This window comes from Eucalyptus grandis, chromosome 8 (genome assembly GCF_016545825.1).
Source record: "Eucalyptus grandis isolate ANBG69807.140 chromosome 8, ASM1654582v1, whole genome shotgun sequence".
Lineage (NCBI taxonomy): Eukaryota > Viridiplantae > Streptophyta > Magnoliopsida > Myrtales > Myrtaceae > Eucalyptus > Eucalyptus grandis.
In genome coordinates, this window is record NC_052619.1 from 73,896,974 (window position 1) to 73,959,454 (window position 62,481).

The 62,481-nt window shown below is 40.7% G+C and overlaps 4 protein-coding genes and 1 long non-coding RNA gene across 7 annotated transcripts in view; all 5 read left to right on the forward strand.

Moving 5' to 3' along the window:
- Nucleotides 1–1,965, forward strand: part of LOC104414067 (disease resistance protein RUN1-like) — a 5,904-nt gene extending 3,939 nt beyond the window's left edge. The window contains exons 4-5 of the mRNA XM_010025063.3: nt 174–446; nt 568–1,965. Of these exons, the coding sequence (XP_010023365.3) occupies nt 174–446; nt 568–1,965 (1,671 nt within the window). The remainder of the gene's footprint in view (nt 1–173; nt 447–567) is intronic.
- Nucleotides 1,966–29,695: 27,730 nt separating this feature from the next.
- On the forward strand, nt 29,696–39,044 carry LOC104414066 (malate dehydrogenase, glyoxysomal-like). Its single transcript, XM_039299518.1, has 7 exons — nt 29,696–29,844; nt 30,152–30,358; nt 30,577–30,876; nt 31,424–31,513; nt 31,630–31,713; nt 38,166–38,517; nt 38,625–39,044. The coding sequence occupies exons 1-6, from the start codon at nt 29,773–29,775 to the stop codon at nt 38,166–38,168; spliced, it is 756 nt and encodes a 251-aa protein (XP_039155452.1). The 5' UTR covers nt 29,696–29,772; the 3' UTR covers nt 38,169–38,517; nt 38,625–39,044.
- Nucleotides 39,045–40,589: 1,545 nt separating this feature from the next.
- Nucleotides 40,590–43,719, forward strand: LOC104414074 (toll/interleukin-1 receptor-like protein). Its single transcript, XM_039300364.1, has 3 exons — nt 40,590–40,733; nt 40,922–41,418; nt 43,108–43,719. Exons 2-3 carry the CDS (start codon nt 40,940–40,942, stop codon nt 43,580–43,582), a joined length of 954 nt encoding a protein of 317 aa, XP_039156298.1. The 5' UTR covers nt 40,590–40,733; nt 40,922–40,939; the 3' UTR covers nt 43,583–43,719.
- On the forward strand, nt 43,666–45,155 carry LOC104417047 (TMV resistance protein N-like). The gene is made up of 2 exons (XM_039300349.1): nt 43,666–44,205; nt 44,664–45,155. The coding sequence occupies exons 1-2, from the start codon at nt 43,666–43,668 to the stop codon at nt 44,742–44,744; spliced, it is 621 nt and encodes a 206-aa protein (XP_039156283.1). The 3' UTR covers nt 44,745–45,155.
- Nucleotides 45,156–54,389: 9,234 nt separating this feature from the next.
- LOC104414213 lies at nt 54,390–57,949 on the forward strand. 3 transcript variants are annotated; one of them, XR_005545595.1, is made up of 7 exons: nt 54,390–54,489; nt 54,583–54,970; nt 55,398–55,674; nt 56,187–57,224; nt 57,318–57,366; nt 57,455–57,614; nt 57,747–57,949. It is a non-coding gene; the product is annotated as an uncharacterized LOC104414213 (long non-coding RNA). The 3 variants fall into 3 exon arrangements; XR_005545594.1 differs by having other exon boundaries at nt 54,391–54,489; nt 56,187–56,884; nt 56,979–57,224; nt 57,318–57,614; XR_005545593.1 differs by having other exon boundaries at nt 54,391–54,489; nt 57,318–57,614.
- The last annotated feature ends 4,532 nt before the right edge of the window (nt 57,950–62,481 follow it).

The window sequence follows — 62,481 nt, forward strand, 5'->3', positions numbered from 1 at the left end:
AAATCAACCCCGAATGAACATTTTAAACATGCTTCGTTTTTCTTATTTTTAAATTGATAGAAAAAATGAATATTGTTTTGTTACAACCTTGCGTTTGATTAGATTATTTGGTGACGGGGAAGAACGATTAATATTGTTGTATGCTCATCTTTATTCTCTGCTGCTGCTGGTAGGAAAAACAAGTTGTACGAGCACTCAGTATAGGTATTAGTCATGACTTAACACCTGCAGAATTATCCCGTCTGCCACAGCTAAGGTTCCTTGGAGGGCGGAGAATGAATTTCGTAGGCAACTTCAATAATATTCTTCGTAATCTGAGATGGCTGTCTTGGCATCATTGCCCATTCAATCTTTCAGCCGTGAATCTTCACCTGGTGAATTTGGTCGTGCTTGACCTTTCGAGAAGCAACATCACCCACAATTGGGGTGGATGGAGGCAAATCAAGGTACTAACACCTCGCTTATGTTTGCTTAAAATTCTATCAATTGACATTTGTTAGCTAGTTGTATGCTATTGTATTCTCATGCTTTTTGTGGGCTTATAATTGCCTTTTATATAAATTGTAGAAGGCGAAAAAGTTGAAAGTTCTAGATTTAACGGGATGCGAGAGGTTAACCAAGACACCCAGTTTTTCCAAGTTTGGCAAGTTGGAGAAATTGATTCTCGCTTGGTGTGTGAGATTGGCTACGATTGACGGGTCAATCAATAAGCTAAGACAGCTAAGGACTTTAGATATCAAGGGGTGCCATTCCCTTCAAGGGTTGCCCATGGAAATCGGTTCACTAGAATGCTTATCGGAGATTATTGTGCCCCAGACTACCAGGTCATCCTTATCCAAACTGTTCAAGCTTCCTGAGACACTGGGCAGTCTAAAATCTTTGATGAGGTTTCAAACTTTGAGTAACTATAGTATCCACCAACTTCCTTACTCGATTGGAAAGTTAACGAATCTTATGTGTTTGTGGTTGACTGATTGCTATAATCTAACAGAGCTTCCAGACTCTATTGGGGAATTAGAATCATTGATTGAGTTAAATATAAGTAATTCAAACATCAATGTTCTCCCTGATTCCATTGGAAATCTAAAGAGACTAAAAGTCTTAAACGTGGCATCCACAGAGATACACACGATACCTTGTGCACTCGGAAGGGTGGAGACACTCGAAGAGCTCAATGCCTCGTATTGTTGGCGCCTCAAGGATGAAATCCCATGGGAAATGTGGAGCCTAAACCGTCTGAGGATCCTGGACTTGAATGGGAGCCCAATCTCTACTGTGCCGAGAAAGATCGGTGATTTCTTCAGTCTCCAGACACTTAAAATTTCAGGTCGCCGGCTTCTCCCTTTGCCAAAGCTTCCCTCGAGCTTGAAATGTCTAGTGGTTGAAGATGCTGATATCCCTGTTCTTCCTCCTGACCTCTCGAGCCTAGTTCATTTAGATCATCTCGAAGTGAGCAAAGATTTTATACGTATTGACTACGGGAGTGAAAAAGAAGGGTTTTTCTCTGAAGCGAACAAGATTATCTCGCTTTGGAAGGACGCGCAGTCCATCCATCGGCTTCCACGTGGCTTATCAACCTTGAAACTTAGCTGCATCCCGCAATTGCCTGATTTTTTTGGCTTCAAAAGCTTGTCAGTTCTCCAAATCAGTAACTATCAGATGCCACACTTGCCCATACTTAAATACTTGGAGAGCTTAAGGGAATTGAAGATATCTTGGTGCGAATTCATCGACCGCACACCCGATCTATCATGCTTGAAGAGGCTACAAACATTATATCTCCATCGTTTAACCAAACTGGCAGAGATTCCAGGTTTGGGGGAAGTGGAATCTCTGAAGTCTCTAAAAATTAGTTTTTGTTATGCAATTAAAAAATTGCCTAACCTGTCGAAGTTGAAAAATCTAAAGCATCGCTCTATTCGGTTTTGTCCAAAGTTAAGAGCCGTCGAAGGCTTGAAAGAGTAGAATTTTTTGAAGAAGGCAGAAATTTTTTTTGCACATCTATGGAAAGTTTGTCTGAATTGTCAGCATTCACCAAGTTAGAAAAATATTGAATGCCGCCAAAAGCTGGGGAAAACATCATTCAGTCACCGTGCCTGCACTCCTCCCAGATTGTCCTTCGATCCAAAGGGCGCCTCGGTACCCTTGTCGAAATTCTTGGGCGTGATTTGATTAATCAAAGCATAACAGAAGTTCTCTTTTCTGCTTGTGTTTGCTAACTTGTAGAGCTTGCTTGGATAAAGGACAAAGAAGGTGTTGGCGGTGAGTATTCATAGTTTCCATGCCCTGCATGTGGATTAGACCCAATTCTGCGGCCTGGCACGTGGAACAAAGCCAAATTTGCAACTCGCATTCACCACCGACATGAAATGATCCAATGGCCTCATGTAATGTCACTTCTTGAGCCATATATTATCTTTCTTCTTGACTACGTTAAGATGATGTTTTCTTTTTGAAATGGAATTCTTGTGATGCATTGCATTATATAAGAATTTTAAAATTCAGTCATACTTTCGCATTAAATTTTAGGACTTTAAATACATTAATTACAAAATAAAAATTGAGGATTGAGTCTTATTGCTCCATCCCCAATCCTCCACCCCATTATGAAAGATTAAGAGGATCTAAGTGTTGGAGCTAACAGTACTACCTAAAAAGAGTGAATAGATTGGTTTAGAACTATGAAATTTTTTTGCGGAATATAACAAATTAAATTTCAAATATCAGCATAAATAAATTGTGATGCTATTAGTGAAGAGATAGATGATATTGCAAGCAAATATATAATATTTCAGCTTTATCCCCAAGTTTACGTCCACTCTCAACACTAACAGCCAAGACAAAGCTAGAATCCACTAGCAATCTTTAAGAAAAGTTAAAATAAGCAAGTACCATCTTTCCAATAGGTTAAACTATTAGGACTCACGTATTGTTATCGCTTTTGTACACTTGCTCTTGTCACTAATTGCAAATAGTGGCATGACCCAAACATTGACATCAAGAACACAGTTAATATCAACATAAACAATGCAAAGAAGAACACTCAAAACACATAACTCGCCTTCTCTTATACTTAATATATAACCATCCATCCTCAAATGACCACTCCTAATTGAAATCCTTAAGTAGCCATTGGTTCTACCATTGCCAATAGCAAAACCTTGCTAGAAGTCATCAGAATAGCTCTCTAACATCAGCAACGTCTCCTTGATATTGGTGGTCTATTATAATAGTTTTAGTGTACTTCTATTAGTCCGTGTCTTGCTCATAATTGCCCAAACAACTCCTAATCAACTTTGGCGGTCCTTTCTAGATTTCAAACTTTGTTAACCGCTATATCCATCTTGATTAATGTTCTAATCAAATGATCAAGTGACCAGTACATTCCAAGACCAAATATTTGCACAATCTAGATTATTACTAGTTTATTTGTGACATCCTTGTTCCGACCCAGTTTTTCAAAATGAAATTGTTTCTACAAGCGATTGTCGGATGAGATGACCTTGAGGATCGATAAACCATGAGAGTATCAAAAAAGGCCACTTTAGAGCGAAAACTCGATTTTTCATCGATAAGGACGTATAAGTGCGGAAAAGTGGAAATGGGCCATGGGGGGACCCAATGGGCCCATGCCCAAGTGGGCGGCCCAAGGCCCACACACCCAAGTGGTGGGCGGCCAAGGGAGGCCCATGGGCTCTTCAAGCCCTCTTTTGACAAGATCTTGACATTAAATGCATGCAAGGACGTAAATAATGCATGAATAGTGCGAGATCTTTGTGAAATGATCAAAATCCCCTTTCATTGGAATAAGGACAAAAGGGCAAATATGGAAATTGACAAGTGAAGGGGGCGGCACTTGAATTTGGGCGGCAAAGAGGACGGGGAAGAGGATATCTAGCCTACCTAGCCTAATCTAGCATTAACCTAGTCATTTGAGTGTAATCTATCTCTCATTTAATGCAAGGATTTTGCTTCTTCCATAAGCCATCTTGATTGACATGAGCTCAAGTAAGGGTGTCAATGGTTCGTTCGATTCGGTTTTTTTGAAATACTTGAACCGAACCGAACTGTTAGAAAAACTTCCAAACTAAACCGAAATTTTGGTTCAATTCAATTTTTTCGGTTTTCAGTTTTGAGCTTTTAGTTTTCGGTTTTTGCATTTTTTTTTTTCGTTTTTTTTTTCTGTTGTATATATTATTTGTTTAAAAAAAAAAAAATAAGTTTTTATCGTTCGTTGGTTCGATTCGGTTTAGTTAACCGATAAAAACCGAACCGATAATTTTATTTTTATTTTTAATGAGAACCGAACCGAATGAAAACCGAACCGAATCGAATTTTTCAGTTCGGTTTTTGACACCCCTAAGCTCAAGGGATTTGATGGGCATTAATTGGGACTTGACATCATACTCTCTCTCTCTTCCCTCTCCCCCTCACCGCCGGTTCACTCTCTCTCACCCTCATTCTCTCTTATTTCTACACTTGTTTTGGTTTCGAGCTCTCTATCTCTCTTCCCTCACCACCACCACCACCAGCACCTCCATTGCTCTCTTTGCAAGCTTGTTCTTCATTTGTTTCCTCTTGTTTTATCTCATCGGCAATTGTCCTTTGAACCCCAATACTAGATTGCCATCTGTGTCGCCAAATCACCGCTCAAAGTTGACTGACCAGCCTCCTCAAGGGCTGTTCGATGCTGTGCAGCCCTTGCCTATGCTCCCTCTCCCTCGTTTCTTCTCTGGTTTAGTCCCTTGTGAAGCCTAAAGGCTGTGCCAATGCCAAATGGCCGCTGGACCACTGTGTTGGAGAAATCCTCGTGAAGAGTTTTGAAGTTGACAAAACGTTTCCATCGCCCTAGTCCGAAGGGTCGGCAGACTCGTTGGTTAAAGTCTCGAAGACTTCCGGACAGCCGGACTCAAGACTCAAAGTCTATCCTCATTGTGATCACGATCCGTTGAAGAAAGGTTATCCCGAACTGAATGTTTTGTTCAGATTTTACCTTATCATCTGGAGAAGATCTCGTGGTTGGAGAAGACGTATCGAATCCTTTGATTGATCAAGATTGATTCAATGACTGAAGATTCGATGATTATCTAAATATTATGGGAAGGTTCTACTTATGGAAACCGAGATCCCGATTGTATGGGCGAACAGATTGATGGGCTATCAACACGTTCCTTTAATAGCTCGAACAATCTTCCTAATTGATTCCGTCCAACGGGTAGATTGGAGGAATTCCTTTGGTAAGTGCCAACGGGTAAGATGGCATAAAGGAGTATATAAGGAAGACGTTCTTAGTTGTTCAAGGTGTGCGCGATAGAAGAATTCCAAAGTACGAAGCTCCTATTTGTTTAGATAAGTCTTTTGAGCGAATATTTGTATACAAAAGAGAGTCTATATTTGTGAGAGACCTTGAGGAGGTGTGGGAAAAACATCTACACTGTGGAATCAAGGCAAAGCTGTGCTGTAACTACTCTTTTGATCATAGTGAAATCCAGCCTGTGGGCTGTCAGTGCGGAAGAGTGGACGTAGGCTTGGAAAAGCTGAACCACTATAAATCCTGTGTTCAAATTTCTCTCTTCCTACCTTGATCGTATTTCAATTTGTTAAGAATTGCTTCCGTATATCGACAAATTGTTTGTGCGCCTATTCACCCCCCCTCTAGGTGTTTATACTAGAAATATCAATTGGTATCAGAGCTCGTGTACTCTCTTTGTTTGAAGTGTTTTACTTCAGAGTTAAAGATCCATGGCTAGTATGTTAGCACCAGGGCTGATGGAAGGGCAAAGCAATACTGAGACCACCCTACTTTGATGGAAAGGATTACAACATCCGGAAGAGTAAGATGAAAGCTTTCCTACGATCAAAGGATCCTCGGAATGGGACGTTGTAGAAAAAGGAATTACTCCTACCACCGCATCGAGTCTCGAAAGAGGAAAAGAAACCGAAGAATCCAGCGGAATGTCTCAGAAGAAATAACCAAGAGACAGACACTCGATGCAAAAGCAATTTACTCCTTATATTGTGCTTTATCACCAATGAATATAATAGAATATCTTCTTGTGGTACAAAGAAAAGAAGTTTGGGACAGATTGCATATCACCTATGAAGGAACAGATCGAGTGAAGGAAACAAGAATCAACATTCTTCTCGGTCAATATGAAGCCTTCTTAATGAAACCGGGAGAATCAATATCCGACATGTTTAGTCGTTTACGATATTGTGAATGGTCTTGAAAATCAAGGTCAACCAACTTCTGATCCCATGAAGGTAAACAAGCTACTGCGTGGACTCTCCAGGGATTGGAATCACATAAAGACTTCGATAAAAGAAACGCAAAGAATCATGCCACTATCGTCGATGAGCGATTAGAACTCTTGATCCTATGAAGTGGAAAGGATCAATGAAGATGAAGATCCAAAAGGTAAGAAATCCATTGCATTAAAATCAAATGATGATTCGATGATACAGATTCGAAGATGATATGGACGATGAGGAGCTTGCTCTCATGATAAGAAGATTGTAAAACTAAACGAGAAAAGGAAGAAGGTTCAACTCAAAGAAACAAGGCTTTGAAAGACAGCAGACCAAGTCTCGTTAATGATGAGGAACAAAATAAAGATGTAGTCGCTTTGAATGCAAGAAAAGGGACACATCGACCCAACCGTCCTCTTTTGAAGAAGAAGAAAGGAAAAGCTGAAAAATTTCGAAAAGCTCTCAAAGCTGAAACCCGGGAGTGATGCGAGTGTGAAGAAAGTGATAATGAATATGCTAATCTATGTCTCGATGGCACAATCGACTCGACTGGATTAGACTCAGGATCGACTCGAGACGGTGAATTTGAGGCAAGTAATTTTAAAATTCCTGTCAAAGTTTCTAAATATATTGATGAACTATGCTTGAGTCTTAAGATTTCTCTCAAAAGAATTTCCAAACTGAAAAAAGAAAACTCAGCTCTAAAACAAAAAGAAAATGTTTTAGAAGAAAGAGTTAAAAGTCTAGACTTGTCTGTTTCCAATCTTAAAGAAAATGAAGATAATCTTTTAAAAGAAAATGCTTGTTTAAAAACAGACTTATCTAATATATCAAAGAAATTTTCTATGGGGTCTGAAAACTTGAGAAAATTCTTTCAAAGACAAAGACCTTACTTCAATAAGTCTCGGTCTAGGTATGACAGAAGAAACAATTCCCTTTATTGATTTTCCTAAAGTAAAAGAAAGAATCAAGAAAAGGTTTTGAGTGAAGTTTACAAAAATCACTTCAAAAGAGTTTTTGTTAAACCCGTAGGAAGAAATGCTCTCAAATGTTCTAAGTGCAACAGTCCGGATCACTTTGAAAAAGAGTGTCCTATGGTATGGAAACCTGTTAAGAAAGTATGGGCTAATACTGTTTATATTACTAACACCAAAGGACCCAAGAAAGTTTGGGTACCAAAGAAAGCTTGAGACTTTATTTTAAATGCAGGTCTTTGTCAAGAAACAGGTAAAGTGGTATCTTGACGGCGGATGCTCAAGACACATGACAGAGACTCAAATTATTTTATAAAGCTTGCTCAAGTAAATGGTGGAAAAGTTTCATTTGGAGGAAATAGCAAAGGAAGTATTGTGGGAATTGGAACCATGAAAATTGGTACTCTCACAATAAGTAATGTCTCCTAGTGGAAAGACTCAATTACAATCTTCTCAAAGCATTAGTCAATTGTGTGATACTGGTTTCAAGATCTTCTTTCAAGAAGGAACATGTTCTGGAATCAAAAGACTCTACTCGATCTTTCATGGGTCGAAGACATGGAAATATCTATCTTCTGGATGTGAAACCAAATGAATCGCAATGTCTTATCTCAATTCAAGACGAAGCAAACTTATGGCACAAAAAGCTTGGTCATGTAAACATGAAGCAATTAGCCAAAATTTCTTCAAAACAGCTTGTTCGAGGACTACCTGATTGCCATACCAAAAGGCGATTCATGCACTCCATGTATTCTCGGGAAAGCAGGTAAGAAATTCTTTTAAGCCAATTAATTATGTCTCTACTAATCATGTACTACGGTTGCTACATATGGATCTCTTCGGACCAACGTAACTCAAAGTATTGGGGTAAGAAGTATTGCCTAGTAATTGTTGATGATTACTCCCGTTTTACTTGGGTATATTTCCTTGCAAGTAAGTTCGAAACCTTTTCGTATTTTGAAAGATTTGCTAAAATGGTTCAAAATGAAAAAGGATGTGTTATAACTAGTATAAGAACAGATCATGGAGGTGAATTTGAAAATCAAGATTTTACAAAATTCTCGTGATGAATCTGGCTGTAAGCATGTGTTTTCCTCTCCATATACTCCTCAAAGCAAAATGGAGTTGTGGAAAGAAAGAACAGATCTCTTCAAGAAATGGCTAGAACTCTTTTAATTGAAAGTAAAATTTCTTCTCGATTTTTGAAAATTTGTTTCAACGGCTTGCTATATCATCAATAGAGTCTTCTTAAGATCTATTCTTCGAAAACCCCTTATGAGTTATTCAAAGAAAAGAAGCCTATTGTTTCATACTTTCATGTATTCGGTTGCAAATGTTTTATATTGAAAAATGCAAAAGATCGAGTTGGTAAGTTTGAAGAAAGATCGATGAAGGTATCTTCCTTGGATATTCTACATCAAGCAAAGCCTACGAGTCTATAACAAGAAGAGCGACTGTGGAGGAGTCAATGAATGTCAAATTTCAAGACTCAACACAAGATGAATCAAGTCGACTCATCAAGAAGAGTCCGAACATGCTCCAGAACCCTCCAAAATCTACAACTCAAGAAGCATCTCAGACTCTGGAAAACTAGCTTCAAGATGTTCGTGAAGATCCAAACAAAGAAAGAGATCATCAACCAGACAAATCAATGAGTAACTGGAAGCATAAGTCCAGTCATCCCAAAGATCTTATAATCGGCGAAATTAATGAAGGAATTCGCACCGAGATCCAAAAGGCGAGAAGAGTCTAGTCTTTGGGCACTCGTTTCGAAATTGAACCAAAGAGCATAGAAGAAGCTTTATCCGATGAAAGCTGGATTGAAGCTATGCAAGAAGAGCTCGACAGATTCAAAGCATAAATGATGTCCGGGAATTGACATCCAAACCAAAAGGTAAAACGTTATGGAGCTAAATGGGTTTTCGAAACAAGATGAACGAGAAAGGAAAAGTCGTACGAAATAAAGCAAGACTTGTGGCCAAGGGATATACGCAAGAAGAAGGAATAGACTATGATGAGACTTACGCTCCAGTGGCAAGACGCAGATATGGCCGGTTGCAGAGTTGATAGAAAGAGCACTTCAGAACTTGCCGGTTGCTTGAAGCGGGGAGATGTGTCTTGGTTTTCAAGGAAACAAAGCACTTGTGTCTCTTTCAACAACGAAGCGAGTATGTAGCTCTTGGAAGCTGCATTCGCAAATTCTATGGATAAAACAATAGCTAAGAGACTTTGAAATTGAAGACTCATGCACGGAGATTAATTGCGACAACACCAGCGCTATCAACCTCACCAAAAATCCAATTCTCCACTCAAGAGCAAAGCATATAGAGATTCGACATCACTTTATAAGAGACCATGTTCAAAATGGAGATGTTTCAATTCAATTTGTTGACTCAAAGAATCAATCGGCGGATATATTTACAAAGCCTTTGGAGAAAAATCAATTTGAGTCTATACGGTCCAGACTCAACATTTTGAGGTATGAGGATATCAAAGTCTAAAGACTCTCAGACTCAGGCTTACAAGACTTTATCTACTGTCCTGGCTCGACCTTCAGACTGTAAGTCTTTCTCTCTCAAATCTAACTTGAAAAGGTACGATCATCAGACTGTGTTTAAATTGTTGCTATATTTAGTTAACGTAAATATTGCATCGATTCATTTTCAAAAAGGTAGTTATTTTTGAAATAGCTATTTTTGCGGAAAAAGTCAGTTATTTTGAAAAGGCATATTTTTATTTCCTTTGTGACGGTTCGCTTACTTTTTAACCGAACGAGCACTGTCGATTTCTCTTCACATTTTTATTCACTTCTCTCTCAAAAACCCTAGAAAGCATCGATCCTCTATTCCCGTTTGTCTTCTTCGCTCAATCTTCAAAAAGTTGTCATCTTTTCGGGAAAGTCAAGCAAGGAATCTTCCAAACACCGAGAAAGATGTCATCTTCGCGAAAGTCCTCAAGAATCGCAAGGGGGGACCACAGAGAATGAGTGAGGGGCCTACGCACTTCGATCTTATCGAAGATGAAGTTACTCCGGATCAGCAATCGAGCCCACAACATTCTCGGCGGCGTCGGTCTCCTACATCTAGTCCTCAAGGCGGTGTTCATCAAAGCATCAAGAAGAAATCATCGAGGATGCGAGACCCGTAAGAGTTCAAAAGCCCGCTTTTATTTACAAGCTATATCGTGCCTTAAAAGGAATTCATACTCCTTTGAACTATGTTGATGAGTTTCTTAGAGACAAAGGATATAGGAACGAATATATCTTTCGCGAAAAATGGAAAGTTTGGGAATCGCTCGTAAAGGGTGGCCGAGGAAACCCTTGCAAATATCCCAAGTGATCCTCGTGACTGGGGACCGAATCCTGTAGATGGGAATGACGATGACAATGCATTCAGTCTATTTCAACCGAAAATGGGTATTGCGGCTGAAACTCAAGGAAAAAGGGAGATTTGTTCATATCAAAGGAACAAAAGGATCTCGTACTCTAAATTGCTGAAGCGTGGGGTAATAAACCCTAGAAGTGTGGACTTTGATTTTCGGATCTTTGTGAAAGTGAACTTGAGGGAAAAGTTCGGTTATCTTCAACTTGAAAAGTTTTGCTCGACTCAACCGAGGCCTATGCTGAATTGACTGCATATTTCTATTCAAATCTTAGCTTTTTGGATGCGAATAGATTCTCTTTCAGCGTTAAAGATCAAGACTATGTTGTAGATATGGACATGCTGGCAGATGTGTTAGAAGTTGAGAGAGGCAGATATTAACCAATCAAAGTTTCCATTGGGGCCACACTTGAACCGGTCAAGGACGGAGAACAGATGAGAAGATCACCTACTCACGGATGAATGCATTCAACATCTTGCTTCACAAGATTGTGATCAATTGCCTTCGGCCGAAATCAACTTCCAAAAGCGATGTTTCAAGCTCGAGGCAAAGTTGATGTATGCCATCCTCTGTGGTAAGAAGTTTTCTCTCCCTCATACCGTTATGTTTCACATGTATAGACGGTGATGAAGGACAGAGGTCAACTCCCTTACACAAGCCTTGTTACGAAGTTATTCGGACATCCGAATATTCAGCCTCCGCAAATCTTTTGTGTTCGATCATGCGATCATATGGTGGTAGGACTGAAAATGGTGACCAAAATGCGTCTGAAGGAACTGAGCAAGGAATTGGAGAAATTCAAGGAGAAGACTCCTGCCAAATCTCATCAACTCTCTTCTATTTCTAAGAGAAAAGGGAAGGAGCCCATGGCTGCTTCATCAAAGAAAAGAAGAGCTCTCCTCGTTGAGGATGAAGATGATGACGAAGACATCACCATCTCTCGCATTGGCTTTGAGGAATTTAGGTCGTCCCTGTTCCACGAAAGAATCGGAACAAAAGTCGAAAGAAGCAGAGGAGAAGGAAGAGGAAGAAAGAGAAGTAGAGGAGAAGGAAGAAGAAGAAAAAGAAGCAGAGCAAGAAGCAGAGGAAGAAAGACCTGAAGAAGAAACAAGAGAAGAAGGAGAACCTGAGGAAATCTCTTCTCCACCTGTAGGCATGGAAACAGGGGGAGATCAGGAGAAAGGAATGACATCTTCATATCCTGATGCAAGTGAAGGAGTCGATCGCTCACGGGGCACCAGAAGATGTTTATGCATCTCAATTTTCAGAAGAAGGTCATGAAGCTTCATCGCCAAACCCGCGAGATTATGCGATCCACCATCGCTCGCTTATACCGAGATCGAGCCGAAGCAAGTACTCAGACTGATAATGGAGCAGATTTTCGCAGAATCATGGATATTCTCTTGGAGATGAAAGGTCAGATTTATGCCTTGGGATGCGAAGTTCAAAGTTTGAAGACTGAAAGTCAAGCTTCTTCCTGTTCATTAAATGAAAAGATGCAAGCCTTCTCTATTCAGAATCAGGCCAATGCCAAGAGTGAGGAGGTTGTACACTGAAGGAAGACTTTAAAAGGCCTGGAAGGCATTGTTCAGTCTATGGAAGATTTCCAGCTTGTCCGTGTTCCCAAGCAATCTTGATTTCATCTCATCCTTTTTAAATGATGACAAAAAGGGGGAGAGATGCATGATTTGAAAACTTTCAATCTTTTTTAACTGTTTGTTGGATTGTGTTTAACTGTCTGTTTGTTTTTGATGACTTTGACTTTGTTTTGTGTCCGGATAAGAACCGCCTAGACTTGGACTTGACTTTACTTGCTTTTATTAATCAATATTGATATCTTATGCATGGCTTAAATCATATCTTGGACTAACCTATTTTTCGTGGTTGTAGATTCTAGTGTTATTTTATTAGCCATTTATTTCTATAAGATATGCATATGTGGTTGAGAAATGTTTTGCGGAGTCAAAGTTATCCAAATCTGCGGGGAAGGTTTTGTCACCATCAAAAAGGGGGAGATTGTTGGAGAAATCCTCATGAAGAGTTTTGAAGTTGACAAAACGTTTCCATCGGTCTAGTCCGAAGGTCAGCGGACTCGTTGGTTAAAGTCTCGAAGACTTAGGACAGCCGACTCAAGACTCAAAGTCTATCCTCATTGATCCAGCGATCCGTTGAAGAAAGGTTATTCGAACTGAATGTTTTGTTCAGATTTTACCTTATCATCTGGAGAAGATCTCGTGGTTGGAGAAGACGTATCAGAATCCTTTGATTGATCAAGATTGATTCAATGACTGAAGATTCGATGATTATCTAAATATTATGGGAAGGTTCTACTTATGGAAACCGAGATCCTGATTGTATGGGCGAACAGGATTGATGGGCTATCAATACGTTCCTTTAATAGCTCGAACAATCTTCCTAATTGATTCCGTCCAACGGGTAGATTGGAGGAATTCCTTTGGTAAGTGCCAACGGGTATGATGGCATAAAGGAGTATATAAGGAAGACGTTCTTAGTTGTTCAAGGTGTGCGCGATAGAAGAATTCCAAAGTCTGAAGCTCCTATTTGTTTAGATAAATCTTTTGAGCGAATATTTGTATACAAAAGAGAGTCTATATTTGTGAGAGACCTTGAGGAGGTGTGGGAAAAACATCTACACTGTGGAATCAAGGCAAAGCTGTGCTGTAACTACTCTTTTGATCATAGTGAAATCCAGCCTGTGGGCTGTCAGTGCGGAAGAGTGGACGTAGGCTTGGAAAAGCTGAACCACTATAAATCCGTGTTCCAATTTCTCTCTTCCTACCTTGATCGTATTTCAATTTGTTAAGAATTGCTTCCGTATATCGACAAATTGTTTGTGCGCCTATTCACCCCCCCTCTAGGTGTTTATACTAGAAATATCACACTGTCGTGCGACCGCCGGATTGCGATTCAATCGCTGTCTAGCTCACTCGCACGCTGTGGATGTGTGACCAACTGTTGTCCGATCTTGTTGTTCCTTCACCTGGCATGTTTCAAAGCTCAAATTGTTCGTGAGTGGTTTTCTAATCCTTGATTAGGGTTATCGTTGCACTTTAGGGGTAGTTTAGGGCTTGATTATGGTTAAATGATGATTTATTAGTGTGATAAGTGAATGTTGTGTGATATGTGATTATTAGGCCTAGATAGGTTATTGAACGTTTAGTGATAGGTTATCAAGTTTCAAAGCAATAGGTTATCAGACTTTTAGCAATAGGTTATCGTGGATGATAAGCTATCGAGCCTAGGGTGATAAGTTATCATGTTAGGGCGATAGGTTATCAGACTTTAAATGACAACATGATTATTGATGATAAGTTATCGGGTTTTGGTGATAGGCTATCACATTTAAGGCAATAAGTTATCTGTCATGCCCCCAACCCCAAGTACGCGCACATCCCTCGACGGTCGATTAAAAATGCAACGTCCTAAGATGAGTCGCTGACCCGTTCTTTTTATCTTTCAATTAAGCACACGCGGAAACAAATTAAATAAACACTCGGCCAACAAGTAAACATGGGGATAGTAAAAACATGCTAGTGATTTTTCACAAACTACGCTTTATATATATACCAAGTCAACCCTCCGAGTTCATATATACAAGTCTATCTCAAAAAGGAACTCCTAGGCGACCTACACCACGGACCCCTCCGACTCGGGCTCTGGGTCCTCCACGACACCGTTCGGGATATCGATGTCCATGGGGTGACCTAATTCCCCATCCTCCATTCCGACGGCGGTTTATCAAAACCCTACAAGGGACCCTCTCGAGCACTGTTACGCTCATTAATGAATCACACCTTGAAGCGATGAAGTACCACATTAAGGAGGCCCTCATTGACCCAAATCATAGTCACCACTAACTCACGAGTCCAGGTGGTCCTAGGGATAGAGAATAAGGTAGACTTTGATTCCATGTCCCACGGAACCCCGAACCAGATTGGATGGATCTCCATACTAAGGACCTGAAAAAAGGTTAGCCACGACGGGGTGAGATAAAATCTTAGCGAGTCAAAACCTTAAACCTCGATTAGGATGCAAATTCTCCTCAAAGGTGGCCTAAGCACGCACCATACAAAACTCACCTCGCCTCAGCACATCCCTGTATATTAGCGCATCACATATGCCATTATAAATACGACAAGCATAATTAATAACCAGATTACATAATTCTCATCCTCCAAACATTCACATGGGTCCCGATTATAAAGTACAACCGTTATGACATGTCACATACCATGCCTAACAATTTTGCCCTATAATCAAACGCAAAGTATGACATCCCAAATTTTTAATTCTGTTTTCCATTAAATAAATCGGGCCTTTCATCAACTCACCTATAGTGTTATTCTCAGAATTGATCACGTGAGATAACTAGACTTTCTGGGGAAGTCATTAAGGAATTTTAATAATTAGACTTGAGAATTCAACCAAGAATCGGCTACTCGACCGTGCTTATCTGCAGAGCTCATTACGGTACAGTTAAAAGTTGGTTAAAGATCAGAGATAGGTCGATACGACTAATATGTGTGGCTAAACGTGAGTGATTCCACTAAATTACAAAATTTTCGTCGATCGGCACTAGACTGATTTTTCTGTTATTTTGGTACCCTGTGTCCGTATTTGAATCCTCGAGATTTTCATGACAACTAAGAATCGCCAATGTGTCGAATGGGTTCATTGTGGCTCAAAGAAAATCGACCACAGGTCATTTGTACTAAAAATTTCTAAAAGCTACCCGGTAGTCTAGGTCACGCTAAAAACGCGTCGGAGTGAAATTAACTGCGAATTTAAATCCAATTTCAAAAATTGAAAGTTATGTCATATCACGAATTATTTTAGGAATGTCAACTCAGCCTCTAAAGATTTTTCTGCAAATCAAGACTTTTTGAAAAAAAGTTGAGGTAGGGCCGTTTTTGTCCAGAAAATTCAGAGGACCATTTTTTATCGCGAAATTGGGAAGCAAATGGGATCAATTGATGATGAAAAATACTAATTTGATCAAGGACTCGGTATTGGAATTTATGAGGGCCAATTGGTATTGATTTAAGGAGGAATGGCCCAGTAGCGGTTCCTCCAGCACAAAAAAAAAAAAAAATTTGAAGTCCAATGGAAGAGAATTGTGTACAAATTCGTATGCCCCATGGACCTAACCTTTTGGACCTCCTCAAGACTTCTAGAAGGGGTATATTGGGCTGAAAACTTGCTATGGAAACCAGTTGGGTTTGGTGGAGCCCTCAAGTGGGATAAAGAGATAGAGATAGAAGATTAAGTTGGTCCCCCTCCTATCCAAACTTGTTCCCCATCCTTCCTCTTGCCCCCACCGTCGGTTCTCCCCACCTTTGTCCCAGCTTGCTGTTTGAAAAATCCCGAAGTACAGAGGCCAAAGCAGCAGCCAGCTTAGCGTCGCAGCCACCTGCCAGGCCACCGGACCACCATCGTTCGCCGTCACGCGCCTCCGCATGCCCGTCTACTCGTTGAGCTCACCTACCGTCCTAACCCCACCGTCTTGCCAGCTCGTGTGACCAACAGACCCTTAGGACGCTGTTCGTCGCCGCTGTGACCGTCGAAGGCCCGCTAAGCTCCGTTTGGTCCCCGTAATAGCCCCACCGCCCACCGTTGCTAGTTTTCACCCCATCCCATCGATTGAGTAGCCCTTCTCGGCACCAAAGTCAGCACCAAACAGAGGCTGAAGTTCCAAGGTTTCAAGTGACTATTAGGCCTATTTTTGGTGCCTTCCGGACCCCGTTTGCCAAACCCGCTTTGGAGTTTCTTGCCCCTCGTCGTTTTGAACCGAGCGGTTAATTAATCAAGTGAGTTTAACTCACTAATCATCGCTTAGTAAGTTAATGACATTTAAGGGTTGATTAGCTTAAGTTAAGCATGTATTAGATGGTTAAATTAGATTTGTAATTTAATTAATTATCGATGCATTTTAGGTGGTTAGTTTAGTGCAACCTATCGGCTCTAATATGTCAGCTTAGCACGAGCAGTATACCTTATCAGCTTAGAGCGAACAATATTATTATCAGTTTAGAGTGAGCATTATTAGTATACTATATCAACCTACGGGCTCTGATATGTCAACTTAGTAAGGGAGCGGTAAACTATTTATCAGCTTAGCGTAAGCTATACTATCTAATATTAGCTTAGAGGGAGCAGTCCTGGCATGAGCGGACTTATTAGATAGTATTGATTTGGCCGACTGAGAGAAGGTCGTGATGACATGTAATCGACTGGGTCAATTGATCGATAGTTCGATCTGATTTGGTGAATTGAAATGATTGGTTGAGTTTTGAGATACTGATTTGTAGAAAGAGATTGAGGCCAAGGTAAGTCCTCTGATTTATGACTGTGATTAGGCAGCCCTCAAGGCGTATTTTCTTCTTAGTCGGGTCTTAAGGGGTTGAACTCGTTGAAACATCATCTCACCCCATTGTGGGATAACATTTCAGGTCCATAAATGGCAGTCCCTCCTAAACATTTTGGACAACCTAAGAAGTTCACAGAACAGAGTTACCATATTCCGATACATGGGCACCCTGAAGGATTAGAGTACGTACTGGTGAAGTCCATAGTTTGGGTTGATACGGGTTTACCCAAAAAGTTGCCCCATCAATATAAGTCATAGTATCGCCATTATCGTAATAGACAAAAAAAGGGCCCCGTATCGGAATTTGAGATACCTCTGTACGTGATGGAGGTTACTTTTGGAAAGGGCACGGCAGACCCTAAAGATGGTTCAGTGGTGGACTCGAAGGACCCTAAGCTTGATGATCCAGATTCTCCAGTGTACTCAGTAGTATGCTCCAGCTCAAGTGTGGAAGAAGGAGAAATCGAGGATGATGACCCGTAGTGAATTGGAAACCCCACCCTGATTGTATATATATATAACTCAGTTGTTGTATATGTATATAAGTGTGGTTGTTGTTTTTAGGTACGAAAAGTATGGCTCTACTTTCCTATCGCATTGTGTTATTTCTTTAGGATTATTATTTGCTTCCGCATGCACATTTAAAATGAATGGGTTAGCAATGCATCCTGGAACATCGCTACTTAATCGACCAAGCCGGAATGGGCACGCGCCCGAGGATTGAGGCGTGACACAAAGTATCACAACCATTTAGGCGTGTTCCGATTATTACGACCCATCGGCCATAACCAACTCAAAAGTCGGCGGTCATCCGGCATAACTGGGCATCATCCCACCCCGTCGGGCACGCCAACGTCTAGCATCCTCCGCCTAAACGGCATTCCACAAAGGAGTTTTGTTCCGGCCTCCATCGCGAATGGCATCCCGTTGACGTGGGGGTATACGAACTTAATCAGGCATTGTCTCACGTAAAACGCATCAGGACAGGTTCCATTTAGTGACCATATGAGCACATATTTAGCCAAAAACACCATACTTTGATGTCAAATGCTTTGTTTTCAAATCATGAACTTGGCCAATTTTTCTTCGTATTAAAAATCTTGGTAAAATAGTCGTGCATGGTCACATATTCAAATCGAACCGTCAAATTTGGTACACTCCCAATTTAAAACTCCACGGTTTTATCTAGTACATAAAAATTGGCGTCCAAAATTGACACCTGGCATTTTTCCATTTAAAAGCCCATAAAACCAAGTTTTATACTAAAAATTAATAACTACCATTAAGCTATCAATTGCACATCATAGCACATGTGACATCTTGGATTTTTAATTCTGCTTTCAATTAAATTAATCGGGCCTTTCATCGATGCACCTATAGTGCTATTCTCAGAGCTGATCACTCGTGAGATAATTAGACTATCTAGGGAAATCATTAAGGAATTTTAATGCAATAGACTTGAGAATTCGATCAGGAATTGATTACTCGACCGTGCTCATCTACAGAAATCATTACGGCACAGTAAAGATCGATTAGACTAAGATATGTGGTTAAACATGGGTGATTTCACCAAATTGAGAAATTCTCGTCAATCGACACAAGACTGATTTTTCTATCATTTTGGTACCCTGTGTTGACGGCACTAGACTGATTTTTCTGTCATTTTGGTACCCTGTGTCCATATTTGAATTCTCCAAATTTTTACAACAATCGAAAGTCGTCAATGTGTCGAAGAGGTTCATTATGGCTTGAAGAAAATCAACCACGGGTCATTTGCACTAAATTTTTTTGAAAGCTACCCGATAGCCTAGATAACGCTAAAATCGCACCGGATTGAAATTAATTACAAATTTGAATCTGATTTCAAAAATTGAAAGTTCTATCGTGTTACAAGTCATTTTAGAAACGTCGACTCAGTTTCCGAAGATTTTTCTGCGAAACGAGATTTTGGCAGAAAAAGTCGACATATAGCCGTTTTCGAGGAGGATGTTGAGCATTCCCCGCTGATTCGTGTTGAGCTCTAATCCGGTTTTGAGACTTGTTCTTGTCCAGGTTTTTCTTTCATTTGACGCCCACCACACGTTTGACAAAAAGTTTGCACCAAGGCCGTTCATATTTTCTTCCGATTTTGAGTCGCTTGAACGTGTAGCTATGGGGTACGCTTGATGGTGATCTCTCTCTAGCCTCAAAATACGTTTTTGTCACCACAGTTCAACATGCGTTTTCTTTTTCGAGTCTCGTTCGGTGGTGCCTGTGTGTTGTTTTATCATGTGCAATGTTCTCATAGTGGATGTGAATACTGGCACGATGCTTGACTGGGCTCCACTATCATCGTCCATTTTATATGTTACGCATCATTGTGGAGTCATAATCAAAGATGGGCCGTGGTACAATGACTGTGATCCATAGCAGACGTTTTGTGTTGGTGACTTGAGTTTTGACGTTGAAGATTGAAGGGCTCGTGTTCTGGGGAGGATAGGGAGAATCCAGAGAGCAATGGGGGAGATTGACCATATTTTTAGAGAGAGAAGAAAATGGGAAATGAGCTTGGGTTGAACTTTAGTAATCTGGATTGGGCTTAAGTTGATCGAGTCCGGACTTGTTTGGTTTGGGCCGAATTGGCCTTGTGGAGTTTGGGTTTAATTCGTTTGAGATTATTTGGACTTGTCTAGTTTGTTTTGGTATGGGCTGGACGTTTTAGGTGACTTGGGCTTTTGAGTTTAGTTCAGGTTTGTTTCAAGGTCTAGGTCGAATTGGGCTCAATGTGGGAATCCGCCCGAGTATTGGTCTTGCTCGGCAGGCCCAAGCCTGACCGCGGTTGATAGTCCATGCCGATGTCCTTATTTTTGTATTTTATTAAAAAAATTAAATTCGAAAAAAATTATTTAAAAAAAATATTTTTAGAAAAATAATATTCTAAAAATTTAAAAAGAGAAAATTTAAAAATCTAGGAAAAAATTATTTTTAAACACAATTCAAAAATGCATGCAAAATATTAAAAAAATTCAGAAATTTAAAAAAAATTCAAAATTTTAAATTTATAAAATTCGAAATGCATAAGAAAACAATTCAAAAATGCATAAAAAAATAGCTCTCTATGTGGTAGGGCGTGACCTGTAGGTAAACAAACTTGACCTAGTGCTTTTATGGTGGCTGATGAGTTAACTGATCGTGTCAATTCAATTTTTGGAGGTAAAAGTTATTGTAGTAGGGATTAGAGTTCCTTCAAGAGAAAAGTAAAAGAGGCCAAGGGAAAAGAGGAGGATACGTCCATCATGTTCACATGGAATGGAGCTGCAACTGGACGAGACTATTGACTATGTGGCACGATGATAAAGAGGTGGAGCAAGGCGACCTTTCGCTTGTGCTGAAATCAACAAGGACAGCAGTGGAAGGTGTTGTTAGAGGAGGAGCAAGGAGACTCTTTCACCAGATAGACGAGGACAACCGTGGAAAGTGCTCCTCGTGGGAAGGTGTTATTCTGGGGAAGGGAGTGATGGGCAAAGCTCAATTTGAGCAGCACCCTAGTTTCAAAGTTAGAGGATTTCGTAGTAGGCTCCGCTTTGCGTTAGCAAGATTTTTTAACTGAATCGCTATATTAAAGTGAACAAATATTGAGTAGCACCAATACTAAGGATCCGTTCGTTTCGTGAAAAATATCATGTTTCCGGAAAACGTTTTCCTAGAAGTCATTTTCCAAGGAAATAACTCTATTTTCCAATGTTCGGCTAAAATCTAAACTTTGAGCGGAAAATATTTTCTACTATTCGTTAGCTAATTTAATTGTTTGAGAAAAATTATCAAAAATTGAATTTTAATATTTTTAATTGACCAAAAAATTATTTTGTTATATTTAAAAAAATGAAATTTTAATTATTTGTATTTTTAAAAATCGAAATTTTTATTTTTTTTTATTTTTCTTTCTTTTCTTTTTCCTTCCTCCTCCTTCTTCCTCCTCCTTTCTCCGCCGCCGCATGCCTAACGATGGTGGCTGCCCGGCGCCGACCAAGACCCATCGCTAGATTCGGCGAGCTCAAGGCTCGGCCAATCTCGCCCGAGCTCGCCAAAGTTTCGCTAGGCTCTAGCGAGCCGTGAGCTCGCTAGGATCTAGCAGCGGAACTCGGGCTCGCCCGGATCGGGAGGTCAAGTTCCGTCGCTAGATTTGGTGAGCTCGCGACTCACCGAGCCCGGCAAACCTCGGTGAGCTCAAGTGAGGCTCAAGCCTCGCCCAACTCACCAAATCCGGCGAGCCGCGAGCTCCACCCTAGGCCCGAGAGCTTCGCCCGCCCGATCTCGGCGAGGCTCGAGCTTGGTTTCGCCAGATTAGGCTAGGCCCAAGCTCGGCTTCGCTAGATTAGGCTAGGCTCGAGCTCGGCTTTGCCAAATTGGGCTAGGTGGAGCCTCACTGGCTTGGGGCGAGGCTCGAGCTGGCTTGCGGCCGGTTGCCGACCATGGCCACTGCCATGGCTGGCGATTGGCCAAGGCCAAAGAAGAAGATGAAAAGTAAAGAAAGAAAAGAAAAGAAAAATTAAAAACTCAATTTTTTAAAACAAAAGAAAAAGAAAGCATAAAAATAAAACGAAAATGTATTGGTAAAAAAGCAAGATGGAAGAAGTTATGGAAAATGTTGTTTTTTTCAATGATGGAAAACATTTTCTTTAAATAATTCATTTTTCGTGAAACGAACACTGAAAAATCCGGAAAACATTTTCCTGGAAGTCATTTTTTGCAAAACGAACGGACCTTAAGTTACAAATAGAATAGCCGTGACAATGATTCGCTTGCTTAACTTCAATATTACAACCTATGGTTTATCTACAGGTACAATAACCAATTGCGAAAGATCCTGTTAATTATAGAATATAACTAATCTCTACACAAGTCCGACTGAGTAAATATTACTGGAAATCAACAAAGATCAAGATCCCACAATAAACTACAGTTTTTGCTTATTTAGAAAACTACATTCAAATGAAAAAAAAAAATGGCATAATAAAGGAAGAAGGGCTAAACTAATGATTCATATGTTCCTAGCAGAATTTTGTTGTTCGGTTGATAAATGAATGCTCACTTCGTAAAGTTACATCATATATCTCCAAAACAAATATTTTAATAAATCAACTTTTGGTCCGTGCAGCGCATGGGACTTCAACTAGTTTGATGGTAAAGGTCTGTTGCCTCGTTATTTGACATTAGATTTTTGTAACCATGTTAATTCAGCACCTGCAGATTTTTTTATATATTTGTTTATATTGATCATTAAGTTAATATCTGGAGGAAGTTTCATAGAAGGTCGCGGTAGGGTTGGGACAAAGTTGGGCTTGAAGACGCTTAATAACTCTATCATAATAATTAATAATAACTTTATCTGAAGGGCCTCATTGTTTAGGAAATTCGAGTTCGGTCCCATGTGCATCATATAGGAATTCGAATCCACTTTTACTTCTGTTGCACTAATTTACACGATAGCATTCTATGACGTGAGTTAATTGTTGCTGATATTGAATTTTTAACAAGCCAAAGGCCTAGTTACTAAAGTCAATTCTCATTTATTTAATCTATGAATAAGTAGAAGGAAAAAATATTCACAAAGATATAATTAGATTCTCTTCCACTCTCTTCTGTGCTTCAACCGAATATGAAATGACCTAATTTCCTTCATTTTTTTTTTTTTTTTTAATCTTTCGTGAACACACGAAGAACCGTAAAATCGACCATTTATTTCTTTTTGTTATTATCCGAATTCTTTCCTTTTTCTCTTAATCACTGCATCCAAACCGAGTGCTAGTTTGAACCCAATAAATGAGTTTGGGCAGCAGTGTTAGCGTTTAAACCCAACCCATGGAAATCTGGCCAGCAACCACAGTAGCTTGGGGTTCTTATGTTTAAATGAAATCAAATTTGTTATTTAAAAAGCTGCCACTGCTTGCAAAACGGTCTTAATATATGTACATTATCTTATTCAAATCGTATATTGCTGAAAGCAAGGAATAGTATGGTGTCATCATTTTCTCAATCTGAATTTGTCCACCATCTCTATATGCAGGTACGGGGAACTTATAGAATCGATTGTTCGAGAGGTTCAACTTAAGTTGAAGGTGAAGAATAGATCTCTTCCTGACCATCTAATTAAAATGGATGATGAAGAAGCTATAGAGGAATTGTTGGATTTTGACTTTGATGGCATACGATTCGTCATAATCCATGGGACAGGTGGCATTGGTAAATCAACTCTTGCTAAGGTTATCTTCAATCGATTCTTGTTCAAATTCAAGTACTCTAGTTTCCTTGAAGACGTCCAAGACTTGTCACAACGTCATGGTCTTTTACATGTGCAAAGAAAATTGTTATCCGACACACTAGGCTCGAACTCTGTCAATGGAATCCATGATACTAACGACGGGATCAATCGCATAAGAAAAGGACTTAGTTATGGTTGTTGTTGACAATGTGAACGAGAAGCAACTTGAGAACCTCGTAGGGAGCGACAAACGGTTCATCTCCGGAAGTAGGATTATCATCACAGTCCAGGACAGAAGAACAATAATAGATAGGACAATGTCTGATGAGTACAACCAAATGGGATCTAGCTATTACATGGACTACCCAATAAAGGAGATGTCTTTGGATTGAGCGATTCAGCTTTTTAGCAAGCATGCTTTTGGAAGTGATACTCCTCCAAAAGATTGGCACAATTTCTCAATAGAAGTCGTGTCAAGCATAGGAAGGCTTCCTTTGACCCTGGAAGTCATGGGTTCTCTTTTTACCCGCACGGTCAGATTAGAGTGGGGCGAGACGTTGAAGGATTTAAAGCAAGTCCTATGTGATAAAGTCCGGGACACATTGATGATAAGTTTTAACAAATTGGATTGCAGAAGAAAAGAAATATTCCTAGACATAGCATGTTTTTGCATTGGGGAGGACAAGACACATGTGTATTACATGTGGGATGATTGTGGATATTCCTCATGTAGTGTAATTGATGATCTTCTCCTTATGTCGTTGATAAAGATTGATGAGGACAATAAGTTTTGGATGCATGATGAACTTAAAGATCTAGGAAGGTACATTATCAAGGAAGAGAATTTCGAAGATGCTGGAAAGCATCGTTGGGTGTGGATTGATGGGAATAGGCTAGACATACTGAGGGGCAGTGAGGTGAAAGTTTTCAAGAGTAGAATATATAATTAATCCAGCAGATTCTTTCGTTGCGTGCTTTCAAATCGAGAATATCAGCATGCTTTGTTTACTAATTTATAGAGACATGGAAAGCGACTCTATAAACTACAATAGTTTATTTAATGCCTTACCCATGTGAAACGAGGAGAAAGCTAAGGAGCAGTTCGGTCAGTTAAAATTTTTCTTTTCTTGTTTCGGTGAGAATGAAATGAGTTATTTGTTTCCTTCAAAAGATATCTAGTCTGTGAAAGGACAGAAAAATCAACACCGAATTAACATTTTAAACATGCTTGGTTTTGTCTTTTTTCAAATTGACAAAAAAGAAAAGGTATTTTTGCTACAATCTGCGTTTTATTTAATTAGAATGCGGGGTCGAAGAAGAACTACTGATATTGATGCTACTTCCTTGGTTTATTGCTCCTATGGTGCGCACTCATCTTTATCCTTTGCTGTTACTGGTAGGAAAAACGAAATGTACGAGCACTCAGTTTGGGTATTAGTCATGACTTAACCCCTGAAGAATTAGCCTGTTTGCCAATGCTGAGGTTCCTTAAAGGGGAAAGAATAAATTTTGTAGGCAACTTCAAAAATCTTCTTTGTAGTCTGAAATGGCTTTCTTGGCGTGATTGCTCATTGCATCTTCCAGCGACAAATCTCCATATGGTGAATTTAGTTGTGCTTGACCTTTCAAGGAGCAATGTCACCCACTACTGGAGTGGATGGAGGCAAATCAAGGTATTGACACACCTCGCTTGCCTACTTTTGCTTCAAATTCTCTCAATTGACCTTTGCTATTTAGTTGTATGCTACTGTTTTCTCATACTTTTCATTCGCATGTAATAGACCTTTCTTTTCCATCGCAGGAGAAAAAGTTGAAAATTATAGATTTGACGCACTGCAAAATGTTGACCAAGACACCTGATTTTTCTGAATTTGGCGAGTTGAAGAAATTGATTCTTGCCGATTGTGTGAATTTGTCTACAATTGATAGCTCAATCGGTAAGCTAAAACTGCCAAGTACTTTGAATATTGCCGGATGTGATTCCCTCAAAGGGTAGCCCAAAGAAATTGGTTCTCTAGAATGCTTGATGGAGATTATCATGCCCTCCAGTTACGAACCATTCAAGTTTCCCGAGACACTATGCAATCTAAGATCTTTGACGAAATTTGAAATTCGATCTCATCACGGTATCGGCCAACTTCCTCACTCTATTGGAAGGCTAACGAATCTCACACACTTGCTTTTGATTAGGTGCAAGAATTTACATGAGCTTCGTGACACTATTGAGGAACTTGAATCATTGGTCGAGTTGGATTTACGAGAATCAAGGATCCACGTTCTCCCTAATTCTATTGGAAATATGAAGAGACTGAAAATCATGAGGTTGGCATGCACAATGATACGCATGATACCTTGTGCTCTAAGAGAGGTGGAGACACTTGAAGTGCTGGATGCCTCATTTTGTGGGGGTCTCAGGCATGCAATCCCGTGGGAAATGTGGAGCCTGACTGTCTAAAAATCTTGGACTTAGAATGGAGTCCAATCTTTATAGTGCCTCCAAAGATCAGTGGTTTCTCTAGTCTCCAAACACTTAAAATTGGAAGCAACCAGCTTTCGCAGTTGCTAGAGCTTCCCTCGAGTTTGAAATACCTATGTGTTAGAACTGCTAAATTCCTTTTCCTTCCCGACCTCTCGAACCTACTGTGTTTAGAATTACTCTATGTGTGAAGCAAACATCCAAGTAAATCATCCTGGAGCGTGGATGAGATTATCTCGCCTTGGGAGGACGCGCAGTCCATCAATCGGCTTCCACGTAGCTTATCAAGCTTGACTCTTAGCTGGATCCCGCAGCTGCCAGATTTTTCCGACTTCAAAAACTTGTCGTTTCTCTCCATCGAAGGATGTCCGATGCCACACTTCCCCGTCCTTAAATACTTGGAGAGGTTAGGAGGATTGATGATACTGTCGTGCATATTCCTGGAGAGTACACCCAATCTATCGTGCTTGAAGAGGCTGCGAGAGTTGCATCTCACTGACTTACACAAACTGGCAGAGATTCCAGGTTTGGGGGAACTGGAATCGCTGAAGGTACTAAAAATTTCTCGGTGTGATATGATCGAACAATTGCCTAGCCTTTCGAAATTGAAAAATCTGGCGGATCTCGAATTAGATTATTGTGGAAAGATGAGAGATGTCAAAGGCCTAAAAGAATTGAATCTTTTGAAGCATGTGAAGATCAAACAATGCATGTCCTTGGAAAGTTTGCCTGACATGCCATCATTGACCAAGTTGAAGACAGATTGGATGCCGCCAGAAGAAGCTGCAAAACGCACCATTAAAAGGAGGAAGCTAGGCTCATTTTCGGTATTGCGGAACAAATAACCCTTCTCTAAATTATCAGGTGCGTTTGGATTACATCAAAGCATAACAGAAGTTTTCATTTTGGCTTTTGTTTGCAAACCTGTAGAGCTGGGGAGCATCGACAAATTTGGCGGCGCTGGACGTGGAATAAAGCCTAATTTGCAACGCACATTCACCGCCGACTGGAACTGATCCAAGTGCCCTCATGTCACTTTTTTGGCCATACGATATATTTCTTGATGATGGTTTCCTTTTCAAATTGAATTTTTGTGATGCAGGAAGTTATTATGCTTTATTCACTTGGATTGTCTCTTAGAGGAAAAAGCCACAAAAAATTTCACTTATGTCCATTGTGATACATTTATTTTAAACCTTTTTTTTTACATAAAAAAATCTCAAATTATGCCCACTATGACGCATTTACTTTTAACATTTTTTCTTGTGACATAAAAAAGAAATCTAAACTTGTACATATTTGACACATTTATCCTCTATCAAGATTTTATCAAATGATTTTTCAGGCAAAACAATGTTTTTATTTCAAAACCACGTGGGTGCTCATCACTAGTTTCCTTACAATATCCATGTGGGAAGATTTTTAAAGGTGCTCAATGACATGTGTTATATAGGCATAGGTTTGGGATTTTGATATTATCGAAAAAAGTTTAGGAAAAATGAGTCATAGTAAGCATAATATGAGGTTTTTGGTGACTTTTGCCCTATCTCTTAAGTATGAATTTATTATTTATGACTAGGCTTAACAGATGTTCATTACCAATGTGTATGACATTGGTTGCATTTGGCAGGATGGCATCTCACAGTGTTTGTGGTTTAGCCAATAAAAGACTAGAAGTATTTCTGATTTGTCATCCATCACACCTTTGATGAAACAATAATGGGGACTACTGCAATTACCAAATCCGCCAATTGAGATGTTGCCCATGTGATTCTACATGGCTAATGAGTAGTATCATCACACGTCAAGGACTTGTTTTGTATTAAGCGTTCAAAACACCACATATTGATGATTTACATACAAGAAATCATCACGTTACCGTAAATTTAGAGACTGATACTAGTCAATGAATCAAGTGCTCTCTTGGAGCTCCAGAACCTGCGGAATTAACATCGAAGCCTATAGCAAAGATGGGTTGGTCTTTTCTTCGTTTTAGGACAAGCATTGGTACCTCCCGCACGGGGTCGTGCGCTCCGACCAAGTTTATGTAAAAGTTGTTTGGCATTTTTGAGAAAAAACCTTGAAGTCTCCCTTCAACTTTTCTACTTTTGCTTTGCTTCCATAAATAATGTAGACTAAATTTTTTGGTACAATATAACATTAAGAAACTAAACTTCTTCTTATGTTAATGTTGGTAAATTAAAGCTGACATGTGGATCAGGCTGACCAAAACTGTGATGTTTCAAATAATTAATAATTTCATGACATGGAAAACGTTAAGAAAATTTAACAAAGAAGATAGACATAGAATTATGATGTCACCTTTGATGCGTGTAATCATTTTCCTAAAAGCAACTGTTGTTTCGGGATTCATTGAAGCCTGCTAAAACTCTCTCAAAAACAAATACAAAAATTGGAACGACAAAAATCAAGTGCGAAAGCAAATATCTATAATAAATGGAAGCTCACGCTAAACATGCACCAAGGTTTATCTGCAATTAGGCAACTAACAGTCACAACTATTCATAATTCGAATTCTGTAGATGCAAAAGTAAGCAATAATTGCAAAAATAAACACTTCTTCACTAACTCAAGCCCAAAATTCCTAGGTGCTCAGTCAAGAGGAATAATTATATAAGCCCATTCAATGCTCTTAGGCCATTACAAGTCCACACACCAAAGCAATACTCTTTGTTGTGTATACACTTACAATAACTCATCCATCTCCATCAAAATGTGGGACTTGTTCCAAGTACTTGTGGCATTACAAATTATTAATGCTTAAATTTTGCTTAATTATTTGGGGCTTAATCGCATGGAAAACTAGAAATTAATTTATACCCCTAAGCAAAAAATTAATTTTCATTAAATTGCATCACTTATAGATATTAGTGAAAATTTGCATCACTTATAGGGAGGAACGGAGAGAAAGAGAAGGAGCTTCGGCCGCACGTCCATTCGTCCGCCCGTCGACGTCCCCAAGCCGAACAGGTAAGCTCGGCTCTCCCGTTGCTATGTTTTGGTCGCGACAGGCCGGAGCTCGCAGCCACCCATCTCGCGCGAGCTCCAGTCCTCTGTCGCCATTGTGTCATGCTCCCCTGGGGTCCTCTGCGTAGTGCGACAAGCTCTCCGGCGCAGGCTCGAGCCCCAGCCCCAGCCCGAGCCGGAAGCCCCCCCTCTGGTAGTGTATACCGAATGTTTGTTAGAATGTCTAAATGAAACCTGAGTTCATATGGTTCGTCTAGGCCGGGATTTGTTGTTTTTAATCTTACCTGTGCTGAGTGCTTATGATTCGTCCCTGCGTTAGTCTTGAATGTTGCTCGTACCTAGTATGTTGATCTATGCCCAAATCGGAGCCCCGAATGAGCCTATGTGCCCCCTATTGCCGATGCACTCTAAATGTTTGATAAAATGCTTCAGAGAAGGCCGAAAGCCAGTCCATGTTTAAACTCGAGATTGACTTGTCTTCGCTTCTGTGATTGTTATATCGTGTTTGAATTTCATGTTTTCTTGCGTTTCCATGAGATTTTTTATGGTATTAATATTGAAAAAAGAATTGAAGGGAAACTAATTCCAATGTTGAGATGGGTCACATGGACCTCAGCGAGACCTGCACCGCAGAAAACCGACAGCCAAATTATTGAAGAATACCCAGAAAGAAAAAAGAAAAAGAGGAAAAAGAAGAAAAAGGAAAACGAAGAGAAGAAGCAAACAAAGGATGGGATGAAGGGGAGACGGTGGAGGATCGGATAGTCAAAGGAGAGACAGAGGAGCGCAGTACATCGAAGGCCACAACCATCATCAGTTTTTAGCAATATGATAAGATTTATAATGTATCCTTTTGCCCATTTCTTTCCATCCACACTTCCCAATCCTGCGCCCCACTCTCTCTGCCTCACGTCATCTTCCATCCCCCCTCCAATCTCCAATCCCAATCTCAGCATCTGCTTCTTTGCTTTCTGTATTCGCTCCCTTACCCTTCTCTTTCTCTCTCTCTCTCTGGGCACACCATTCTAAGCTTGCTCTTTGCTATCAGCGCGAGCCTCTTCGAGTGGAATTCAGGATGCAGCCTGCTTCCAAGGCCAACCAACGCATCGCGAGAATCTCCGCTCACCTTCACCCACCTAATTTCCAGGTATACCCATTGAAATTGAGCTCTTCCTCGATTATGGGTCGTGCCTATTTTCTTATTAGTCGCTCTCTTTCTTGGTGGTGGCATGGAATTTGATGTAGTTTTTCTATGGGTGAGTTGTCTCCATTACTCAAAAATCGCTAAATTGAAATGGGTACTTGTTAATTTCTTGAAAGGTTATGCAATTGGTGAACTTTAATTGAATCATGAGCTGTGACTATCGAAGCTGGCGATACTTTTTTGTTATGATGCTTAGTTCCTTGGTTGAAGAGCTTATGAGTAGTGATTGTGCATCATGGGTGGTTCTTAGATGGAGGAGAGCTCGGGGTTAAGGCATGCGAATTGCCAGGCAAAGGGCACAGCGCCAGGATTCAAAGTTGCAATCCTGGGAGCGGCTGGAGGAATTGGGCAGCCTCTGGCGATGTTGATGAAGATCAACCTGCTCGTCTCTGTTCTTCATCTGTATGATGTTGTGAATACTCCTGGCGTCACCGCTGATATCAGCCACATGGACACGGTGCAGTGGTGAGTTTCCCTCCCATTGGTAATTTGCTTGCTATTTGCCAAATTTAGGATGAACGGCATTGTTGGTCTGTAAATGAAGATGGACATTCATATTGTTGATTGTTTTCTGGGGATATTGTTTGGATTACCTTTTCAGATGAGTTAGCTTGATATCATCATTGTATATGGATCATTTAATACGTCAGACTAATTTGTTGCTTCTATAATCAGGTCCGCGGATTTCGGGAGGAAGCCCTTGTTGTAATGGACCTTGTCATCATCCCTGCTGGAGTTCCTAGGAAACCGGGAATGACAAGAGATGATCTGTTCAACATAAATGCTGGAATCGTCAGAACCCTTTGTGAGGGAATTGTCAAATCTTGCCCCAAAGCTATTGTTAACCTGATTAGCAACCCTGTTAATTCCACTGTTCCCATTGCAGCCGAAGTTTTCAAGAGAGCAGGCACTTATGATCCAAAGAGAATGTTGGGTGTGACCACGCTCAATGTAGTTAGAGCAAATACCTTTGTGGTAGGTATCGCTCCTGCTTCTACTGTCTTGCTGATACTATCAAGAAGCATCCTTTATGTACAGAGTATCAGGTCGTCACTGTGTATGAGCCTACAAAGTCAGAAGCATATTCTACCTTGTTTAGCATGCTCTTTTGTTTCAAACATTATATCTTGCGAATCTGCAATTAAGATCTTACTCCAAGGGCATATTGTGGAAAGACCACTAGGTTGAATTTAATTAAATAGGCTAACACCCATCTATGAGATTATAAGCATGGCTTAGAAGCAAGTTTATAAAATCAGGCTATTTGCAAGTCTAGCAGTAGAGTCCGGGAGCCTTGTGTATTTAATTGTTTAGGGTGACATAATCATGTAATTGCTATTCTGAATTAGTGAGTGTTATTGATTCTCTTCTCATGATGATGAGGGTGTTTATGGTCATAAATACTTGGTACTAACACTCGGGTAGCAAAATTATGCAAGATACCAGTTTAGAGACAGTGCTATGAAAGCCTACAACTATTTTCTTTCCTAGGTAGACTTCTGATCTACTATGTTCCTTGTAGGCAGAAGTACTAGGTCTTGATCCTAGAGAAGTCGATGTTCCAGTTGTTGGGGGTCATGCAGGAGTGACGATTTTACTTCTTTTATCTCAGGTTTGTGATGCATTCTTCCTGATGAGAACATCTTCTATGTTTGACAGGGATGCTGTTAGAAATTGCACATTTTCTTTAGAATGCTAAATATCAATTAAAATTTTCAAAATCTGTAGGTTAAACCACCTTGTTCTTTCACTCCTCAAGAAATTGAGTACCTGATATCACGCATCCAAAATGGCGGGACAGAAGTTGTTGAGGTATATAAATTTCAATTTGTTATGGATTTGGATATCAAATTAGGCAGTGTTACTGTCATATCACATTCCATTAGTCTCTTCACTTTTGCCTGAAAAGGTTGTAAAATAGTGCTTTAGCTGTTCTAGTGATGTTCATTTTCTTAAGGGCTTGTGACAAGTGTCACGGCCCGAAAATTAGCATGTCCAAGAGGTTTCTATGGCACGGGCGTGACACGTGATGACCCTCGACTTATGTTCCCGAGATGTATAGTATTCTCCTAGGGGCGGGCGAATACCGTATTTGTACGCATACGTTATAAATGCGAGTAGATGGTAGTTGGCCATAAATGCATATAGCTAGTAGTTGGCTATGAATGCAAGTGGTTGGTAGATAGGGAGGTGCAATCTCCACCGTAGATCTCCTCCACCGTTAGATCTAAGGGAGATCTACGGTTAGGGTTTGCCTTATACTTGTATATAAATGGGTGTCCTCCCTCATTGTACTTCATTCACAACATATATGAAAATCCAGAGCTTCTCTCTCATCAAGTGTTTCTCTCTCTAGAAGTTCATTGTGAGTCGAGTGTGAAAGGCTGCTTAGGGGTAAAACCTTAAGGCCGCACGGGTAAGCCAAGCATTGATCAAGAGTTGATCGATCGGCCCGTGACAAGTGGTATCAAAGCTGATTTGTGATCCAAGCGCAAGTGCAATGGCTGATCCACGATCTGATGAGGCGCTAGTCCTGGGTGAGGAATGCGCTGATCATGGGCGGAACGCTGAGAAGGGCATTGTCAAGGGGAAGAGGAACCGTGGTGGTTCGAAGGAGCCTATGGGGGATCTTGCACAACGGATGGCGAAATTAGAGTTGTTCGTCTCCGATGTCCAAGGATCGGTCGATGACTGACCTGCACCGTGGACGGAGTTGACGAAGGAGGAGCTGGTTGCGGAAGTGCAAGAGCTCAAGATCGGCATGGGAGAACTCCGCCACGAATTGCTGGGGACCTTGCAGGAAGAACTAGCCCAACGGTATGAACCCTTTGAGGCCACGATGGCGGCCATGCGCGCGGAGATTGCGGAGCTTACGGGTAAGCTCGTTGAAGCACAAGCTGCACGCGTGAACGGTGTCATCACAGTGCAAGGTCCACGAGTGGACACGCCGAAGCCAAAGGAGTTCCGAGGCTCGCGGGTGGCCAAGGACGTGGACAACTTTCTGTGGTACATGGAGCGATACTTCCAGGCCATGGGAATCAACGACGACCAAACTCGGGTAAACACTGCATCGATGTATTTAGCCGATAGTGCATTGTTGTGGTGGCGTCGTCGGTCGGATGATAGGTGTGGGAACCCTATCACCTATCATCCAACCTGGAATGGTTTTGTCGAGGAGTTTCGACGGAACTATTTCCCCGCATATGCAGAGGAGGAAGCTCATGACGAGCTGAAGCATCTCGAGCAAAAGAGTGGTGTGCGCGACTACATCAAGCGGTTCTCGGAGTTGCTAGTCCAAATCCCCTCGATGAACGAAGTCGAAGCATTTCACCAGTTCATGGGTGGTCTCAAGCCATGGACGAAGCAAGAGTTAAAGCGGTACAACGTGGGAGACCTCACTACGGCCATGACCGTAGCCGAGTCGCTCGTGGAGTACAAGTCGTCGCCTTCCACATCCCGACCGGACAACCGTCCAAGGGACCGAGGCACTGGTGGGGGAGATCGGGGTAGATTCAACAATCAACCGACGGGAGCTAGACCATAGAATGGTCCTCACCCTTATTGGGCTAATGTGAGTCAAAACGGAGGTGGGCAAAGGAAGGTACGTTCCTATAGCTGTTTCTTTTGCGACGGTCCACACATGGCGCGGGATTGCCCGAACAAAGCCAAGCTGGCCGCTCTTTGCAAAGAGAATGAGCCAAGGGAGGAAGCGCGATTGGGATCGTTGCGACTCCTAAGCACGATCAAGGCCTAGAAGGCGAAGGAGCCTAAGGGCTTGATGTTCGCGGACGTGAAGATCGAAGTGACTACGATGAGTGCACTCGTGGACACGGGAGCATCCGACGTCTTCATCTCGGAGGAGGCCGCGAAGAAACTCAACCTACGAGTTGAGAAGGGAGCCGGTTGGCTCAAGACCGTAAATTCAAAGGAAGTTCCTGCGATCGGGGTTGCAAGGGACATGGAGCTACAACTCGGATCATGGAGAGGTAAGGAGACTCTAGAGGTAATTCCATTTGACGACTACGATATTGTCGTTAGGATTAAATTCCTAGATAGGATCCATGCTGTTGTAGTTCCCTTTGTGGAATGTATATGCGTGTTGGACATGGGTAGCCAATGTGTGATTCTGGTCCATTGTGAGTTGGAGCGGGATCGGAAGATGATCTCGGCCATCCGACTCACCAAAGGAGTAAGGAAGGGAGAGATGACCTTCCTAGCGGCCTTGAAGATCGAGGACAACGAGGGTGAAGGGAAGAAAGTCCCAACGGAAGCAGCCCAAGTCCTCGACTCGTTTAAGGATGTCATGCCTTCGGAGCTGCCGAAGAAACTGCCACCCAAGAGAGAGGTGGATCACCGGATCGAGCTAGTGCATGATGCTCGACCGCCTGCTATGGCGCCTTACCACATGGCGCCGCCCGAGTTGGAAGAGTTGAGGAAGCAACTCAAGGAGCTACTCGACGCGGGCTATGTACGGCCGTCCAAGGCTCCGTTCGGTGCGCCGGTCCTGTTCCAAAAGAAGCACGATGGGTCATTCCGGATGTGCATCGACTACCGAGCGCTGAACAAGCTGACCGTGAAGAACAAGTACCCGATCCCGCTCATTGCGGATCTCTTTGATCAACTTGGGGGAGCTTAATGGTTCACCAAGCTGGATCTTCGATCGGGCTACTATCAAGTTCGGATCGCCGAGGGGGACGAACCAAAAACCGCTTGCATGACGCGGTATGGGTCCTATGAGTTCCTGGTGATGCCGTTCGGCTTGACCAACGCTCCGGCCACTTTCTACACAATGATGAACAAGGTACTCCACCCTTTCCTAGACCGGTTTGTAGTGGTTTACCTAGATGATATTGTAGTTTATAGTCGGACGTTAGAAGAGCATGTCGAGCATTTGAGGCAAGTCTTCCAAGTCTTGCGCGAGAACGAGTTGTACGTCAAGCGTGAGAAATGTGCCTTCGCCCAAAAGGAAGTTCCGTTCCTAGGGCATATCGTCGGGGGTGGACGAGTGCGCATGGATCAGGCCAAGATCCAGTCGATCGTCGAATGGGAGCCGCCAACAAGGGTGACGGAGTTGAGGTCGTTTCTCAGCCTAACCAACTACTATCGGCGGTTCATTCGGAGTTACTCGAGCATCACCGTGCCGCTCACGTACCTCTTGAAGAAGGAGAAGCCTTGGGAGTGGACGGATCGGTGCCAAAGAGCGTTCGATCGACTGAAGAAAGCCATGACGGAGGAGCCGGTGTTGGCGTTGCCCGACCACACCAAACCGTATGAGGTAGAGAGCGACGCATCGGATTATGCCATAGGAGGTGTCCTCATGCAAGATGGCCATCCGGTGGCGTTCGAGTCTCGAAAGCTGAACGACACTGAGCGTCGATACACTGTCCAAGAGAAGGAGATGACCGCAGGTGGAGACACTATCTCCTGGGATCAAAGTTCGTCGTGAAGACGGACAATGTGGCCACGAGTTACTTTCAGACTCAAAAGAAGTTGAGTCCGAAGCAAGCTCACTGGCAAGATTTTCTGGCGGAGTTCGACTACGCGCTGGAGTACAAGCCGAGGAAGGCCAACTCCGTGGCAGACGCGTTGAGTCGAAGGACGAAGCTGATGAGCCACATGGTGAGTCGACCGAGTTGTCCTTGGGTCGACCGCATCAAAGAAGGGCTAGAGCATGATCCAAGAGCCCAAGCTCTCATCGGGTACGCCAAAGAAGGTAAAACCCGACAGTTTTGGTGTGAGGACGAGCTCCTCTACACCAAGGGAAGGCGGCTTTACGTACCCTTCCATGGGAAGTTGAGAAGAGAAATCTTACGCGAGTGCCACGACTTGAAGTGGGTGGGTCATCCCGGGATCCACCGCACATTGGCCCTCGTCGAAGATCGATTCTACTGGCCTCAAATGCGGGACGACGTGAAGGCATATGTAAAGACTTGTCTAGTTTGCCAACAAGACAAGCTGGAGCAGCGGTCGTCGCCGGGTTTGTTGGAGCCACTTCCCGTTCCAACTCGTCCATGGGAAAACATTTCCATGGACTTCATCGTTAACCTGTCGAAGTCCGAAGGGTGCCGGACTCTAATGGTGGTGGTTGACCGGTTCTCCAAATACGCAACCTTTGTGCCTGCAACAAAGGATTGCCCGGCCGAGGAGGCGTCCAAACTGTTCATGAAGCACGTGGTGAAATATTAGGGAGTGCCACGAACGATCGTGAGCGATCGAGATCCCCGCTTCACGGGACGCTTCTGGTCGGAATTATTCAAGCTGCTGGGGTCGGAGCTAAACATGTCAACAAGTCTGCATCCCCAAACCAACGGTCAGACGGAGCTGGTCAATGCTCTCTTGGAGATCTACCTCCGGCACTATGTGAGCACAACACAAACGAATTGGGCAAAGTTAATCGATGTAGCCCAATTCTCATACAACTTGCAGCGAAGCGAGTCGACCGGCCAGAGTCCGTTCGAGGTTGCGACTGGACAGCAACCAAACACCCCAAGCACTATCGCTTTGGGTTACCGGGGGAGTAGTCCGCCCGCGTACAAGTTCGCCAAGAACATGCAAGAAGAGGCGGACTTGGCTCGGGTGTGTCTACATAAAGCCTCCAAGCGCATGAAGAAATGGGCGGACAAGGAGCGACGGCACGTAGAGTTCCAAGTTAGAGACCAAGTGCTGGCCAAACTGCACGTGGTTCTTCGATACAAGGACGTGCACAAGGAGTTGATTTGTCGCTACGAAGGGCCATTCCGAGTATTACAACGGGTCGGGAAGGTTGCATACAAGCTGGAGCTACCACCAAAACTCAAGGTGCATTCGGTATTCCACGTAAGTATGCTCAAACCTTTCCAAGTTGATGAGGAAGATCTGGATCGTGGGGAGTCTCATCGGGCGCCACTCGGGGCAAAAACCTCGTATGATCGAGAGGTCGAGAGTATCTTGGTGGATCGAGTCATACGAAAGCGGTATTGCGCGCCCAAACAAGAATATATGATCCGATGGAAGGGTCTTCCAGAGAGCGAAGCCAGTTGGGAGCTCGAGGAGAATCTTTGGCAGTTTAAGAAAGAGATAGAAGATTTCCATGCCGAAGACGCAACGAGGGCGTCGCCTGATTAGGTGGGGGAGAATGTCACGGCCCGAAAGTTAACATGTCCAAGAGATTTCCATGGCACGGGCGTGACACGTGATGACCCTCGACTTATGTTCCCGAGATGTATAGTATTCTCCTAGGGGGGGGCGAATACCGTATTTGTACGCATACGTTATAAATGCGAATAGATGGTAGTTGGCCATAAATGCATATAGCTGGTAGTTGGCTATGAATGCAAGTGGTTGGTAGATGGGGAGGTGTAATCTCCACCGTTAGATCTAAGGGAGATCTACGGTTAGGGTTTGCCTTATACTTGTATATAAAGGGGTGTCCTCCCTCATTGTACTTCATTCACAACATATATGAAAATCCAGAGCTTCTCTCTCATCAAGTGTTTCTCTCTCTAGAAGTTCATTGTGAGTCGAGTGTAAAAGGCTGCTTAGCGGTAAAATCTTAAGGCCACACGGGTAAGCCAAGCATTGATCGAGAGTTGATCGATCGGCCCATGACACAAGCTTCCGAGTATTGAGGCTGCCTAAAGAGTACACTGTTACAAGCAAACATTTTTCTTCATACACATGACTGCACGCTTAATCATGTTAGAGCTCTAATTTCTTTAAATTTATTAGCCATTTCAAAGATACACTTTGCCAAGAACCTTGTTTATGAGAAAGATGAAATTTTCGCAAGAATTACATCATAGGTCCGTGGGGACATATATCTTTCCCAAGTCAACTTTATGGCGTGAAACCTTTGCCTGTGCATTGTAACTAACAGGAGAGAGCTTGATCTTATCTCTACTAGAAGGTAGCCATTACTGCTATCCAAGGAAATGTGTTAATATAAAGATTTTTGTCTGAATTATTGGGACACCTTGCGCGTGACAGTATGTAGAAGGTGATCACTTTGTCTCGGGCTATTTGTAGAAGCAAGCAGTTGTGGAGAGTATCTTAATTTTTGATTTTTTTTGTCTGGTCCTCATTAAGGAAAACAAAGGAAGGTAACAGAAAGAATGTAGAAACAGAGCACCATATACATCAAAAGATGTTATGGCTAAGAGAATGACTTGCATTTTGACAATAAGAGGAGAGGTTCTTGTATGACAGGATTGTTAGATATATCAGATTTTCTAAAAGTGATTGTTGATGTCTAACCAGAACTGTATTTTTTTCATCTATTTCCACAGTGAAATTATGACACGACATATTAGGCTTCGCTTCTCTGCTTCCTCACATTTTTTTCGTGAAGCCAACTGAATTGTGTATGCCTGTGCCTTGACAACTTTCAGGCTAAAGCTGGAGCTGGCTCGGCAACTCTCTCGATGGTCATTCCTTGTTTTGGCCTTTGAAATGTAGTCTGATCTCTTTCATGAACAGGAAATTTGATGAATATTGGATATGCAGACTCTTTTCACATGCTCATATAATGTGAAAATGAAATATGCAGGCACATGCTGCTGTGAAGTTTGCCGATGCGTGCCTGCGTGTGTTGAGGGGTGACATGTTGGTACTATCGAGTGTGCATTTGTTGCTTCTCAGGTTTGGTGCCTTGAGAGAACTTATTGAGAGTGAAAAATCTTTATATTTTTCTCAAATATCAAAAGAAATCACTGATGATTTTCTTTATTGTTGTCCCCATATTTCAGGTGACTGAGCTTCCATTCTTTGCATCCAAAGTGCACCTTGGTCGTACTGGGGCTGAGGAGGTTCTGCCTCTTGGCCCTTTGAATGAGTACGAAGGGTCTGGAATTTCAATAATCCTGAGATTTTTAGGTCTGCTCTGATTACACATCCAGGGAAGATGGAGTGTTCTAATTTTGGTCTTGTTTGTTAACCTGGCTTGGAAAAGGCAAAGAAAGAGTTAGCAGAGAGTATTCAGAAGGGCGTTTCATTTATTAGGAAGTGAGCGGGTTAAAGATGTTTCTTTTTGGAATGAAAGAGATGGCTTCTTCATACTCTCCAGTTATTTTCTACTTGGTTGTGGGAAGATATCGGAATTCATTCTGCATAGCTGACGTAGGAAAAACACAGGTTTTTTTCTTCTTGAATGTAACGTACTTGAATGGTAATTTGTGTAATGACAAAGTGGACCGATGTTTGTATATTATAGTTCTTTGTCCATCTTTCTCGCCTTCGTGTTTGCATCCGCCTTTTTCGACTTTCTTATGCACCTGCACCTAGTGTTGCCTTCAAGTTGCACTTCAATTCGGCAATGCATAAAAGCAAATGATAGACAGAGGGAGCTGAAGAAGCTGTAGCTCGTCTTTGACACTAGGCTTGAAGTCTGAGAGAATCGAGCAGCTTTTTGTGGCTTTATCCAGATGATTAAAGGGACAAATGAGCAAAGAGAGACATTACAGAGGCTCTTCTTGGTTAGTGGCCAGAGGGAGTTGAATTTTCAGCTGAACACGAGCAGAAGTTGAAGAATGATGCCTTTCCACCGATTCTCCCCAATCACCAGCAGCAATTTCTCGCACCAACTTCTCTCTACGTGGAGCGTTTATGGTAAAAGAATGCCCATAAACATGATCGTGGACAATGAAATTTTTTTCTATTAATTCATTTTGATAAACGATACAAATAATTATTTGTATTTACTAAACAAACAAAACTTTAATATTTTCTCAGAAGTTTCGAGGAGGTGTCTTTTTATTTTTGGTCGAATTTTTCTTTTCACTTTTGAAAGTTTAAGTAAAATTTGTTCCCACAATGAAAGTAACTAAGTTAGGGTGAGAACCGGAAACCAGAGAATCCGGTTCTAAAGGGACCGGTTTAACCGAAACCGGTTAGGGCTCCAAAAGAAGCCCCAAATAGAAAATGCCCCAAATCAATTTCACACTTTCACGCTCACAGTTCTCTGTCTCTCGACTCTCTCCCGTTCTCAGCCTCTGCCCGTCGCCGACGCCGCCGCCGGATGCCCTAACCCTCGACGCCGCCGCCCGACGCCGCTGGACGCCAGTCGCCCCGCGCTCGTCTCGCCCTTGCCTCCTTCTCCTCGACGCCGTCACCGACTCACCCCTCGCTTGCCTCGCTGCTCAGCCGCTCGCCGTCGACGCCGCCAGTGGACGCCACTCGTCCCCTCGGTGGAGGCCGCTCGCCGCTCGCGCAGCCGCCCCCAACGCTGCTCGCACGGTCGCGCTCGACGCTGCTCACCCCCGACGCCGCTCGGCCAGCCGCCCCCAACACCGCTGGCCCAGTCGGCCCTTGACGCTGCTCACCAGTCGACGCCGCTCGTCGCTCGCCCAGCCGGCCCTTGACGCTGCTCGCCAGCCGACGACGCTCGCCGCTCGCCCAGCCGGCTCTTGACGCTGCTTGCCAGCCTTAGTTTGAGCTGGTAGTAATTACTAGTCCGAGTCTTGGTTTGCAATTCGCACGGATTCTGTGGCTTTGTTATTTAATTCTGCTTATGCTAAGATCTTGAAGTTTACCTTGTGACTCTTTGTGCTACTTCTCTTTGTCCCCTTCAGGGGCTTAGGTGGCTTAGGTCTTAAGCCCCTGAACTAAGCCCCTGAAGGGGACAACTCAGATATATAAAAATAAGGCTAGAAGAGTACGCCTCTCTGGCCTTATAAGGTCTGTTCCTGGAAGCCAGACCCTAACCCTACGATGTCTTGACTTTCAAACGCTTTCTACTTTCGAGTTCTCACTCTCAGATCGGGCTCTCTCTTTTCTCAGGCGGCGCCTTTCGATCTTCCCCTCTCTAGTCTCGACTCAGTCGCTGTCTCATCTCCGTCGGCCGTCCATCAGCGCATCAGGTATTCTCTCTTTATATCGGCTTCGTTTTCGATTTCGTTGGTGGTTTGCCATAGCCAATCAATGTCTGTGAGTCGCGACTGAACATGCCCACTGTTTTTCTTTCCTTTATTTTTAAACTTACCCCAATTGATGTCTCCCCTCAACCAAGCACATTGACAACTTTTGTCCTGCTCAATTCTGTGTCTAGTCTCGATTGCTTCGTGCGATGGCACCACCCAACAACACATTGGGAATGGAGTTCGAGGTGTTCCTGAGTTTCAGGGGACCGGATACTCGGGACAACTTTACTAGTTGCCTCTATCATGACATGGTCGAGAAAGGAATCCGCGTCTTCAAAGATGACGAAGAGCTCCGAGTCGGTGAGCAGATTGGTGGAAACCTTCTGCGAGCCCTTGATGACACTCAAATCTATATTCCCATCTTCTCTAAGGGCTTCGCTTCCAGTGTATGGTGCCTCCGTGAGGTTGTGCATATGGTAGATTGCACTTCAAAGTCGAATGGGAAGAAAGAGATCCTCCCCCTTTTCTTTGATGTGAAGCCGGATGATGTCAAGCTCAGAACTATATTGTACAGTAATGCCTTGTCTGAGCATGAGAAGAAGTATGGCCCCGATGAGGTGAAGCGCTGGAAGGCTGCTCTTCGTGAGGTTGCAACTAGACTAGGTTGGAAGCGGGAAGGAAAAGAGTAAGTTTCCACAACTTATTCCAGCTATTAATTTTAATGTAATCCGAAAGGGAGGCAATTTTTCTTATAGATTTTAAAATATCTCATATTCAATTTATCTTGCAGTAACTATAATTTCTCCATATTATTGATACCATAGTTGAAAAAATCTAATCCGAATGTGGAAGTCATTGTCAATTTATTGTTAAATGCTAAGTTAGCATCCTGTTTGGTTGTCAAACACCTAAAAACAAATTTAAATAGCAAAATAAATATCTTTCGACATTTTAGAAAAAAGGTAAAGTAGAAACAACAAAAAGACATATTAACGCTTACTCTGTGTAGATCAAACAGACTGATTTTGTCCTACTAGCATACCAACTAATTATATATTTGATCATTATCTAAATATTGCCTGCACATTAAAAAAACTAAAACTTATTTGATGAATAACAGTTTTCAACAAAGGACGATTTATCAATTTTATGTATATAAGGAAGCAGCTGGATCTGGTCACATCTTCTCCACTATCATTAAAGAACCTATATAGACTGCTATGGATGGTGACTTTTATCTATAAATTCTCACGGTTAATCCATGTGTTTCAACGGTGCTTTTTGCAAAAGGAGAAAAAAAAAGCAAAACATTTCCATCATATTTAGTTGCAGTTACAGTGTCATTACATTACATTTTTTATAACTCCAATTTTTGGAGTATTTGGAAATTATGATAATATTGCTCCTTTAAAACATTTGTTATTCATGAAACCAAACAGTGTAGAAGATTTACAGTTATAAATCAAATAGCGTAATAGTGATTAAAACTCTGTTAAATCTCTTGATAATAAGTAGTACATAGATGGTTATTAGAAGCCGCAATCTTTCATCACCCCCTCACTTTCTTCATAACTAATCTGAAAATGGGGGAAGTTTATTGACAACGTCTATGCTGTCACTTGGACATTTATCACGCATTAATTGGCTCTTTGCTTGCACTCGTGCACTAAACATAAGAATAATTTTCCCATAAAAAGAGGTCCAATTCTCTCTCTCCTTTTCTCTCTACACAAGATGTGGAGACGTTAAAGAACGGTGATGAGCCAAACTCAGCAGCTGCGTCAAGTGGTGTGACCTCCACTGCTACTTAAGCTATATATAGAGAGAGGGGGATGACCTGGAGACACGGCCTAAAGTGAACTTTCTATTATATAACATGAGTTAATTGATGCTGATATTGAATCTTCAATGAGTTAAAGGCCAAGTTACTATAGTTTTTTATTTTTTGTTTATTTAGTCTATGAATAAGTAGGACAAAATAGTCATAAAAATATTTTAGAATCCTTTTCATTCTTTTCTCTTCCTCAATCAAACATGAAATGGCCTTGCTTTCCTTTGTAAGCATACAAACAACATTAAAACCCAATCATTCCTTTCTGTTGTTTACCCTCCTGCCGTCAGTGTCCATATCATTTCCACTTCCCCTTAATCACTGCATCGAACTGATTCCAGGCAGCAGCCACAGCAGCTAATTTGAGCACTCTATCTTTTAGATAATTATCATTGTAACTTGAGATTGTTGCTTTTTAATGGATTCAAATTTGTATTTGAATAACTGTCACGGTTTGTTTACCTTATCTTATTCAAATTGTATATGCTTGAAATTTAGGAATAATATGTTGTCATTATTTTCTCAATCTAAAATGTCTGGCAGGTATGGGGAACTTATAAAATTAATTGTTCGAGAGGTTCAACTTAAGCTAAAAGTGAAGAACAGATCTCTTCCTAACCATCTAGTTGAAGTGGATGATCAACAGGATATAGAAGAATTGTTGGATGCTCACTTTGATGGCGTGCGTTTTGTTATAATACATGGGACTGGTGGCATTGGTAAATCAACTCTTGCTAAGGTTATCTTCAACCGATTTTTGTCTAAGTTCAGTTACTCTAGTTTCCTTGAAGATGTCCAAGATCATGGTCTTTTAGAAGTGCAAAAGAAAATGTTATCCGATATACTGGGCTCAAGCTCTACTGATGGAATCAATGACACCAATGAAGGGATCAATGGCATAAGAAGGGGACTTAGCAGCAAGAGAGTTTTGGTTGTTATTGATAATGTGGACGAAAGAGACAACTTGAGACCCTTGCGGGGAGCTATGATTGGTTTGGTTCTGGAAGTAGGATCATAGTCACAATTAGGGACATACGCATAGTGCTAAATGAGGACAAACAAGCCCGACCAAACAATTACTTGGCTCACCCAGTAAATGAGATGCCTTTGGATCGAGCGATTTTGCTTTTCAGCAGACATGCATTTAGAAGTGATACTCCTCCTAAGAATTGGTACAATTTCTCGATAGAAGTTGTTTCAAGCATAGGAAGGCTTCCTTTGACTCTAGAAGTTGTGGGTTCTCTTTTTGCCCGCACGAACAAATCAGAGTGGCACGAGACATTGAAGGACTTAAAGCAAATCCCACCTAGTGATGTCCAAAGATCACTAATGCTAAGTATCAACAAATTGGATGCCAACGAAAGAGCCATATTCCTAGACATAGCATGTTTTTGCATCAACGAGGATAAGACTAGTGCAGACTACATGTGGCGTAGTAGCGGCTATTCTCCACGCGGTGCGTTTGATGTTCTCCTCTTCATGTCATTGATAAAGATCGATGAGTACAATCGTTTCTGGATGCATGATGAAGTTCGAGATCTAGGAAGGTACATTGTCAAGGAAGAGAATTTTGAAGATGTTGAAAAGCGTCGTTGGGTGCGAATTGATAAGAATACTCAAGTCATACTGAGGAGCAAAGAGGTGAAATTTATTTAGAGTAGAAGATATAATAAATCCACCAAATCTCTATTCATGTTCCTTAAATTGAGAATGTTGGTTGATGGCCTGCTTTGTTTTCTAACTTATAGATAAATACAAAGCAACTCTATATAAACATCTGAGGTATATGTTTTCAGCCTTACCCATGTGAAACGAGAAGAAAGTTAACACTCCGTTTGGTTAGTTGTAATTTTTCATTTCTTGTTTTGGTAAGAATAAAATGAGTTATTTGCTTCCTTGAAGAGGTGTTTAGTGTATGAAAAGACAAAGGAATCAACACCAAATAGACATTTTGAACATGCTTGGTTTGTCTTATTTTCAAGTTGAGAAGAACACTAATTATCTTGTTACAACATGCGTTTGATTTAATTAGTTTGGGGTCGAAGAAGAACTTTTGATATTGTTGCATACTCATCTTTATTCTTTGCTACCGTTGGCAGGAAAAAGGAGCTATACGAGCACTTAGTTTGGATATCAGTCATGACCTAACACCTGAAGAAATAGCATTTTTGCCAAGCTGAGGTTCATAGGAGGGAAAAAACTGAATTTTGTAGGCGACTTCAAAAATGTTAGACCTAATTTGAGATGGCTTTCTTGGCATTTTTGCCCGTCAAATTTTTTAGCAACGAATCTTCATCTAGAGAATTTGGTTGTGCTCAACCTTTCGATGAGTAGCATCACCGACGACTGGGATGGATGGAGGCAAATCAAGGTACCAACACACCTCACATGTTCACTTCAAATTCTATCAATTGATCTTCATAGTCTCAATACTTTTTGTCGGCATGTAATCCGCCTTGTTTTTCCATTGCAGATGGCAAAAAACTTGAAAATTCTAGATTTGACGAGCTGCTATCTTTTAACCAAAAGACCTAATTTTTTAGAGTTTGACCAATTGGAAAAATTGATTCTCAGATATTGTTTTAAGTTGTCTATGATTGATAGCTCAATCGGTAACTAAATCATTGGTTAAATACTTTAAAATCTTTGAAGATACATCCCTTGAAAATTCCAAGAAAGGTTAAAGAATCTCAAGATTTTTTTATCTAATTGCGAGAATCTACAAGAACTTCCGAGACACTAGAAGAATTAAAATCTTTGACCAAGTTGGAATTTATATGTCTTCATAAAATTAGCCAAATTCCTTACTCTATTGGAAGGTTGAATCTCACGCATTTGGTTTTGTCTTATTGCCACAATCTACATGAGCTTCCAGACTCTATGGGCGAACTAAAATCATTGGTCGAGTTGAACTTAAACTCTTTGAAAATTTCAGTTCTCCCTAATTCCATTAGAAGGTTAAAGAATCTCAAGATTTTATTTTTATCTCATTGTGAAAATCTACATGAGCTTCCGAACTCTATTGGGGAAATAGAATCATTGGTTAAGTTGGATTTAAAATTTTTGAGGATAACCGTTCTTCCTGATTCCATTGGAAGGTTAAAGAGTCTCAAGCATTTGCATTTATCTGGATGTTATAATTTACATGAACTTTCGGACTCTATTGGGGAACTAAAATCATTAGTTGAGTTGGATTTAAAACATTCAGGGATATCTGTTCTCCATGATTCCATTGGAAAATTAAAGAATCTTGAGCGTTTGCATTTATCTGAATGCAAGAATCTACATGAGCTTCCGGACTCTATTGGAAAACTAGAATCATTAATTGAGTTTGATTTAAAATTCTCGGGCATCTCTATTATCCCTAATTCCATTGGAAGATTAACAAATTTAATGTATTTATCTTTTTTTATGGATGAGCTTTCGGACTCTATTGGGAACTAAAATTGATTGAGTTGGATTTAAAATTTTCAGGATATCTCGTTCTCCCCGATTCCATTGGAAATTAGAATCATTGGTTGTGTCGAATGCAAGAATCTACGTGATTTAAGGGGAATTTTGATTGAGGGATTTAAAATTATTCTCTATTCTTCCGATTCCATTGGAAAATTAAAGAAGTTTTAGCATTTGTCATTTTATGAATGCAAAAATCTACTTGAGCTTCCAGACTCTATTGGGGAACTAGAATCATTGGTTGAGTTAGATTTAAAATTCTCGGGGATCTTTGTTCTCCCTAATTCCATTGGAAGGTTAACAAATTTCACGTATTTATCTTTTTATGGATGCAAAAATCTACTTGAGCTTCCGGACTCTATTGGGGAACTAGAATCATTGGTTGAATTGAATTTAAAACTTTCAGGGATATCTATTCTCCCTGATTCCATTGGAAGATTAAAGAATCTTGAGCATTTGCATTTATCTCAATGCAAGAATCTACATGAGCTTCCGAACTCTATCGGGGAACTAGAATCATTGATTGAGTTGGATTTAAAATTATTGAGGATCTCTATTCTCCCTAATTCCATTGGAAGATTAACAAATTTCACGTATTTATCTTTTTATGGATGCGAAAATCTACTTGAGCTTCCGGACTCTATTGGGGAACTAGAATTATTGATTGAGTTGGATTTAAAATTTTCAGGGATATCTGTTCTCCCTGATTCCATTGGAAGATTAAAGAATCTTGAGCGTTTGCATTTATCTGAATGCAAGAATCTACGTGAGCTTCCGGACTCTATAGGGGAACTCGAATCATTGATTGAGTTGGATTTAAAATTATCGGGAATCTCTATTCTTCCTAATTCCATTGGAAGGTTAACGAGTTTTACATATTTGTCTTTTTATGAATGCAAAAATCTACTTGAGCTTCCGGACTCTATTGGGGAACTAGAATCATTGGTTGAGTTGGATTTAAAACTTTCGGGGATATTTGTTCTTCCTGATTCCATTGGAAGATTAAAGAATCTTGAGCGTTTGCATTTATTTGAATGTGTTAATCTACATGAGCTTCCAGACTCTATCGGGAAACTAGAATCATTGATTGAGTTGGATTTAAAATTCTCGGGGATCTTTGTTCTCCCTAATTTCATTGGAAGGTTAACGAGTTTCACGTATTTGTCTTTTTATAAATGCGAAAATCTACTTCAGCTTCCAGACTTTTTTGGGGAACTAGAATCATTGGTTGAGTTGGATTTAGATTTTTCAAGAATATCTGTTCTCCCTGATTCCATTGGAAGATTAAAAAATCTTAAGCGTTTGGATTTATCTGAATGTGATAATCTACATGAGCTTTCGGACTCTATTGGGGAACTAGAATCATTGATTGTGTTGGATTTAAAATTCTCAGGGATCTCTATTTTCCATAATTTCATTGGAAGGTTAACGAGTTTAATATATGTCTTTTTATGGATGCGAAAATCTACTTGAGCTTCCGGACTCTATTGGGGAACTAGAATCATTGGTTGGGTTGGATTTAAAATTTCGGGGATATCTCGATTCTCCATGATTCCATTGGAAAATTAAAGAATCTTGAATGTTTGCATTTATCTCGAATGCAAGAATCTACATGAGCTTCCGGACTCTATCGGAAAACTAGAATCATTAATTGAGTTTGATTTAAAATTCTCGGGCATCTCTTTTATCCCTAATTCCATTGGAAGGTTAACGAGTTTAATGTATTTGTCCTTTTATGGATGCGAAAATCTACTTGAGCTTCCAGACTCTATTGGGGAGCTAGAATCATTGGTTGAGTTGGATTTAAAATTTTCAGGAATATCTATTCTCCCTGATTCCATTGGAAGATTAAGGAATCTTGAGCATTTGTATTTATCTAAATGCGAGAATCTATATGAGCTTCCGAACTCTATCGAGGAACTAGAATCATTGATTGAGTTGGATTTAAAATTCTCTATTGCAAGGATCTCTATTGTCCCTAATTCCATTGTAAGGTTAACGAGTTTATTATATTTGTCTTTTTATGGTTGCGAAAATCTACTTGAACTTCCGGACCCTATTAGGGAGCTAGAATCATTGTTTGTGTTGATTTAAAATTTTAGAAATATCCATTCTCCCCGATTCCATTGAAAGATTAAAGAATCTTGTGCATTTGCATTTATCTGAATGCAAGAATCTACATGAGCTTCCGGACTCTATCAGGGAACGAGAATCATTGATTGAGTTGGATTTAAAATTCTCAAAGATCTTTATTCTCCCTAATTCCATTGGAAGGTTAATAAATTTCATGCATTTATTTTATCTGGATGCAAGAATCTAGTTAAACTACTAGACTCTATTGGAGAACTGGAAGCATTGGTTGAGTTAGATTTAAAACTCTCAGGGATCTCCATTCTCCCTGATTCCATTGGAAAATTAAAGAATCTCAAGAATTTGATCTACCTGAATGTAAGAATTTACAAGAGCTACTGGACTCTTTTTGGGAATTAGAATCATTGGTCAAATTGGATTTAAAATGCTCATGAATCTCCAATTTTCTTGATTCCATTGGAAGGTTAATGAATTTCACGCATTTGTCTTTTTTCATGATGCGAGAATCTACTTGAACTTCCAAACTCTCTTGGAAGTTAGAAGAGTTGGATTTAAAACACTTGGAGAGCTCCATTCTCCCTAATTCCATTGGAAGGTTAAAGAATCTTAAACACTTGCTTTTATTTGAATGCAAGAATCCACATGAGTTTTCGGACTTCACGGGGGAACCTAAATCATTGGTTGAGTTGGATTTAAACCTCTCGGGGTCCATTTTCCTTGATTCCAATAAAAGGTTAACGAATTTGATGCATATGTCTTTTTCTTTAGGCGATAGTATAATTGAGCTTGTGTGCTCTATTGGAGAACCAAAATCATTGGTCAAGTTGGATTTAAAACTTCCGCAAATCTCCGTTCTCCTTGCTTCCATTGAAAAGTTTACGAATTTAATGCATTTGTCTTTTTCAAGATGCATTTATCTATATGAGCTTCCAAACTCTATTGGGCTAATGGAATTATTGGTCGAGTTGGATTTAAAATTCTCGAGGATCTCCTTTCTCCCTAATTCTATTGGAAACTCGAAGAGACTAAAAATCTTAAAGGTGGCATACACAAAGATATGCACGATACCTTGTGCTCTTAGAGGGGTGGGGACATTTGAAGAGCTCGATGCCTCGTTTTGTCCACATCTTAGGGATGAAATCCCGTGGGAAATGTGGAGCCTCATTTGTTTGAGGATCTTGGACTTAGATGGGAGGCCAATCTCTATAGTGCCGAGAAAGATCAATGGTTTCTCTAGTCTCGAAACACTTAAAATTGTAAGCCACCGGCTTTCTACTTTGCCATAACTTCCCTCGAGTTTGAAATTCCTTGCGGTTGTAATTGCTCAATTCCCTATTCCTCCCGACCTCTCGAGCCTAATTCATTTACATCATCTCAAAGTTCGTAAAGAAGGATGTATGACACTTTGGATCCCAAAGGAGGTTACCTCACCTTGGAAGGACATGTCCATTAATCGGCTTCCATTTAGCTTATCAACCTTGAAACTTCACTCTATCCTGCAATTGTTGTATATTTTTGACTTGCAAAGCTTGTCAATTCTCTCTATCAATGAATGATTAACGCCATGCTTGCCCAATGCTTTGCACTTGAAGAGGCTACAAGAGTTACGGCTCAATGACTTCCCCGAACTGGCAGAGATTCCAGGTTTGGGAGAGCTGGAAACACTGGGAGAGCTGGAAACACTAAAGATTTTACACATTTCCATGTGTGATGTGATCAAACAATTGCCTAACCTGTCAAAGTTGAAAAATCTACTATGTCTTGAGCTAAAACACTGTGCAAAGTTAAGAGCCGTCGAAGGCTTGAAAGAGTTGAATTTTTGGAGTATGCAGAGATTAGAAATTGCATGTCCCTGGAAATGTTACCTAATATGCCGACATCCACCAAACTGGAGACAGATTGGATGCCGCCAGAACCTACAGAACACACCATTCGGGCGGCCAAGCGATCGTGACTTCCGTTGGACTAGTATGAAAGGTGGGCAATTATAGCCTTGTTGAAATTCTCAGGTTCCTTTTGATTACAGTGAAGAAAAACAGAAGTTTTCATATCAGCTCTCATTTGCTAACCTGCAGAGCTGGCTTGGAATAAAGGCTAGGAAAGAGTTGGCCGCGAGTATTCAGAGTTTTGAAGCCCTGCACGTGGAATAAGAACCAAATTTGCGGCCTCGCATGTGGAATAAAGCCAAATTTGCATCACCCATTAACCACCGACATGAACTAATCCAGGTGTCCTCATGTCACTTCTTGTGCCATCTATTATATTTCTTGATGATGTTAAAGTGATGTTTGCTTTCTCATATTGAATTATCGTGATGCATGAAGTTGTGCTTGAAGAATGGATAATTATGTATGGCTTTACAAGTATTCAATACCAATTTCTGTGACGTCAGGCGCATTAGCCACCACGTCATGTCTTAGTGTTTGTGGCTTTACCAATGAAAGACTAAAACTATTCCAACTTGTCATCCATCACACATTTGCTGAACAACAACAGGTACTTCTGCAATTACCAAATCCACTTATTGAATTTGTGATTCCACATGGCCAACGAGTTGAATCAGCTATTAAGGACTTATTTTACATTTAATGTTCAAAACAACACATATTGATGATTTACTTTGAAGTGATAATTTAGTTACTCAGAATTGATCGGGCTGAGATGACATGTTTACTATCAAAGCAAAAATTGTTTGTTTGAGTCCGCTAATGATTAAAGAAAATAGTAAATCATCAATGTGAAATTGATAAGCTTATGAAAAGGTCAAACTAAAAAAAAGGAATTGCTTGCCCTGATCCGAACATATTTGCCATTTGAGCTGATGGCGAACTAGATTTAGGTGGGCCAGGCCACAAAGCCGATGATCACCTATATGCATGATCACCCTGTTGAGTCTCATTATATTGGAAAGGAAAAATTAGTTTGCTTTGCAAAAACATATTCAAAATGTTACATGACCAGCGCCGACAAAAACAAAGGTCTTTGCAAAGAGTATTGTGAAATTGGCAGATGTCTGAAAAGTTATAAGGTTAGACCGTGGACGGTTTTGTTGGAGTATGACCTTGAACTCCAAGTTCGCATGTTTTTTGTTATCCTCTTGTCCGGCAGTTCAATATTAAGATTCTGCCTCTCCTAATCTACATAAGCGTATTTCACCTTGTATAGCATGCTCTGTTGTCTCAAACGCCAGATCATGTGTAACTGCAATCAATAACTTGCTCCAAGGGCATCTTGTATGGGATCATGTGCAAGGTCTAGAAGCTAAGTTAATAAAATCAGGCTATCTGCAAGTCTAGCAATAGAGTCCGGAAGCCCCATATAATTGATTGTTTTGGCTGAAATAATCACGTAACTGCTAGTATGTATTAGGGAGTGTTGTTGGTTCTCTTCTCATGATCATGAGGTCGTTTATGGTCATAATACTCGGTAGCAATGCTTCGGCAGAAAAACTGTGCAAGAAACCAGTTTTGAGACAATGCCATGAAAGCCGGTGACTGTTGTCCTTTCCCTGGATAACCTAGATGTTTGCTAAAGTATCTCATCAGATTTCTGATCTAGTAAGTTCCTTGCAGGCAGAAGTATTGAGTCTTGATCCTGAAGAAATCAATGTTCCATTTGTTGCGGGTCCTGTAGGAGCGATGACTTCAGTCTTTACCTCTTTTCTCTCAGGTTTGTGGTGCATTCTTCCTAATAAGAACTTATATGTCTGACAGGGATGTTGTTAAAATTGCACTTTTCTATAAGATGATAAATGTCGGTTGGCATTCGCAATTTATAAATCAAACCACCTTTTCTTCGCTTCTCAAGAAATTGATCACCTACAGTGACATCTTGCATCCAAAATGATGGGACAGTAACTGTTGAAGTAAATAAGTTTCTATTTTCTATGGATTTATGCATTAATATCACGTTCCGGTTAGTTTCTCCAGTTTTGGGTTTCCAGGTCGCAAAATAATGCTTTAGCTGTTCTAGTTATGCTAATTTTGAAATAGGTTTTGACAAGCTTCGGAGTACTGAGGCCACCTAAGGAGGATGCTAATTTTGAAACAGGTTTTGACAAGTTTTGGAGTACTGAGGCCACCTAAGGAGGATACAGTTACAAGCAAGTAATTCATTTTCCACACGACTGCATGTTTAATCATGTTAAGAGTGTCTGAATTCTATAAATTCACAAGCCATTTTGAAGATTTACTGTGCTGAGAACTTTTTTAATGAGAATGATGAGATTTCTGCAAGAATCACATCTTAGGTCCATGTGGGCATATAACTTTTGCCGGTCAACTTTATGGCTCTGTCTATGCACTGAAATGAACATAAGAGAGCTTGTTATTATTTCTACTTGCAGAGGTCAAGGTATTTAATTTATTAATGGCAGCTTGGAAAACCTATTCACTACCACTACCCGAGAAAAAGTCTTAATAAAGATCTTTGTCTGAATTAATAGGACACCTTGTGTGTGGAAGTATGTACAAGGTGATTACTTTGTCTTGGGCTATGGGCAAAAGCAAGCGCTGTGGAGAATATCTCAGTTTCTGATTATCTTGTCTGGTCCTCATTAGGAAAACAAAGGAAGGAAACAGAAAGAATGTAGAAACAGAGCACCGTACATCTTTTGTTGTTACAGCTAAGAGAATGACTTGCATTTTGATGATAAGGAAAGTAGTCCGTGCAGTGACACCATCGTTAAATATATCAGCTTTTCTTGAAAGTGATTGTTGGTGTCTACTTGAAACTAAATGTTTTCTGCATCTATTTCCACAAAGAAATTATGACATGATGCTCTTAGTCTTCACTTCCCTGCTTCCTTAGATTGTGTCGTGAAGCCAACTGAATTGTGTACAACTGTGCTTTGATAACTTTCAGGCCAAAGCTGGAGCTGGCTCTGCAACTCTCTCAACCGTGTTTTTTATTTTTTATTTTTGGCCCTTGAGTTGTAGTCTGATCTCTTTCAAGAGCAGGAAATCTGATGGCTCTTTGATATGCGAACTCTTTCACAAGCTCAAATAATGTGAAAATGAAATAGCAGGCATATGCCACTGTGAAGTTTGCCGACGTGTTGGCATTGTCAGAGTGTGCACTTTGCTTCTCAGGTTTGGTGCCTTAAAAAAACTTACCGAGATCCTATCCTTTTACTTCTCTCGAATACAAACTAAAATGACCAATGATTTTCTTTATTGTTATCCCTATTTTTCAGGGAAAGAGCTTCCATTCTTTGCATCTAAAGTCGCCTCGGCCGTACTGGGGCCAAGGAGGTTCTTCTCATTGGCTTGCTGAATGAGTAGGAAATATCTTAGAGTTTTAATAATCTAGAAATTTTAGGTCTGCTTTGATTACATCAAAGATAGATTAAGTTTTCTAATTTCAGCCACTGTTTGTTAACCTGTAGAGATGGCTTTAAAAGGGCAAAGAAAGAGCTAAAGCCAGCATTCAGAAGGGCATTTCATTAATCAAGAAGTGAGCAGGTTAAGGACGTGGCTTTACAAAGGAAAAGGCGTCTCTGCTTTCATAGTTTCTGGCTATTTTCTACTCAAAATTGGTGACTTAGGAATAAGTGGTTTAAACCAAACAAGATAGCCAAGTTTATTTTGCCTACGAGGCATAGAAAACACAAAGGTCCTTAACCACCTTGATTAGGTGATTTTTTGCAGGGACCACCAAGGATTTTTCTTTTCTCGCATGCAATGTACTCAAATATTGGTCTGTGTAATAACATGGTGGACTGATGTTGGTGTATATCATTGCACTATGTCCATCTTTCTTGTGTTTCCAACTTTGAGACGCACCCGTAATGTCGCCTCCAAATAGCACTATCAGTTGTGCAATGCTGCAGTAAGCAAATGGTAGATGCGACACCGGAAGAATAGGTGCTGTCCGGTTCTGGGCTTGCATAGTTTAAAGACTTCGATCGCAGCTTCTTGTGGCTTTATCCAGAAGCTGTGACGGACAAATGAGCAAGAGAGCCATCATAGAGGCTCTTCTTCGGTGTCGGGCAGGGGGGAATTTGAGAATTTTTCAATCTGTAGATGCGTCTATCGCCAGCAGCAATCCTCACGCCAATTTTTTACATCCATGGAGGGGACAACTCGCATCCGTAACGTATTGCCAAGAGAGTAAAACCGGTTTAACCGGTTTGGAATCGGTTTCGAAATCAGTTTCTTTGGTAAACTCGGTTTCGAACCGGTTTTGAAATCGGTTCTCAGGTAAATTCAATCCAAACCCCATAATGACGTCCTTTTCTCCTCTCTCTCTCTCTCTCTCTCTCTCTCTCTCGAATTGCAGCCTCGCCTTTGTCGGTCGGTCATCAAGCAGCCCAATAGTACTCTCTGTTTTCGTTTTCGATTTCTTCATCGAATGTTACGATTTCGGTGTGCTGCGATTTTGGTTTTTTCTGTGAGTTTCTGATTTCTTTTTTTTCTTTTGTTTTTGAACTGCCCTCAATTTGATGTCTCACTTCAAGCTTGATTCTGTTTCAAGTCTCTTTTGCTACTTGCAATGGCACCAGCCAGCCACCACATCGGGAGTTCGAGGCGTTCCTGAGTTTCAGGGGACCGACGCTCGGACAACTTGTACTGGTTGCTTCCGCAGTGCAATGGTGGAGAAAGAAATCCGTGTCAAAGACCACGAAGAGGTCCAAGTTGGTCAGAAGATTGGTGGAAACGACACTGACATCTATAAGGATTCTCTTACAAGGTCCGAGTTGGTAGATTGCACTTCAAAGTCGGACGGGAGAGCATCACTATACAATTTGGTTTTGAGCTTGACATCATCCGTCTCCATGTTGAATTTTGGATCTGGAGACGGATGATGTCAAGCTTAAAATCAAATCCTGTTGCTCCTGTCTCTTCCCAGTAGATACGAAAGGGTAAGTTTTGTTTTTCCGCTACTTTTTCAAATTATTTAATTTTAACATAATCTGTGACGCAATTTCTAAGCGAAAAATTTCATATAAAGTTAACAATGATCTCTGCATTTTTGGCTCTTATATAATCTAGTCTTCCTTGGAATGAGAAGAAAGGGAAGGGGCCATTTGGTTTGTTGAAATTCTTCGTTTCTTGTTTCGGTGAGAATAAAAATGAGTCCTTTGTTTCCTTGTAAAGGTGTTTAGTCTACCAATAGACAGAAAACCAACGCTGAGTGAACACTTTATACATGCTCAAAGAAGAAAAAGGTTTTTGCCTTTGATTTAATTTGTTTGCGATCAAGAAGAATTCCTGATATTGATGACTACTTGCTTGGTTTATTGCTTTCTATGTTGCGCACTCACCTTCATTCTCTGCTGTTGTTGACAGTAAAAAAACAAGTGGTTCGAGCACTCTTTGTGGGTATTAGTAATGACTTGACACTTGAAGAATTAGCCTGTTTGCCAAAGCTAAGGTTTCTTGAAGTGGGAAGAATTAATTCCATAGGCAACTTTAAAAATCTTCTTCGTACTTTGAGATGGCTTGCTTGGCATCATTGCCTGCAGCATCTCTTAGCGATGAAATCTTCACCTGGTGTATTTGGCCGTGCTCGACTTTTCGCGAAGCAACATCACTGACTGACTGAGGTGGATAGAGGCAAATTGAGGTATGGACACACCTCGCTCATGTTTGCTTTAAATTCTATCAATTGGCCTTTGCTAGCTAGTTGTATGGTACTGTATTCTCATACGTTTTGTTGGAATGTAGTTGGCCTTTTCTTTTTCACTGCAGATGGTGAAAAAGTTGAAAGTTCTAAATTTTACATGGTGCAGAGTGTTAACCAAGACAACTGATTTTTCTGAGTTGAGCAATTTGGAGAAATTGATTTTTACTTGATGTGTGAAATTGTCTACGGTTGATAGCCCAATCGATAAGCTAAAGCTGCTAAGTAGGTTGAATATTGAGGGAGGAATTTCCCTCCAAGCGTTGTATGAAGAAATTGTTTCTCTAGTATACTTGTTAGATTTTATTGTGTGCTCGACAGACAAACTGTTCAAGCTTCATGAGACACTAGGAAATCTAAATTCTTTGATGAAATTTGATTCTAGTAGCAGCCAAATTCCTCACTTTATTGGAAGGTTAATGGATCTCATGCATTTGCTTTTGCTTGCATGCCAGGTTATATAAGCTTTCGAACTCTATTGGAGAGCTAGAATCATTGGTCCAGTTGGATTTAGTCCAATTCTATTGGAAATCTCATGAGACTAAAAGCTCATTAGGGTGCCACACACAAAGATACACACGATACCTTGTGCTTTTTGGGGGGTGGAGACGCTTAAAGTGCTCAATGCCTCATTCTGAGGATCTTGGACTTAGATGGGCCCCTAATCTCCACAATTCTATCATAGGTCAGTGGTTTCTCTAGTCTGCAAATGCTTAAAATTACAAGCCAAAGAGCTTCCCTCAAGTTTGAAATATCCACCGGTTGAAGCTGTTGGGTTCCCCATTCTTCCCAACCTGTTAAGCCTAGATCAAAGTGTGTGGAAGACATCCAACTATTGCATTTTGGTGTGTGAATGATGTTATTTCGCCTTGGAAGGACAGGCAGTCCATCCATCGGCTTCCATGTATCTTATCAGCCTTGAAACTTGGCTGGATCCTGCAATTGCCAGATTTTTGCTACTTCAAAAGCTTGTCGGTCCTCTCTGTCAGCAGATGGCCATTGCCACACTTACCCATCCTTATATACTTGGAGAGTTTAAGGGAATTGGAGATATCGTGGTGCGAATTCCTGGAGAGCACATGTGATCTATCTTGCTTGAAGAGGCTACAAAAATTACAGCTCAGTGACTTACCCAAACTGGCGGAGATTCCAGGTTTGGGGGAACTGGAATTACTGAAGTTTCTACACATTTTCAGGTATAATGCAATCAAACGATTGCCTAACCTGTCAAAGTTCAAAATCTACAGCATCCTAAGCTAGATGGTTGTGAAAAGATGATAGCTGTCAAAGGCTTGAAAAGAGTTGAATTTATTGAAGAAGGTGGAGATCGCACATTGCCTACCCCCTGAAAAGCTTGCTTGATGTGCTGGCTGGCAATTGCGATTTACAGCATTGCAGGACAAATAAGCCTGAAGCAGAATGCATCATCTTGAAAATGCAGGGACTTCCAATGAAAGCACATTGTGTACGGATTTGAGCTCGTGCTTTATAAGGTTAGTGACTTTGAACTCCTAGATTTTCCCAGCAATGAAAGTGTGCCTCGGTCGTACTGGGGCCGAAGAGGTTAGGTTTTTCCCCTTGGCCAGTTGGACGAGCACAAAAGGTGTGGAAGTGCAGCATGGTCAAAATCTGCAGGTGCGTTCTGATTACATCAAAGTAAAACAGAGGGTTTCATTTCGGCTTTTGTTTGCTAACCTGTTGAACTGACCTGGAAAAGAGGCAGAGAAAGAGTTGGCAGCAGGTATTCAGAAGGGCATTTTGCTCATCAAAAAGTGAACGAGTGGATTGAAGAGAAAGACGTGGATTTTTTGCGAGAAAAAAGATGTACTCTACATAAGCTTCTACTCATCTCTCTACTCAAAATTGGTTCCTTGCGCTAATGAGTAAGTCGTTCAGCACTGGAACTAGGAAGATATGAAAGTTTCCTTTCACGTAGTCCACGTAAAAAAAGCATATAAGCAGTTTTTCCTTTACTGCGCGTGACGTTCTGAAATGGTCATTCGTGTAATTGACAGATGTTTGTGCATCATTGTACTGTGCATCTCGGCTGTGTTCATGTTCGCATCTCCCGACTTTCTGATGCACCTTTAGAGTCTCCTCCAAGTGAACCTATCCTGTGTGACGCTGCAACAAGCAAATGGTAGACAGAAGGGGCCGAGTGAAGGCCGTAGTACTTCAGTGTTGGCGAGCATTGAAATTCAAGATACGCGGACGAAGGTTTTTAGCGATTTGACGAATAATTAGAGGCGGCAGAGCCATTCTTACAGTGACTGCATGAAATCAGATATAAGCGGGGCTTCTAGGGATAACCTGGGAATTGCTTTCACGGGGGAATTAATCCGAGTTGGTGCGTGGTCGTCCAGCCCAGTAGGACAAGAGGCTGGTTTCTTGGGGCATAAGGCTTGGGTGTCGATTGGATTATCTTATGCGGATTCAAATGTGATAAAGGACTCAATCAATCGCTCCAAATCAGCCGTTGACATCTCTAGGAGATAATTGAATAGTTCAAATTTGGAAATCTCAATCGAACTTAAGACGAATTAGGGATACGGTTTGATGCCGTTATTCGATGCCGTTATTCCTTTTTACTTTAGATACAAGAGAGGAAGTGTGTGTAGCTTTAAGACCCTCCCGGCGATTGTATTTTCTTCACTTCTTGGCCCTTTTTTGTCCTTTTCTTTCGTGTTAATAAAATGGGCCGAAGCCGAAGAAATCAATGGGAGATAATTACATGATGTAGTAAAGTTGTTGCATTAATGGACCCGAAATCCAAGCCCAATAAATTCTCTATAGAATTTTAAATGAACCATCTCTGTGCTCTCGAACTTCATTTCCGGTCCGTCGAGAAGAGCTTGCTCCGGGAAGGCACTTAACCACCCTAGAGAATACCTGAATAACGTCGCCTCCGATTAATGGGTAAATGACCAATATTTTCCTGCATCCGTAGCTTGAGAATATTTCCTCCAATCACTCCTTTAATTAGTGGGTTACATTCCGTAAACATCATCTACATGCAAATTTGACTAAGAATATGTGATTTCCATATTTGCTACCCATCAATCGAAAGGCTACTCAAAGGAAAATTTCTCTAACCAACAATGGAGGAGCACATTACCTTGAGTAAATTGGCGAGTTTTAAGGGATGGAGTAACGCCCAATTTGCTGCCTCACACATGGTGCTAGGGATGGATCTAAGCGTCCTTGCCTACAATTACGGAAATAGTTGGAGAAAGTTTATAATGTGTAACTTACCAATCAAAGGTGTAATTGAAGAAAGTTTTCTCAAATCACAGACAAAAGAAAATATGAGCTTATCTTGTAATATTTTGAATCTTTTTTTTGGATAAATAAAATAGTTGTAACTAGATCACTTCAAAATGACGTGTACATCAAGTAAAAAGCTCTTATTTCCAGCAACTAAATGATATAAAGTTTGTCTGGCAAAATATAAATAACTGATTAAAGTGGGCTTAGGTCACTAACCAAAAAAAAAAAAAAAAAGCAAATGGTGGGCTTAGGTCATGGGTGGCAGCAAAAGTCTCTTGTCCTCTTCATCTCTCTTTCCTCTCTTATCTTTTATGAATGCCTCCCCAGTTCCTCGCAATTGAGTTGAATTGACAAAAATAAATAAATAAATAAATAAATAGAAAGATGTGAAAATACACGAAAGGTAGAGTCGTCCATCTGTCTCCCCCTCTCGCCTTCGCTTCAATCTCTCTCTCTCTCTCTCATAAAAGATCTTGAGGATGGATGATTGAAACTTCTGCAAATGGACATGAGGTGCGCGTAGTTTCCAGGCAATGAATCATGCTAAAAGATCTTGAGGATGGATGATTGAACTTCTGCAAATGGACATGCAGTGCACGTAATTTCCAGGCAATGAATCATGCTAAACTTTGCAACTAACTAAATGAGAATTTTTAATTTAATCTTTCATTTATTTTCTTCTATTTCTTTCCATTTCTAAGGCACTCGGGAAAAAGCCATTTGCGGGGGCACTTATCGCATCTGCGAGGATTTTGACGATTGAAACCAACACGAAAGGGAGCCATGCATGTGTCTCCCCCTTTGATTTTTTCCAACACGTTACTTCAAGTTGTACCCGCGAATTATGAAGAGAACCTCTCTCTAATTTTACACTTTTGTATGAAGGATCTTGAGTGTGGACGACTGAGACTTCTGTAAATGTACAGGCTAGTGCATTTAGTTTTCATGCAATTTACTCATGCTAAATTTTCCAACTAATTAAGTGACATTTGCATCTATGTCTAGCCATTCCTTAGCTATAGTATTTAGGTAGGAAGGAGTCCCTCTCACTTGGCTCAGGTTATAAGTTAAAAAGATGCCATTTGGATGACATGTTTTTTCTAATTCAATTTTTCATTTATAGTCTTCTTTTTTCTGAATTTCTAAGGTACTTCGGAATCCATTTGAGAGGACACTTATTGCATCATAAGCTTGTTACAATTTTGACGATTGCCCCAATGGAAATAGCATACCAAGCAATGAATCATGGGGTCGATCACACAGGCTATTTGGTACAAAGCTAGCATAATAAGTTGCTTGTCCACAAGAACTTCCCATTTCGGCTTGTGATTTGTGTCTCTGTGGTAGAGTTGGGCGTGCATCATGTGCAAATCTCTTTCTTTAATATATTTCTTTGAAATTAGATATTAGTAGAGAAATAGTTCAATTGATTGAAATTAAATAAGTATATAATTCAAGAAGGATGGTTCGATTGTTTGGATGGGACGAGGTGGAGCCTCGAGTGGGCTTCTTGACCAAAATACCAGAGTCATCATGCCACAGGCTTTCACCTTCCTTGTGCTTACATGGGGCTTTCGCAAGGAGTTGATTGGAAGCATAATTTGTTCATTATTTGGACATGACTTGATTATAGCGACCCACCATCTATCTTTTCTATCTACATAAAGAGACAAATACGCACATAAAATATACAGCTCTAGTGGTTGAATCCACCTCATCTCGACTAAAGTCAACTATTATTAATTTTTTTATGCCTTGCATTTCAAGGTCCCTTTTTGGAGTATTAATGTTCTTCTACGGGATTCGGAAGCCTTGGATGCAATGTGGTGTCCCCACTAAAATTGCTAGTTTTTTCTTAAACTTCAGTCTTACGTTTTAATGAAATGTGTAAGAATTGTGCCATGTTTTGACTAGATCCAACCTGTGCCATCTCTCGAATAGATCCAATTTTATCTTGCTTTGAGAGGGATAAAAATTCGATTTGGACTTATAGGGAGCCCCATTCGGCTGATTCTGGTGATATTATCTGTTTTGATAACAACTTGCTTTCCTTGCACAATGTTACAAGAGATAAGTGCATCATAAATCTTAAAACTTATTACGAAAATTCACTTGAATCCTAAAACTTTCAAAAACGTGCAATTAAGTTCTAAAACTTATCACGAAATTGCAATCGAGTTCTAAAACTTTCAAAAAGTGCAATTAAGTTCTAAAACTTATCATAAAAGTGTAATCGAGTCTTAAAACTTTCAAAAAATACTATCAAATGAAGGATTTGATTTGATTAGTTTAATAAGTTTTAGGACTTGATTGTACTTTCTGAAAATTTTATGACTCAATTATACTTCCGTAATAAGTCTTAGGACTTAATTGTAATTTTTAAAAGTTTAAGACTAAATTACACTTCATTGACAAATTATGGGACTTTCAATGCACTTATCCCATGTTAAAATGTTTTGTACTAATTTGAGCTTGTGAGAGATTTATCTATCAATGTAATAAATTTGATATATGTAATGGTGGAAGAGAGACATACACGATACCCAATATTCCCAAACAAGTTAAACAGACTTTTTGGCACAAAGCCAGCTTTGTGATCACCCCACCACCCCAAAGCGCTTTGAGGGAGGGCTGACAAACCTCTCTGCTCATGCATTGCTAGCGCCACCATCCACACCACTGCACGAGGGTTGTCCTACCCTTACACAATGCGGTAGTGGTGGCCCAAAAACCATGCGATGTACGCAAGGAAGATGAAGGTCTTTGTCTCCGACACTGCGGGTGAGGGTTAGCAATCCTCTCGCCGATCCCTCCCCCTTCGATACATGGACTCTATGGGTTACGATATGGTCATTGTTGGTGCACTGCCGATGCCACCCATCTTCAAAAAAGAGAAAGGTCATATTGTATCTTCCATTAGCCAAATTGGAAGAAGATAACTAAGGAATTCGACTACATCAATTTGACAAATTTCAGTATCTAATTACACTATCTGAAAGTTTCATAACTTGATCACATGTTTGCGATAAATTTTAAGATTATAGATGCACTTATGTTTAAATAAAATTTGAGGGTTGAGTCTAACGGACCCCCCCAACTAAAAAAAAACTCAAAAACACCCTTTGTAAGAAAAGGAGTGTCGATCGATTTTTGTCATTTTTTGTTCTTTTAAAAAATTTTGAGATATAATGTAGAGGTGGATACTATTATAGTAATTATCTTTAGGTGTCTTTCAAAAAATAGCAAACTTTAGAAAACTGAATTAAGAATTTAAAAATACTTTTTGTCCCCTTATTTTACTCAAAAATAGTGTTAATAGAGTATAATCAAAGATTTTTTTTCTTCACTTTCATTCTCCTAATTATTCAACAGCCATCGATGAATTAAGATATTATTAGTTATTTTTATAGAATTATATGTTTCACATTTACTTACCCTTGATAATTTTTTTTTCTATTTTCAGCAATTGGTATACTCTTAGAT

Excerpts from the sequence above, each read along its gene's own strand:
- LOC104414066 (XM_039299518.1), top strand. The coding sequence starts at position 29,773 with ATGCAGCCTGCTTCCAAGGCCAACCAACGCATCGCGAGAATCTCCGCT. Across the intron at positions 29,845-30,151 it reads TTCACCCACCTAATTTCCAG|ATGGAGGAGAGCTCGGGGTT; the intron begins GTATACCCATTG and ends GGTGGTTCTTAG. Across the intron at positions 31,514-31,629 it reads TTTTACTTCTTTTATCTCAG|GTTAAACCACCTTGTTCTTT; the intron begins GTTTGTGATGCA and ends CAAAATCTGTAG.
- LOC104414074 (XM_039300364.1), top strand. The coding sequence starts at position 40,940 with ATGGCACCACCCAACAACACATTGGGAATGGAGTTCGAGGTGTTCCTG. Across the intron at positions 41,419-43,107 it reads TGGAAGCGGGAAGGAAAAGA|GTATGGGGAACTTATAAAAT; the intron begins GTAAGTTTCCAC and ends AATGTCTGGCAG.
- LOC104417047 (XM_039300349.1), top strand. The coding sequence starts at position 43,666 with ATGCCTTTGGATCGAGCGATTTTGCTTTTCAGCAGACATGCATTTAGA. Across the intron at positions 44,206-44,663 it reads TCATACTGAGGAGCAAAGAG|GAAAAAGGAGCTATACGAGC; the intron begins GTGAAATTTATT and ends TACCGTTGGCAG.